The 71253-nt window shown below is 33.3% G+C and overlaps 7 protein-coding genes and 1 long non-coding RNA gene across 9 annotated transcripts in view; 2 read left to right on the top strand and 6 right to left on the bottom strand.

Moving 5' to 3' along the window:
• Positions 1-7643: 7643 nt before the first annotated feature.
• Positions 7644-10393, bottom strand: LOC130635460 (Golgi-associated plant pathogenesis-related protein 1-like). Its single transcript, XM_057444792.1, has 4 exons — positions 10359-10393; positions 9625-9835; positions 8002-8255; positions 7644-7808 (listed from the first exon to the last, which is right to left on the bottom strand). Exons 1-4 carry the CDS (start codon positions 10375-10377, stop codon positions 7666-7668), a joined length of 627 nt encoding a protein of 208 aa, XP_057300775.1. The 5' UTR covers positions 10378-10393; the 3' UTR covers positions 7644-7665.
• Positions 10394-22819: 12426 nt separating this feature from the next.
• Positions 22820-23704, top strand: LOC130636968 (melanopsin-like). The gene has a single exon (XM_057446821.1). The coding sequence runs from the start codon at positions 22820-22822 to the stop codon at positions 23702-23704; it is 885 nt and encodes a 294-aa protein (XP_057302804.1).
• Positions 23705-25101: 1397 nt separating this feature from the next.
• On the bottom strand, positions 25102-26583 carry LOC130635459 (uncharacterized). Its single transcript, XR_008982160.1, has 2 exons — positions 25582-26583; positions 25102-25426 (listed from the first exon to the last, which is right to left on the bottom strand). It is a non-coding gene; the product is annotated as an uncharacterized LOC130635459 (long non-coding RNA).
• Positions 26584-29696: 3113 nt separating this feature from the next.
• On the bottom strand, positions 29697-35737 carry LOC130636967 (radial spoke head 1 homolog). The gene is made up of 5 exons (XM_057446820.1): positions 35693-35737; positions 34742-34855; positions 33649-33754; positions 32157-32290; positions 29697-31442 (listed from the first exon to the last, which is right to left on the bottom strand). Exons 1-5 carry the CDS (start codon positions 35735-35737, stop codon positions 31332-31334), a joined length of 510 nt encoding a protein of 169 aa, XP_057302803.1. The 3' UTR covers positions 29697-31331.
• A 492-nt stretch (positions 35738-36229) lies between these two features.
• Positions 36230-40000, top strand: LOC130636331 (ubiquitin-fold modifier-conjugating enzyme 1). Its single transcript, XM_057446010.1, has 6 exons — positions 36230-36393; positions 37389-37456; positions 37647-37710; positions 38951-39027; positions 39297-39387; positions 39859-40000. The coding sequence occupies exons 1-6, from the start codon at positions 36271-36273 to the stop codon at positions 39943-39945; spliced, it is 510 nt and encodes a 169-aa protein (XP_057301993.1). The 5' UTR covers positions 36230-36270; the 3' UTR covers positions 39946-40000.
• Positions 40001-40398: 398 nt separating this feature from the next.
• LOC130636330 (uncharacterized) lies at positions 40399-51737 on the bottom strand. 2 transcript variants are annotated; one of them, XM_057446008.1, is made up of 10 exons: positions 50631-51737; positions 49265-49434; positions 48060-48181; positions 47646-47759; positions 46361-46429; positions 46156-46224; positions 45546-45705; positions 44858-45217; positions 43797-43997; positions 40399-42598 (listed from the first exon to the last, which is right to left on the bottom strand). In XM_057446008.1, the coding sequence occupies exons 1-10, from the start codon at positions 50642-50644 to the stop codon at positions 41682-41684; spliced, it is 2196 nt and encodes a 731-aa protein (XP_057301991.1). In that variant the 5' UTR covers positions 50645-51737; the 3' UTR covers positions 40399-41681. The 2 variants fall into 2 exon arrangements, with proteins under 2 accessions (XP_057301991.1, XP_057301992.1); XM_057446009.1 differs by lacking the exon at positions 43797-43997.
• An 8636-nt stretch (positions 51738-60373) lies between these two features.
• On the bottom strand, positions 60374-63154 carry LOC130636329 (uncharacterized). The gene is made up of 3 exons (XM_057446007.1): positions 62805-63154; positions 61267-61945; positions 60374-60682 (listed from the first exon to the last, which is right to left on the bottom strand). Exons 2-3 carry the CDS (start codon positions 61939-61941, stop codon positions 60374-60376), a joined length of 984 nt encoding a protein of 327 aa, XP_057301990.1. The 5' UTR covers positions 61942-61945; positions 62805-63154.
• Positions 63155-66720: 3566 nt separating this feature from the next.
• The window catches only part of LOC130636966 (protein asteroid homolog 1-like), an 8069-nt gene continuing 3536 nt past the window's right edge, over positions 66721-71253 (bottom strand). Inside the window, exons 6-11 of the mRNA XM_057446819.1 lie at positions 70873-70955; positions 68877-68967; positions 67733-67793; positions 67625-67644; positions 67019-67071; positions 66721-66813 (exon numbers count right to left, since the gene is read on the bottom strand). Of these exons, the coding sequence (XP_057302802.1) occupies positions 66721-66813; positions 67019-67071; positions 67625-67644; positions 67733-67793; positions 68877-68967; positions 70873-70955 (401 nt within the window). The remainder of the gene's footprint in view (positions 66814-67018; positions 67072-67624; positions 67645-67732; positions 67794-68876; positions 68968-70872; positions 70956-71253) is intronic.

The following is a 71253-nucleotide window of genomic DNA, read 5'->3' as shown; positions in this document are numbered from 1 at the left end:
AAAATCCATGATCTAATACAATAATTAAATCTGCGTTTTAAGCTCCACGTAATGCTGGTAAGGCTTCCTTGTTAAGGTGAAAACTAATGGAAAGTTTTGTCTTCCAAGGTGTTACAAAGATAAAATACTGGGATTACTTCCTGACTAATATAAATGTAGTAGGGAGTAATTCTTTACTATAATTAAAATACTGGAGTTTACCTCTTTGCTAAGAAAAGTATGGCTTTATAAGAACTTATAAAAATAGAAGGAACTACTTCCTGGCCACCGGAAAGATAGTAGGGAGTGATTATTTGCTATGACATGTTTTGGTGAATATAAGTAAACCTTAGGCTAATCGTAACAACGATGTGCCTTTATGGGATTTCTATGTTCGTTATTTAGAAACAAAAAAAAAGGAAGTGAGAAAAAATGAAATTAAGAGGGGTAGTCAAGCCATTATCCTTCATGTTTTTAAGATCACCAACTTTGAAATATAGACAGTCGATTACAATAATTACGGCACAACAATTACCGCAGATAATACTTTGAAAATTGGGACTGTTTTAAGAAATAGATGGTTCGCATTTCATCTCGACTTTTAATAAATATATTGTACTTCGCAGGTTCGCTTTGGTGTGACAAGAAAGGGTTACAGCGGAGATTATGCGTTGGATTCTCTATGGATTGGAACTTATATGAGCCGATATAAAGGTATGCTTAAGGATATTTTTTTGACTCCCGAATACTTGACTTGTTTATGTTACGACGACTTCAAAAAAGAAAGTTTTCTTGACTAGTTAGTCTACATTGCCCAAGAATCATATTATGATGAATTCAACACAATTTAACAGGTATTTAGAAATCACGTTTTCTTTTTATTAATTTTAGCTGATTGATGGTCAATGTCAAAGTGCGCAGCAGCGAGAGTTCTCGCTTTTCTGTTGATCAAGTTGGTTGCATATGTAATGCTGGATTTGTCGGCAATGGATTTTTAGGTTTCAACGTGGCCACTGGCTGCAACGGTATGTATATTATGCAAAATGGATTTGGTTAAAATTTTATATTACGTGGCCTGCGTTGCGTTTATATTTGGATACAAAATTCATTTCAGTTCCTTTCTATTTTATCCTTAAAATGTTCAAATGTAAACACCATAAACGTTCAATAGCGCTTCATTATTAAAAATATTAATTTCGTGTTTTACTTTTGCCACGGAATCAGTCCAACATTCCTGGATAACTCAATAAAACAAAGACCCATCATATTCTAATTTTTATTTTGGAATTTGAATTTGTCTTTGAATTTGATAAACATTTCAAAGTTACAACATAACGGATAACCATCGTTTCGAGTTTGATTTCTTTGTTATGTTTTTATTAGATCGCCAACAACATTAAACTACCCTGCATGCGTTGAATTTTGAGAGTTATTAATCAATACAGTAAAACTGGCATTCTATTCTTTTGTTCGCTAAACTAAGTTAAATTACAAAACAAAGAAAGAAGAAAAGGGAGTTTTAAACATTTTCTTTACTGGCAAGCGTATTTAAAGTTCTTAACAATACTTGTTAAAGAATATTTCTATACTAAAACTATCTATTACTATCGCCATCGTTTTGTACTTACTGCTTGAGTAATCTAAAATATAAAAAATATGGGTTTTTTTGTAGCGCAAAGAGAAATAAAAGCAGGTTAGGAAGTTTTTTGTAAAATTCGTTAGCTAGCTATAAAAAAAATGATTGAACATGACAAAACTACATTAGCAGTTTTTATTGTTTACGTTTTTTTTCTATTTTCCTATTCAAAAAAAGAAATTTTAAACGTCGTGATTTGATTTTCTATTTTGATTTGCACAATTTGCGTCGAATAGTCATTTCAGACCCAGTACGCAAAAAAAATCTTCTTTGAAATACGTCAGTAGGTGAAACACTTTTTAATCTGGAGGACATAGGCAATACTGGACAAAAGGTTATTAGTGGACAGCTGACTAACTTTTAAAAAAGTTCCTTGGTAAGAAATATTTTTGGTCGCTTAAATGGCAAATAGGCTTCACTCGCTGTCTTAGCGCCGCAAAAATGACATTTTATCGTTAGTTTTGCAAACGACGCACGTGTATGATTGGAATGCTATTTAGGTTCATGCATGAAATCTTTCGTAGTTTCATTCCAGAAAAAACAAGGTCTAACCATAGTTGAAAGTAATAATTTTAATTAGTTTAGACAACGTGTTTTATTTCTTTCACCTAGCTCTTCCGATTTTGCAAAAAAATCTTCGATATTCATTGCCTCATGTCTACAAAATTTCTCTTAACCGTTTTTTTCTTTGCGAGAGATTTACGTTTGACAAGCTCAAAAAACAACTCACTTAAATATTCACAGGGAACTATTTTTTCTGTGCTTTCCTTGCCTTGTATGCTTTGTTTCAGAAACAGTATAAGTTACCTAAAAGATATTATAGGATTTTTAAATAAGTTATTGCATTAAAATTCTATACCAACGAAAGAAATTTTGATTCTCGCTATGTTCGATTGGCTTTGCATAAGGTGTTTCTTCTCCTATTTAACTTAAAAAAAAATTACTGGGTTCTAAATTAATAATGCAGCTCAGGGGGACAGTCGCCACTCTTTTAAAAACGTTATTTGCACATTTTTATTTTCGGACCCCGCGCCACATAACAGGTCGAGCGCTTTTGATAAACTGTGTGTCGTAAAAAGGATAGAGCTCTGAGTGAAGGAATATCATGCAGCACACATCAAGCGCTTTCTATCGTTAAGTTAAACCTGCAATTATATTTTTATCTATAATTATATTCTAAATAAAATGAATTCCTTGCAATTCTTATTTCGTTTAAACCAGGCTATTGTTAGTTACTTCGTTGTGGCAAGAACGACTCTTACCCTATATTTTTTAATTCTTTTTATTCTGTGATATTTTTTGCAATGTAACTCTTGATCTTATAAAAAGACCCCTCACCATGTCTAGTCATGTACTTCATAATTGGAAAGATGAAGCTTCCTTTAGCACATGGAAATTGTTCAACAAGTCCTTGCGACATGAATCCTGTTTAACAGGAATCTGTTTGTGTAAACCAGGTTCTTGGTAATGGAGTTAAAAGAACAATCAAAGAGGAAACTGGTTGCTTAGGTAGTTATTACAACAAATATGTTATTTTAGTTGTGTTTACACTGGTTTCAGATCTTTCTTGCACAATGTCATTTAAATACTCAGATCTCAACGAATGCGTCACTTCAAATGTTTGAGAACAAACGAAATATGTATCAATACTCAAGGTGGATATAAATGCGAATGCAAGCCTGGTTTCTACAAACCTCCTACAGAAGGTTCTACATGCATAGGTAAAGTTTGTTCTTTAGTAAAAAAGGGATGTTATTCATAAAATAACGTCAGATGTAAGTGTATGCGTTTAGAGTCACCAACAGAAGCACCTATCATTCAGTCATCGACACCTGCAACAACAACAACAACAACAACAACAACAACAACAACAACAACAACAACAACAACAACGACAACAACACCACGAGCACGACCACCACCACCACCAACAACAACAACGACAACAACAACTGAAACAATAACATTACCTCCATCACCACCACCAACAAAAACAATCACAAAATCAACTTCAACAACATCAACAACAATAGAACCTACACTAACTAATCTATCTATTCCAAAACCTGATATGACATTAGTGTATCTCATGGTGGCATCTGTTGGAGGACTGTTGGTTCTTATTGCTTTGGTAGCGGTGCGAATATACTCGAAAAAGTCAGAGTAAGTGGCAAACACAATAGAATCATTACACACATAAATACCCTTTTAATGCCTGCCAAGGTCTAAAAAAAATATCGTGATATTCTTGAACATATTACAGAGAGCGTAAATTAGACTGCTGACAGCTCTTCTTATATTGTAAGAAGGTCGGCAAATACATGTTTTGCGTCGTATTGTAACCAATTAGTTATGGTAAATTGGTGACAACGCAGATTTTAAAATATTATGCTTGTTAACATTGCCATATGTGATCAATGCCTATGTGATAATGTTAGTTAAGGCTTTTTTCCATTTGATTGCATTCCGCGCTATAGTAAAAAGCACATGACATCTGATGAGTTTTTTCAGCACATGCGCATTTTCACGAAATGAGGGATGCCTAAGGGCTTTTTTGCGCAGTTGCGGAGTATAGAAAGAAGCCTTTACAAAAGACCGCGTAGATAGGTGATGAAAAACATGATTTGTTTTTAACTTCAGAAAAGAAGACAAATTTAGATCTAGAGAGCAATTGTACATGTATGCTTCAGGAAGAAGAAATCTTTCTCCGCCAATTGTTCCACCACCTGCACCTGAAATACAAAGCTCACGCGCAATTACGCCGCTCGAATATTCGAACCGACGCACCGATAGCAGTTACGGTAAATGATGCTTAAATGAATTCAGCTTACACAATGCGTTTTACATGTTTGAAATTTTTTAAATTTTAAAAAAATATATTAAAAACAAAATTCATTTTTAGGATCAACAGGACTTTACGAAGAAATGTTTGAGAAAGGCGATTTTCCAAACTATATACAACCAAATGAATCAATATCAGAAGGTTACGAAGTTAGCGAGGAGTCCAACCAAGAAATTTATTATCAGAAGGAAGGTATAAATCTTACTGCATGAAACTTATTTACACTTATTGCTTACTAGTGTTTCACCCTATTCAGGTTGCGGTCACAGTGATCCAGTGAAAGGTTAAGGGAGGCAAAAACTTTATTTTTGAAGCTTTTTGGCAAATACAACATCTATGACAAACTATAAAAGACGGATGCCTCATTTTAGCGTCTGTTGACTTAGCTAACTGCTAATGTCTGTAACAAATTTAGGATTGTGAAACATTTTTGCAATGTACACTTTTCAAGAAAGTTCTAAAGGGTCCCGTTCTGCCAAACTTCTACATTATTATCCAGATTATCCAGAATTAAGTTTTTCACCTTTTCTTGTTGATTCTTTTGTAGATATGAATGAAATAAAAATATTTATTTGAAATATTTAAAGGTATAATTCTGTTTTTACATCAAAGTGGTACAAAACCCTAAAATATTTTTCAAGCAATTGATTACTTGCTGGTAGCAATAATTAATCTTTCTGCATAATCATTGTCATGTAGCTTAAAACTTAAGTACCGCATGTTTGAGGCCAATCCTGACAGGGAATCAAAAATTACAGACAAGGGACCCCAGGGTAGGAGGCATCTCCCTACCATGATAGGGTTAATCGTTTTGACTTTTTTTTTAGCAATTATGCGGGAATTACAGATGCCAAAGTGAAGAGAACACCAAAACCTGGCACACAGTTTGATGCTAAGGATATATCCAAGGAAATTCTACTGGAATGCATAAAATGCACGTTTTTTTAGAAGAAAATTTTTTAACGAAATCAGTCTTAAAAACCTAAAGATCTTTAAAAAAATTTAGGAAAATCCCAAGGCTTTCAATGTCAAGATCCAATTTTTGGAGACCTATTTACACAGCACAATAAGGTTTCTTTTTTCCCAGTCAAATATAAAAGGGGCCTTTTTTCTTTAACTAAAACAAAAGATGTATCAATTTCATAACTATAATGTTATTTACAGCGTCAGATAAAATATCGCAGTTATTTATAAAGAAAACAAAGATAAATGAGGAATAAAAATTAAGAACAAATTAAGGAAAATTTCAATCTATTTTCAGACATATTGGTTAAAAGACAGTGTTCTTATAAAAAAAAAGTGTATACTTAGGAAGGCACTCCTAACATCGTTAAATCACAGATGAATTTAGATTAAGTTGTAAGTCGAATAATTGATTAATTGATAAAGTTGTAAGTGAAATAAAATTATGAAAATGTAAGAAAACATTTAAGTGTATTTTTTCTTCCTTCCACATTATGTCTTAGACGGCAGACGTTCTTGAAAATTTAATGGCCAAATTATTTGGCCAAATTTCAATGCCCAGGCTAATGGTTTTTAATAGAGATTTCCAAAGGGCAATAAAATTTATGATGCAAGGTGATATTGTTACCGGCTAACAAAGTGATTAATATTATGTGATGTTCCATCTACTAGCTCCAATGAAAGCAAACATTTAACAAAGGAGTTATTTTGTACTAAAACATTCGTTGAGTAACAAAGATCTGGTGTTTTACTTATACTAGCGGTGTCTGCCTACTCTGCCGAAAGGTAGCACATTCGATAAGGAAAAATCTACTTAGACAGAAAAACAATGGAAAAATATAGGGTATTTTGATAACGTCAGCAGTACATATACAAAAACTTTTAATTATGTTTCTCTGAGAATTTTTGCACATTTTCAAACGAGTGATTAAAGTAACCTTTACAAGGTATGGAAGCGAAATGGTTTTCGAACCGCTATGACGTACTCTGTTTATATGGAATTTTTCTTATCGGGCTTATAAATAGAGCACATGCACCGTAACTTCGCACGCATGCGCAGTAATCCTTTGGACATGTGCAGTGGCTTTGTACACTTGGCTTTGGTTTAGTGGATAATCGTGTTTGAAAAATTTTGTGGGGCAAACTGAAATTCCATTTCGGTGTTTTGGTCAAAATTGAATAAACACCTAACGGTTCATAGACGAAAATTATTATAATACAAGCTTTAGAATTTAAAAAATTTATATTGATTTTCCCACCTAAACTTAATGTGTGGATGCCACAAAGGATGTTATTATTGTTTTTCTCCCATTTAATTCAACACTTTGTTAATACCAAAACACAATGTTTCCCCTACCGTATTTGATTCCGTTAAACGCCCTGGGCGTTTATTCAAAAACATTATTATATCATTAATGTTATTTCATCATATTAAATAAATTTCTATTTTCAGACGCTAATCACTACCAATACTTATTTTCACAGATTTGAATAAAAGCCCATGTGTGTTTATTGGTTTTAACTAACTCGGTTGTGCTTATTTCAGTATGGACGATTTATTGGAAAAAGGGCTTTAATATGGGCGGTTACTAAAATTCGGAGCTTTTATTTGGACGTGGGCGTTAAACTGGTCAATACAATAGTAAAACTATCAGGTGGAGCAACCAGAAAAAACGCTCGTCAAAAACTTTTCGTAAAAAAGAATTTTGATAGGATTTTCTTCTCTCACGTAGGTTGAGAAATCACTTTCAACATCAAACAAGTAGAAATTATTAACTATATGGAAATTGAAGTATAAACATTGCAGAAGCGGACAAACTAAACTGGATTAATACAATGGTTACGATAAGCTTACAAAATACTGCATTTGTATATAATTAGTACATGTTGCAACACTGTCGGTAATTTTTACTAACGTTTTAGTCAGCCAAGATAAATAACTTCTTAAGAAAAGGACACTGACCTTCAAAATTATGAAAGTCGTTAAGATTATAAACCGACATATAGTAGGAATAATCGTTAAAGTAAAGAGACTGTTTCCTAATTTATATAAACTTTTTGAAGTAAACTGGAATTTTACATAAATTTTTTGACGAGTATATAAGAAATATAAGAAGATATTTTACATATAACTGAAAACTCTAATTTATGATACTTGAATGTCAACAAAGACGTAAACAATCTTAAAATTGTTCATTGCACTCATCTTCATTTGTTGTGCTGTAAAAATATCATGCCACAAGCATCAGCAAACCTTGCAAAGTTTTGGACAATGTGCTTTTACGTAGGAGTGATTACACGTAAAATATTGTTGGTACAGAGAACACTGCCCGTTCAAGCCATTGACACATCGAGATGGAACTAACTCGTAGATGGTTGGTGTTACCGCTAAAATACAGAGAATAGTTGATCATTCATCCAAGAAACCTGATTGTTCCCCTAACATTAGAGTAAACCCTTGAAAAGAAAGTTGCTGCTTCGTATGAAGTATGCGTTTTTCATATGAAAAGTTTTCACAGCGCTGTTGCAGATAGTCCCCCGTACTTGTGTCAAAATTCCCTAATGATAGTACAACACCTACCTCCGTGTTTTCTAGGTCGAACATTATCAGAGAAGACACGAAGCCGAGCGTCTTCGTAGTTCTCGCCTATCTGCACCAAAACATAGTTGCCCCTAGGATGATATCGCGCCACAATGTATGTCCCTGAGGCACTTCTCGCCATACCAACACCAATAGTGGTTGTGGATTTCCACACTACTTGTGTAAAATGCCCAATGGGTTTGTTTGTGGTATTATAAGTGGTAGCGTAATCGTAGTATTTATATTCATTATACCTGAAAAAGTCAATGAATATTACATATTCTATGAACATCATAAAGCTATCTGATGGCGACTTTTTTTTGTTAACTTTAAATTTTGTTTTCAAGGCAATACTTCAGATGAATTATAAACGCAATTAATTCTATCCACATAAAAGAATGAAAGATTGACTCGCAAAAGGAGTCCATTTTGAGAAGAATTTGATTGCAAAAGTTATTTTTCAAAGCAATTAAATTGACACCTACTATATTAACCCTTTACTTCTGGGTTCCAGTAAAGCGAAGAAGGAGGCCATACGACGCGAATTGTCGGATAATCCAGTGAAACATAATAACGGGTGAGTTTGGGTTACCATTTCTTTTTTTAAAAAAAAATGGTGGAAGCAATGCGAGATATATGGTAGTAAATATAGTAAATTGGACAACAGAGAGGAAAACAAAACAAACAAACAAACTTAAAAACATAGTATAAATGCGACATTTTGTTTTATAACACACTTGGATGTGGTACAGAAGTTTAATGGATACATAAAGAAGCTTATCAGCTCAAAAGCAGACTCGAAAATTGTTTGGATTGCAAGAATCACCCAAAACTTGATTAACATTGGAAAATACATATTTCATGTACCTGGTATCTATTAAGAAGACGCTGCTTACGAAAAGACATGGATATAATGGTGAAACTTTGTCGCAATTTCAGTGTTATATAAAAGTCATCACCACTAACAACAAACAGAAAAAGAGGTTGGCCACACTTTTATTAAACGAGAAATGAGTTATCAAAATATTAGTTTAGAGATCCTGTGAATACTTAATTCTTAAAAAAATGCTCAAACAAGAACAAACGTGCAATTCTTACTAATTTTGGCTTATTTTGTAACTTTTTTTTAGTGTGTTTTTGTAATCCACTTGATTGTAATAACACCTTTGTTTGTGTTTCATAAAGCGTAGAGAGCAGCTAGGAATAGACTACAGTTTGCAGAAATACATCAGCAAAAAGTAGTAATCCTTGAGGTTTTGTACCAAACAAAATATCTTAAGGTCTGAAGTCCGAAATCGGCTGTGAACGTTGACAAGTCAACCTTTAACAGTTAAGATTGGGTGTTGCCTACATAGAAACGACGTTCTACATTGCTTTTGGTTACGAGCTTCGAAATTGCGCTGTCTTTGCCATAATTTGTGCTCGGGATTGTAGTTTATGCAGGACATTTTCAACAAACTTTACAGAATCTGAGTTAGTATTTTGTGAGGCCTTATTGAGGTATAAACTACTCCTGAATTGTCCTCCTAAATTCTACTCTACTAAATTGATATCTAAAATTTTTTGAAAATGATAATCATAAAGCAAGTCAAGTAACTAAAAATTTAAATTATATTCACATACCATGGCAACGCTGCATCAGCGCAGGTGCCAGTAGCAGAAAACCAGTAAATATTTTCGCCTTGCTCTTTATTATTAGAATGTGGCAAGCCGCCAATGGATGCTATATGTTCAGCCCATATTTGTGCATCATGCGTCAATGCGTCACTCCATGCTACTGGACCGGTATCGACATGTAGACTTCTCAGAGCGTTATGCGCATGCAGGCATTCCGCTAATGTAAAGGGAAGTGTTAAAGTATAAACAAGAAAATTAATCGCTTATAAAGGTACAAGTTTGTTACTCCATTTTTTGCTGGTGATTTTCAGTATCGAGTGAAACACAATAATTAAATTAGCTAAATTGATGCAAACATTTCATGTAAACAGAATCACTCGGCAAATATTAAGCGAAAAAATGATGCTTTCCGCTGAGCGAAAGAGAGTTTTAATTTCTATTTTAAATATTAAAATTAAATTTTAATTTAATTTTACACTTCATTTAACATTTGAATTAAATGTTAAATTAGATGTAAACAAACATGGCTGTTATGAAGAGTCGGTAGCTACAAATATTTATGCGATTCAAACTAGAACAAAGTTATTAAAATCGCATGTAAATTTCTTTTCGTGTTTCCACAGCTTTACTTCTGAAGAAGAAATCAAGTAGTAATCAAGTTTTTTCTAAATAATTTTGCACAGTAGTTGAAACATTATATAATTATTATCTAGGGGATATATCAATAACTAACAAACTACCTTTATTGACAGGCACCATCTCCACAGCTCCTCGAACACCTAAAAGATACGAACAAAATATTAGTTCTTGCATGTTTTTATTTTTCACTATGCCTAAAGCTATTAAGGTTTTAATAAGCAGCTTAGAAAAATACGATTCAAATTGTTGGCGGGAAAAATTAGCGCTGGCCTTAATTACTTTAACTAAGATTAACTTATAATTTAGAAGAAAAAGAACATTACTTTGGGGGAGATTTGCCTTTTTCTTATTAGGAATTAAAAATTAATCGAATGGACAAAAGTATATTTATCTTATCTTATACATGAAACACCAATGACCCATATTGAGTACATTCCCTAAAATGCGAAATAAAAGTGTATGAAAGTATATATTTTCTGAAAGTCAAATAAATTCTCTGTCGAATTGAACTGGAAAGACGTAAGAAATTATCGAACACTTTTTTCCAAGTTGCCGACTCTCGAGCCTAAAAGGTATTGGCATTTAAAGCTTATGGTCTTATTACTAAAATGGTGATTCGGTTTTGCTTTTGCTTAACATGGTAACAACAACAGGTTACGTTATCTTTAATATCATGAAGTAACTAAACTGTAATTTCGCAAGTAATTCAAAACACTACCCGCGACAAACATTTGAGGAGAACATAATAACAAAAGATTTCTCATAGGTACAATAGACGTCCGTTAATTCGAACACGCTAGGGACTAAATTATATGTTCGAATTAACGAATGTTCGGATTATCGGAAGTTCAGAAAAAACAAGAATTTTAATAAACGTTTAACCAATTACCAATTATAATTCGAAACCTTACTTAGCAAAGAAAGAGAAAAAGCAATCAATCTTAATTTAATCTATTGGTGTGATAAAATTTTCTATTTTCAGAATTCTGAGAATAAAAAGAATTTACTCAAACAGGTGCCTATTCCCTGCATGCTAAAATATTTAACTACAGTTTCGGAATGGAATGCTCGAGCTTGCAAAATCGATAAATAAAAAAAAAATCGTGAACAACTAACCCTTCAGCAGGATACAAAATAACAGCAGATGAAAAATCATTTTTACGTTTTACTAAACAACTCCTTTTGTGTATGGTGTATTATAATGTGTGTAATGTGTGTTGTTCAAAGAAGTCAAATTCTTCTAGGCGTCCACCTTCATAGAATTATTAACCCATGTGAAATCTTTATATTAAACGAACTAATCTATCAACCAAAGCAAATCTGCCATATCTGGCTTAGAAGTTAACAGAAGTTTCCTAATATTGATAATATTGGCCTGTCATTAGGAACAATTAAGCATAGCTGTGGTGGTTAATTTGATAATAAAATCTGTCTAAGGTTGCAGCACGCTATGTATTCCGCTTCTAAATGCTTCTAAATTCTTTATAAACATAATCATACGATCATCGGTTAACCACACACTTTTTTAGGCTGGAATTTGGTTTTAAAAATACTTATTAAAATTGACTTTACGTCAGTCCATAATTATATTTCGCTTATACGGTTCTAAAGATCGTTGGTACAATTTAGGAAAACCACTACACAATTTTGTTATTAGAAGAAATGCAAAAGCGTCTTAACTAGGATCTCCTTCATTGGTATTACTCTCCAACCTAGTATGTTTTGAAGAACATTGTGTAATGAGTAGAGCACTGAAAAGGTCGAAGTAAAACAAATTCCTCTTTCTTTTTTATAAAAATATTGACAACCTGTTAATCAATAATTACATTTTTATGATTTCCTTCTGTTTAATCCTGAGGAAAGGTATTGAATATGAACAATTAAACGGAGTGTATAGAAATTCATGAAACAGTTTCAGGTGATACCGCAAATTTGAAACATTAATCGAGTACTTACCGAGTACGACGGCTAATTGAGATTTTAATTCCAAACCTTCTGCTTACGCAATGTTAGTGAGAACAAAGCTCGCGACTATCCTATTTCACAGACTTGCACCGGGTATCATAATCATCAAAAAAAGGAAGCCAACAAGCTTCGTTAAAGCTGGTTGGTAGAGCTGGGAGGGAGGGGTAAAAAATTGTTATTGCAAATAACTATCACGCACATTGCGCAATTAGACGGATTTGAAATAAAATATCGATTAACTATCGCACTCGGCAAATACTTGATTAATATTTCAATTTTATTTCCCAACCCTCTGCGTTTATGCGATATGCATGGGACTTTAAAGGTGTGATTCGAAGTGCTGCAGTAAAAACAAAACAGCGCCATGGTTTACAGAATTGGAAAATCGGAAGTAAGCGTTTATTCACTATAACTAGAAAAACAAACTGGGTTTGCAATTGCATAGATAATCCACATATATACGTGAAGTATACGTAATAAAAAATAATTGTTCTTCTCTTGAAAGACGTTGACTTTACGTTATGTATCAATACTTTATCCTTGCAGAATAACATGACCAAAATCGTCAACCTCGTTGATGGTCCGAGATAATGTTCCTGCAATAAATTTTGTAGAAATTAGAATCTCTACACCACTTGCCCTATTTTAAGATGACATCTAATTGTACTCCTAGGTTAGCAGCTTTTGCGCAGTGTCGGCACCCACCAAATTAGTGGCTTCTTCAAGCCAACAGCCTACTGTGTCCTTACTGGCTGCGTGATATTGCTTGATGTGTAATAAAAAGTTAGCAATTGCCGAGGGGACAATCCCCTTTCTCCTTCTAAGATAAGATTGAGTACATTTAACTGTGCATAAGTCAAAATCATTAAGAAAGGTTTTATAAGTGAGCGCACGTTCAAGATTGTTTGGCTTTCTAGATTTTAGTAAGTACGGTATGTGACAAATTAGAGTGTCTTCAGAAAAGTCAATATGCGAAGCCTAAAATCTGCAATTTCATTCTTTCCTAATGGCTTATAATAGTTGAGAAAGACATTTGTATCTGGCATAAGAACTCGGTGGCAAATTAATAAGACCCTCAACAAATCTACTTATTAAGGCTAGCCTTAAAGATTACCCGATTTTCTGATTATACAAACTAATGCACTTCGCGTAGTACATATTACACTGTTTCCATGGAAATCTTTGCTAACACTCTACTAATCAAATTAAATGGAGTGAAGGCATGAAAGTTTAAATTTGACCAACGTTGAGAAAAGTCATCGACTGCAATGACATTTGGGTCAGACCTATAGGAAAAATATGGACGACACATTGCATCGGCGAGTCAAGCAATAAATTTACTGATGGACAGCCAAAATACTGGCAGAGTGTGTTAAAAATGCTCAGATGTAGAGCCCATTCTATTTTATCATCAAATTTCCTGGATTTAAAATCAGCTGTTATGATTTCAACTCTATGGATTTAATTGACCGAAAGGGATATATCTCACATATGCTACTGCTGTAGTATCCTATCATTTTTCAGAGGCCCGTAATGTAAGGCTTCCAAAGGAACATCAGAAGAAAATGCAATGATAGTGCCTGTCGCCCTTGCACAGAAACGGATGGTTGGTGAGGCTTGAACAAGAGCTGCTCACATAAGTTCCTTAATGCGTTCAGTAGTCAATGTATTTGTCATGTCAAATGAATTAGGACGAAACAAAGGAAGGTTACATCTTGAGTTGGTGTCAAGACTTGTCAAGTTGGTGTCTATATATACCACATATACATTAAACCTCGGGAAATAAAAGGTACATTGAGTATCTTAGTAGAGTTCTAACAGCTGGACTAACACCAGAAAGAATGCAATAAATCCATAAAATTTAGGTCAAACTTAAACACAAAAAAATCTTGGTAATTTAGAGAACTGGTATGCTGTAATAGGCATCATTTAGATCAATACTGGCAATTCGAATATTCGGTTTTATTAAATAGAAAACATCATTTTTAACGTTTCCATTTTAAAATGCTGATATTTTAATGGCAAGTTCAGTTGTTTTGAATTCAATATGATCCTGGATGTTCCATTCTTTTTAGTAACAAGAAAAATCAGAGACAGACATTTACACTGCTTATTTTCTGTTTCAACAGTAGGGCCAGAATCTTCTTGGCAATTTTTTTAGGTCATGTGGTGAAAACGAAATGACCATAAAAAAGTTTTAGAGAAATTCTAGGACAACTGTACCTAAAGCCTCCCTTCCATCATCTTCACTGTTTGACTTGGTAGACATGACACAACAAATAATATACAAATAGATCTTGAAAAAAGGTAGCCAATTAATGTTTTTAAAAAGGTAAACAACACAGGTATTTATCTTATATAATAACCATTGTGATTACCACAAATAAAACCAAATATGTAACTAGCACAAAATAATAAGGATTGGTGCTCTAGCTTACCCCAGATTTACATATGGTCTACAAACGAATTCCGTAGAAGTGAATTTGCAAGAGGATTCCGTAGTCGCAAGCCGCGCTCTCATGCATATTTCGTAAACGCAGAAGGCTGGGAAATAAATTTGGCAGGCAAGTTTCTAAAAAAAGAATATTAAAATGTACTAAGTCAAGACTTTGGAACATAAAAAGATGATTACTAAATCATAAACCCCGCCCCTTTTCTCCGCCCTAAATAAATAGGGTTAGGTGAACTTGGGCAGTATACCACGACTTTGGCGGTTTCCAAATTATAAAAGGTAAGCATTAAGTTAATTGCTTGTACAAAGCTCTAGGTCATTACATTAAATCTATATTATAATACCCGTATACGTCTGTCCGTCCGTCTGTCTGTCACGCAAAATGGTAGCTTAGCTGCGCAAGTAGCAAGACGCACGTAATGCGGTATAAAAAAGACGGTCGAACCCGTAGTTTTTCCACGGGCTAACTACTAGTCTCTTTAATAATAGCCGCATTTTGTCTGTCTGTCCGCGAGAGCCGCGTCCCGTAACGGAATCACGAAATTTTTATAATGCGCACCAATATCAAATGCGATATATTTTTACCGACTTTGTTTTGACCGCTCGCGCGTAGAATACCATTCACAACGCCTGATTCTTTAAAAAAAAAAACAAGATTTTCGCGACCAGAAAGAATCCAAGATCTTCGCGGAACAAAGGCCATTTTGATAATGGTCGTGTTTGTGGTCAGTGTGTGAGGTTTGTAGGCCTGTTTGACTTTTTTATCTTCTAAAAGCCTTATATATTTGTAATATTTGTTTTCTGTTTGTTTTCAATGTTAGGATAAATATATTGTCACGTTTTTTAGCCACGTACAGATCTTAAACGCACCAGTTTTAGGATGTTTGGCTAGGAACGAAGATTAGCTAGCTATAGCTACTAGCTAGCTAGAGCCTCACTTATTGCTATTCTGTTTGGTATAAGAGCTTTTTATCCTAGCCAACATTTATTTTTATGTTGAGGCTGTGGCTATTTAAAAAGTGAAAGTATAAAAATGCAGTTTGGCTACAACAATATTCTTAAGCAATACATAATTTTTATGCTAGCTAAATGCAGTTAGCTAGCTAGGTATAGCTACATATTTTATAATTTTTCTGCAAACTTTTTCTGCAAATGAAATGGCTGAGCGATTGTTTTGGCTGGACGAGTAACGACAGGCTGTTCCCTGTGTTTTTATTTAAACCGAAGTTGCAATGAACATTTTTGGAAAAGGGTAATACGCCTTATGCGCCTGTTCAACTGTGTTTAACTGTACTAAGCGGTTAGCCCAGTGTTAAAAACAGACTGTTTTTTGTAAAAGGCTGTTACGCCTATGGGCATGTGCAACACCGTTTACCTGTATATACTAAGGTCAGCCCACCACTGTGACAATTAATTTTTAAACTTTCTTGGGAATCACGCCTGGACTAACCGCTCAGCCCTGTGTCTGCGAGAAAGTTTTTTTCAAAAGGGTATTATTCCTATACGCTGTGCAACACGGTTTAACTGTACTAAGCGCTCAGCCCAGTGTCACGATTAATTTTTTAACTTGCGCAAAAAGTTATTCTGCAAAATGAAATAAAATTGACGATTGTTTTTGCTATGATGGAGTAACAACACTTTGTAAACTCTGTCTTTATATCAGTTATCGTTGCGGGAAAGTTATTTTTTGAAAAATATGTTACAGTCGCACACTATAATGGTGTATGCGCTTCAAAAGATTAACGACATACTGTATACCTGTACTAAAGCGCTCCACCTGATCGTGTGGGACAGTTTACGGCTCTTATTAAGCGCTCCACAGAGTGTTCAATGCCGGATCACACCTTTACTTGTGGCTTAACCCGGCGTTTCGACGCCGGGTTTCCCGGCTAGTTTTATAATAATAGCCGTATTTTGTCTGTCTGTCCGCGGAAACCGCGTCCTGTTACAGAAACACGAAATGCGATATATAAAGGACGGGCGACCCCGTGGATTTTTCCACGGGCTAACGACTAGTCTCTATAATAATAGCCGTATTCCGTCTGTCTGTCGTGCACGAAATTGAGCACAGCTCTTTGATCTTTTTACTACGCTGTTTTAAAACTTTATTTTATTTTGTCTTTTGCGTAGTTTCACAAAAGTTTAATTTAAAAATTTTCTTATACAAAATTCATGGTTAATTAACTTTTATTGTTCCTTCGATGCAGTTTCTTTGTTGATTTCCGCCGGCGAAGGCGGAATCTTTAATATCGCCTGGGAAGATAGAGAGATAGATAGATAGAGACAGCCCAGAGCCTGGACGCCTAAAACTTGTCCGGGCTAAAGCTTAAATCCTTGTTTTGACAGATTCTTTTCTGAGAACGAGGCTAAATTCAGTTTTAAAGACAATTAATTCTGATATATATCACAACCAAATCTCGGTATAGGTTACGGGAAATAGCAAAGCATGGTTTTCCTTTGTTACGTTGTGTCATTCGTAAAGAGTGAGCCAATGACATAAATTTTTAGGACTTACGTACAGGGCACTTTGGTTACACTAATAAGCGCAAGAAATGAACACATAAAATTTGGTACTTATTACAAAAATACCAATGGGTTTGTTTACAAAGAAAACAGCCTCGATGTTGTTTGATGTTGTTCTTACAGGTAGCTTAGCTACTATAGTTACATTTAGGATTAAACTAGCATTTATTACTTAATACTCAGTAAAATAGGTCAAGTTTGAATATTAAACTTTTTCGCTATAGCTAGCTAGACTAAGCATGAAAGGAGCTGGGTTAAAAGTCAAAACTTAAAGAGGAAAATTACATCACATTTTTTAAGATTATACTACACATATTTGAGAACACCTGAAAAATGCATTGTTCATCAAGTTACCCCATATGGCTAATATGGAAGATTTCTTCATAAAAAGCATCAAAACTTTTTTCATGTGGATTACTTTTACATTAACAAAAATTTAAAATTTGAAAAACTTTTGCGATTTTGTCATTCATTAGTTTTCAAATTTCTCGCTGGAAATTTTTAAGGTTTAAAACCCACGTCTCACAGTAACTTTTTCGTTCTTATCCTAATGTTAATACATGAGTTTTGCAACAACTTTTGCAGGAAAATAAAAACACATCAAGAGAAAAAGTTTGTTATTAAAATATTATAAACTAGTTGTTAGCCCGTGGAAAATCCACGGTTCGCCCATCCTTTTTATACTGCATTGCGTGCTTCTCGCTATTGCACAGCTAAGCTACCATTTTGCGTGACAGATAGATGTATACGGGTATTATAATATAGATTAATTTCAAACCGATTAGTCCCTGCAGTCATTTTGGTGTCAGCGGTATGAAAAACTATGCAACTATACTAAGTAAAAGTCCTATTACTTCAGTAAAAATTGAAATAATGACTTGAAACTTAGTATTACATGTTTTTAGACCAGTTTAATGAAATGAACCCAAAAATTTTTTTTACTACTATCATAGCTTCTGAGTTCTTAATTTTGGCCATTTTTGGAGACGCCGATAAACTTTTTTTGACAGCATATCAATTTTGACAAGCCATGTGTACCGAAAACATTCTAAGTGATTCTCAGGATTAAAAATAATTCAAACAGATAAAATGTGTCCCAGGTTTAGGACTAAATACCTTATCCAGCTCAGAGAAAGTGGGAATGAGCTTCTAAAGCACAGTGTTAAATACATAATCTAAATTTTATGCCGTATAAATACAAAGTGGTTAGAAAGTTATTTTTTGTACACCTGGATCTGCAACACGTTTACTTTGCACTAATCGCCCAGTCTGGTGCCACTCACAATTAATTTTTGAATATCCACAGGAACTTTTTATGGAAAATGAAAAATGCTAAACAACTGTATTTGCTTTGCAGAAGTAACAATAGGCTTTATCTTTATCATAAGTCGTGTGAATGTTGGTTTATGAAAAAGATATTATACCCTTAATGCTATAAGTGCTCCACTGGATTTGTAACACATTACACTAAGTGTCCTCCATGTGAAACAGTTTACGCTTTACTAAGTCTTAACCTGAAGACTTTAGGTCTTCCCACTTCAAGTGAATATTACTTCTGGCTATACTTTCCCAAATTTTGTTATTTCATAAAAGAAAACTGAAAATCTACAAAATTATTTATATATATGTGCAGAAATTTATTTATGAAATATAGGTTTCAGTTTGTTGTGGAAACATGTTTACCAACATGCAATGTCTTGCATACCTAACTAGCTATATACTCAAGTCTTGAATGTTCACTGTTATGGGAGGTCCAAATAACTACCTAGCTTTTTTTTATTTAAAATGACAGAATGCCTTAAAAAATCTTTTGTGCAGCTAGCTACATTAAAGCAATATATTTAGCTTTTGTACTTTATCACTTAATTATTTAATAACAAATGCGCCCTGGAGTGCTGGCATGGTAGATTAGTGGTTATAGCTCTCGTACTCTGTGCGGGAGACCGGGGTTCGATTCCTCTTGACGGCGATTCAACATGGGCGAGTGAATGTTACCATAGCCCCGGGTTAACCCAAGCCATGTGAGGGAAATTGGGAAGATGGCACACTGTGTGGGCCGTTGGATGTTGCCGGGAGTTGTCTAGTAGAGCGTGGGCCCTAATTGGGTCTGCGTCGCTCAAAATGAGCATTAAATACTCTAGGACTCTCCATCTAAGCCATGGCCCCTCCTGGAAATAATAGACAGGGTATATCCCTCGATATTTGTGAGGCTAGCCATGTAAAATATGCACATCTATCTATCTATCTACTGGCTAGGTAGCTTAAAATCACGAAATAAATATTTTTCAGATGTGACCATCCCTCATCATCAGACATCGGAACGGCGTTACTGTTCTTTACTTCTCATTGTAGGGTACCTCAAATTCTTGTAAATCCAATTAACAAAAATTACTTGAGAATTCCTCTTCTTGTATATTTGCAGCTTATTGACACTCTCTTATTTTAGAATATTCTCAGAAATAATAGACCAAAAGAAATTACATCACAGTTTCTTGTCCACCGCCCACGTGTGTTTGAGAACAACCCACACAAAAAAGTTCGTTATTTTTTAAATTATTTGTGTAAAAATTACTATTTTATTCACGATAAACCACTTGTCAGTCATTTTATTCCTCCAAAAAGAATCCTATCCAAGGTGCTTTTCTATTAGTGCTGAATTTAATAATTGACATGATTCAGCATAGTTTTTAAAAGGGTCTGATTGCAAAATATGATTGCCAAAGTTCAGCACTTGTAATATTTTTGTATTTGTGTACTCAGCTTCTAAAACACAGACAAGAGACATTATAAGTTCCTCTGGGTGATTACATTAATGTTGGTTGAAAAAAAACCTGAATGATGAGAAGCATGTGTTTTTGAATGGGTATAGGACAATAAACTTATTTAATTTCCCTTGGCCTTGCATCAATCAAATTCTGAAGAAAAAAACACTTTTAAAATGATTTTGTCAAATTTGGAAATTGTTGGTATGGTTGGAACTTTGCATATAAAATTAGTAAAGTTGCCGGATTGTTTAGTTTTTTTCTTTTATACTTTTCCGAATTAGCCTTAATTATTTATGAGATGAAAAACAGCGCTTTCAATTCCATTGACTTGGCCATCCCTTAAAAGCACTGGAAGCTTCACTATATGAAAATGTTTTCTTTTTCTTTTAGATTGTGTGCAATGGGAGTGAGTGATGTAATCTTTCAATGCGTGTGATGAAAAGAAAGCGAAACCGTTATTGTTTTTTCTGCCAAAAATTTATTTAATAAATCTTGATAAAGTTAAAAAACTGTTTTGATTTGTTTGTTTTTGTTTTAATTGTTTCCCGTGAGTTTTCGAAATTCGTTCCAGCAGATTCTGTGGCTTCTAGTGCCGGTATTTTTACGTGAAAAAAATACTATTTTGTTGTAAGGTCATTTACGAAATCGTTAACGTTAGGACCAACTTCTGCGGGTTGTACAACTCGATGTATTACATATCTTTCGGAATACTGCTAAAAGTGTAATTTTGTATTGCGCTCTTTACTTTTATCATTCTGTGGGAAAAGGCGGTACAAAATTTTAACACGCGTTATTCGTTTTTGTTAGTTTCGCGTAATCTAATTTTCTCGCACATTTTGAAAAGAATATCCCACGCACATTAAATACTCGCGCAGTCTATTCGCAAAAAAAAGGAGTTAATTATCTTTAATTATCTTTAAGCCAATAAGAATCCTAATAGTGCAACAAATTGTTTTATTATCCAATGAACATTACTTTATTTTAAAGTTTATAATCGAAAGTTAAAGCTTGTGCAGTGTAGCATAATGAAGATCGCCTTATAATGCGCCATCATTTCCCTCTGTACAATTTTGCAAGCACGTAGACTAAAGCTAATTATTCATGAATTTTAATTTAGAGGAATTGTTAAGGCTGAATATTTTTGGTGTAAGATTTATAGCTATAAAATCGTGACAATGTGTCATAAAAGAAAAAATAAGAATATGTAGTCTAAAAATAAACTTTCCTAACTGATTATGTAAAAAAAATTTGCTGCCACCTTTAAAGATATTTTCCAAGCTGTTTTTAAGAGAAAAAGAGAAAATAGATAAATTTTCAGCCTTGCCGTTGTTCTTATTTTGTTTTTATTGTTCATCAATTTTCAGGATTATTATTTTTCTTTTAAAATTGTTCCTATAGAGAAATGAAGTTTATGTAAGTTAAGTTAGCTATGATTTACAGTTACAATAATAATCAAAAATTGAATTTTAAAATTTTAGAATATATAATGATTTTGTTCCCCCAGTCCTCTTCAAAGTTCAGCACTTTTTCAGATTATTGCTAATGGCGGAAATCTTTAAGCCACAGGGCTTCTTGTTATAAATAACTACGGTCAAAGTTGCGGACAATTACTTTGCGTTGTCTATTTCATTGAAAAAGTTTTAATTATTCGCGCCTTTTAAAGGAAATTAACAGAAACAAGTTTTTAATAACAGAAGGAAAACAATACATTTTAGAAAGGTTTTTTAAGTGATTTTTTGTTTGTTCTAAACATGAATGTGAAATTTATTTTGTAAATTATGTTTCATCTTCAACCATTTATATTTTTAATGACAACAATAAACCTAGATGTGCTTATTTTTTGGCTGAAACTTATTGTTTTTTAAACTGAACAAAAAGTGTAGGAAAATGTCAAATTCAGTTTTTTAAAAGCTATTTGTAGGGAGGAGCCTCTTTTTTACATCAAACTCAGGCCGTAAAAATGCAAATTATTGTTAAATATATGAATTTTACGAGAAAGCGGCGTAACACTACTTCCGATAAACTATTATAAAAAATAAAAAAGTGTAGTTTACACTGCTTCCGTGTATATTTCCAGGGACCATGACTACTGCAGAGTAATTTAATAACAGATGCGCGAAATAATTTCATAACAGATGCGCGAAATAATTTCATTAACAGATGCGCGAAATATTTTCATTAACAGGTGGGACAAATAATTTTATTAACAGATGCGCGAAATAATTACGTCAGCTAATTTCTGTGGATTGTTCCACGGGTTAACGACTAGTCTTTTTAATAATAGCCGTATTCCGTCTGCCTTTTCCTGCGTAAGAAAATAGTCTTGTTACGGAAACATAGAATGCGATATATGAAAGTCGGGCAAACTCGTGGATTTATTTACGGGCTACTGACTAGTTTATATATTATACCCGTATACGTCTGCCTGTCACGCAAAATAGTAACAGCAGTAGCAACGAAATGCGGTAAATAAAGGACGAGGGAGCGAATCTGTGGTTTAATACCCGGGTCACCGACTAGTTTCTTTGAATTAAATATTTATGACCAGCTCGAAGTTGAAAAACAAAAATAAAATTTCTGATGGCGTCATAAAAAATTCATCATAGTTCACAAAGACGGTTTTTAATTTGAAAGTTTCCCGATAAAAAAAGGTTTAACATAGCATTACCCAATTCAAAGAAAATATTTATTTTATCTCACCATGTTTCAAAACCCCAAATAACAAATATGTAAATAAGAATATTTTTGTATGCTTAGACTAGAGTAACGGTATGAAATATGATATAAATATATATGAATAATATGACTATCAATATAAATAAAAAAAGAAATCAGGTATTTACTGAGAGGGAAGAAAATGCCGAATAATGCTACCGATTTGATGAAATGTGTTGGCTTGGATCGAATCTTGATATTAACACCTTTGTCAAGAATAAATTATATCATACATGCGTCCGCCATTTTAATACTATGTTTTTGTACGCTTGCGTGTAACAGTCTTTACATATACACTGTGTTTAGAGTCAAAAAGTTACGAGAATCTTCCAATGTTTTGTACATTCTACTGTCCGTGTCTGACTTACTGTCTAGTTTGACTCGCTTACCCATCTACGCCTACTTGCTTGCCGGTGTTATATCCAATAAGCCACAATGCTTTTTGCTGGACCTTCTAGCTACACATGGTTTTATTTTCTCCACAATGTCAATGTTTGCGATCAGTTTTATTTCTGTCGAAGTTTACCTAGCTGTGTTGAAACCCTTCCTTTATAGACGGTTGGTGAAAGGAAAAGTTTTGAAGGTACTTCTCTTGTTAGCATGGATACCCTGTATTGCCATCCCAATATTGGTTATGTATGTCTACCCCAGCGTTTTTAGTTACTACAGATCGTTTCAAGTGCTGTTCGTCGTAATCATGTACGCCTGCTTAATCGTATATCAACGATACATATACTGTTATATAAAAAAAAATGAAAGAAGTTGTAACGGGTACAAGAGAAAAGTAGCAAGAATCGCTGTGCAAGTCTTAGCGGTTTATGGTTTATGTTTTATTCCGTGGTTAGTTGTAGCAGTAATTTATCGATTTTATCATTCAGATTTGATTATCGTTTTCGTATACCCGTGGTGTATATATTTTGTATATTTAAACTCGTTGTTTGACACGTTCATTTATGGATTTCGTTCTAAACACGATAGAAGGGAAGCTCTGGAATTTTGGGGTTTTAATCGAGTAAATCCTGGTTAACGTAAAGGGGGTGACAATAAAATCAATATTGATATAATATATGATTTAAATTATGTCTGCGTTTGTATTACCAGCAATATAGTCAAATAAAAAAAAAGAGGAACTGTACTTTCAACCATGTGGATTCAGTCGTCTTAATTGATGTAATTGTCTCACAGCAAGACCTAGCTTTACTTGCTTAAAAAGCTTTTACACATTTTATTGATCGATTTAACACGCGCTACCGAACTAGAGCCAATTCGGAATGCAGAAATCAGTAGGAAATAAATTCCCATGACCACAGAGTAAATGTTCTGTTATTTATACATCAAAAGATGAGATGTAACAGTGTGAAATAAACGGGAGTACGGAAATATACAGGGTTTTTTATAAGCAATGCCATCTTTTCGGATCAGGCTTTAGGTTAGCTCAATTTTCTTGGCTGATCGCTCAGCACTTACTTCTTCACCAATAGAGTAATAACAAAATACTGACATTGTGAACCCTACCCTGGCACTGTTGATTTGTTTTGTAAAATGTTTTCGGCAGCAGTAAATTACACAGATCCGCAGAAAATTCTCTAAAGTACACTGCAAAGGGCTGCATAGTAAACAGATATTTGATGAGGTGGAATTGGATATGTGGAATATTATTAACAATGCTAAACTGAAAAATTAACCATCCTCCCCTGCAAAAAAGAAAAAAAAAATGCTGTTACAGATCAAGTTGCTTGAGGGTGGATGATAAAAACTGATGTTATGTTTCTGAGAAACATTTTGCTGTAGTTAAAAGCTTGCTTAGTAAAGAAAATGAGCTCAGTGAAGGAAGAAAGTCCTGAAGATTGCTAAGCAAGTTGCCTAAGTTTTGGACTAATTTTAGGTCCGGGGCTGCTGGTTGCCTATATATAAAACGATGTGGAACAATTGGAGAGGGAATGGAAAATGGGAAAGCACAAAAAATCTAGTTTTTAAAATATATATATAAAAGAACAAAAGTTTTCTGCCCACGTTTTGATACGACCAACCCAGAGTTTGTTTCAAAGCAGAAGTCAATGAAAAATTATAAAATTATAATTTAAAACTGCTTGTACATGCCTGAAGGCCAATATTTTTAGGAAATAACAAAAGAAATTCGTATAGATAACACGCCGACTGAAAAATCCATCTGTCTGTTTGAACGGCTGAAAAAAGAGTTACTGCCTTAAATTTATATTAAATTTTAGTTGTTTTATTCAACATAACAATAGCATTTAACAGACGAAGAAGTATGCCTTTGCAACATTTCTTTGGAAATAAAGCCCAGGGTATAAATAGCTTTCGAAAATAATCTGTAAGGGAATTTCTACATTTTCCCATTTTCATTGGCGAAATTGCCTCTTTTTTAAAAACAGAAAATAAAATGAAGAAATACTTATTCAGTGCTGCCAATATGAATGTATTCTTAAAAATAATAAAATACACTGTTTAGGTTGTTATACACATCTGTTTCTTAAGCAAAAATTGCTTCCACAGCAGTCCGCTGATGAGTCACAAGAATCTGCATACTTTTGACATCTCGTCTCTACTGTCCTCTTCCCAAATCCTCCTTTACATTGATACCGGTAGCAAAATTCTCCAACAGAGCAATCAAAGCTGGTGATGCAAAACGATTTAATCAAGGTCTGATCGTATGCTGTGGTAGGCGATGTAACACAGAAAGTAATTGCGACCAACAGGCACTGTATCGATGCAATATTCATTTTGTCTAAAACAAAATGAGGAAAGTGATTGTAATATAAAATTACAAGTGTGATGAAAAGAGAAAAATACTACCAGGAGAGAAAATCTAACACGAACAGTAGACACTTCTTGTTTATCTCAAACTTCTTAAATAACGAAACACATTAAATAAGGTCTTACTGATTTAACTTTCAACAATTCTGTTTTTCTCGATCGAAACTTTTCAACAGATTATTTAATATGGCTGGCCATCGTGCTTTTATTTGAAGATGTTTTTAATAACTCAACCTTAAGTTGGATTATGAAAAGAATTTTTAATGTAAAGTATACATACGACATTCTTTGAAGAGGTATTGTAAATTGCTTTGAAACTACACCATAACAAAACAAATGCAGTTAGCTTGATGTCGCGGTGAGGTGAAAACCACCTTTAATTTTTTTTTTCTAGGAATTTTAGGAATAGCTATTTCAAAAAAAATTGCGTCATTTGACAGTATTATACTATGGGGCGTCAAAAAATTGCTTATATCGGTTACCATGGTTACGATTTCAGACGGTAGCAACCCCTTAGAGTGTACCTTCCACTTTTTTTTAATTCATTGTTTATATATCTATTTCTTGAATTTACTTAGAGTGCATTCACAAAAAGCCTATTTTGCAGACCTGAGGATGTGTAATTTACAGAACATTTTTTTGACATCTTTATCAGGGAATGCTTTATGTTCATCAAAGTGATTACTAACGCCAATATTTTGCTTTGGTGTCTCCAACTACTATTAGAATTCGTCGGATATCTTCCCAAAATTTTACTGATCAAATACATTTCTTTCCAGTCGTAAAATTTAAATATATACTGATTTTGGCAATTCCCATTAAATAACCAAACATTCACAACTTCCAGCAAATAATTCTTATAAACAAAAGATACTTATTTTAACGGAGGTAAGAAAATGATTAGTCATGTGACCGAAATAAAATAAAGTTATTACAGATAAAAAAATGGAAAAAAAACTTTTTATAATGAAGATTACAATTTCTTCACGCTTTACAATATTTGTAGTATATGTTTCTAGAACTTTTAACTGCAAGAATCAACTTTAAGCGCTCTTACTTTCACCATAAACAAGATCCTACAGTTTCCAAATAACTTGTACTTCTTTATTACGCAAAATATAAAACATATTGTTCTTGATTAGACTTAGCTGAGATTAAATTTTTAATGTGAACTAAACACTTGCAATACAAGGCTGCTTTTGCCTTCTTTATATTGGGACTAACTTTTCCCCACTTCATTTAAATATTTATTCATTGTTATCACGAATATAGTTTTGAAAAGAAAAACAGCTAAGTTAAACAAAAAATCATTACTCTTAACAATATTTTTTGAACAATAGCCCATATTATTCTCTGGTGTTCTCTGTGGTTTTAAGTTATATATGGATGTCAATGTGATATCCAAGATGATTTAAGATGTTGTTTTGGTCCCCATTGCTTATAAATTTGTCCCCGCTGTATGCTCGACTTTCATGTAAGTCACTAAAGTCAAAAATAAAACATTTCGTTTTGTAGCCCCTTATTTGAAAGCCATTTTCTTCGTCTACAATTAGTATGACACAAGCTTAAATGTTTTGGTGTTTTTTTTCGTGATTGGCGTTTTGAAAAATATTCAGTGTGTATTGATTTTTCTCTACTTCTAATTTTTTGTGTTTTGTTGTTCTAAAAACGTTACCTTTTGGAAACTTGTTAGTTAAAAAACTTAGTCACACATAAGAGGTAATCATATACATGGAGAACATCAAGTAACTTCAGGATCATGCTTTCAGGGAGTGAAAGTGATAAAAGAGAATGAAAATGAATCTCAAACAGTTTGAAAAAGAAAAGAAGATATGAAAGAAAATAAATATTAAAGGAGTAAAAAATATCTTACCTGATATTTTTTTACTAGCACTTTTCACAGCTTATTTCTTACTTTCTCAACTTTTATAGAGGTTGAAGGTTGGACATTCCACACCAGAACAAATTTTTTTACATAATAATTACCCTCCATCTGTTCTTTTCCACCACATTGTTCCACCTCTTCCTTCCCACCCTTTATTTCAGTATTTTTCTTTTTTTATCTTCCTTGACTTTTTTAATTATTCTTTTAACTTTATATTCTTTTTGTATCAATTTAAATTTTACTTCTTCAGCATTTGGTGTCTTTGTTTCCTTATAGAAAAGGGAAGTTCAATACATTCTCAGTTGGAAATTCAACATGCTTAATTTTAGAATATCCCAATGTAACGCTATTCAAGTTATTAAGTTTTGAGGAAATTTTTAATTGCTGTAATTTCATGGAATTTAATATTTATCTGATTCAAACTTCTTTCATAGTTTTGGTAATTACGCATTTGGTAACACTTTTTATTTTCGCATTGGAAATATCCAACACCAAAAAAAATTTGCAAATTTATAGGGACATTCTAGGTGGCATTGATTTTACCGTACAGGAAATAGGGCTGGGCGATGAGGTAAACCTTGAATCTAAAGTAAAACTACTTGAAATGGTCACATTAGTGGAAAACAAATACCAGATTTTTCTGTAATAACGTAAGGACAAGTTATGACCGCAAAAGCATGTCTCGCCCAATACCTCCTGCTGGTGAAAAAAGGATTAAATAATTTTTTATAATAATTCTGCCTATTATCTTAACTGGAGGAACTCCTCGGAAGAGAAACTTTAGCAAATTTTGCATGTTTTTTTTCATGTTTTTTTGCACACAAAACTTTTAAAAATAACCAATTCGCGAACGGTTATTCCGCCCTAACGTTTATTACACACACACTAAGTCATCGATTCGCCACACTCTTTGTAATAAAAAAAATTTTCTGATCTTAAAAACGTTTGCCTTTAAATTGACAAATTTTCTCTCTAAAGTCTACTTATATTTGCTTCCACTTGTGAAGAAATAAATTAATGATGCATCAGAATGGCAACTTCCAATTAATAACTAGAGACTGTCTATCGATAAGTACACAGGAAGGAAATTGTTGAAAATCGCAAATGTTTTCATAAAAAATTTGCGAGTTTTTGCTTTCTTCCATGAAGGCGATATATCCTTAATTTCTTCCGAATTTAGGCTATGCAAGGTTTTTAAAAAGTCCTGAGAACGAGATTGTATATCCATGATTCATTAATAGGCAGTGGAACAAGATGGATGAGCAGGATGCATCGACACATGCGATATACAATGTGTTAATACGTAATCGCATGCGAGAAACACGTTTCCCAGCTTTGCTTAACGAGACAGACAGTTGAATTTTTCTGTAACGGGGAAAACTGCGGAGAATATATCTTTTTTGCGAATTCACTAATTCTAATAAAAAATTCAGCCTCTAAATGAGTTATTCATCATCTTCTTTAGCAATTTTTTTGAGCCGGGACCTCTTTCGCCGGGTTCCTTTTGTCACTTATTTTAAACCCGGTATAAATTTAAATAAGCGATATCCATGTGATTTAGTTTTAGACATGGTGTGATGGGAGTTTTACCCGCCTCCTAGCACCTACTTCACTGAAAGTTTCAGAGGTGATCTATGGCACCTTAGAGGGTGCTAAATTGAATAACACCCATAAGGTGTATCATAGCACCTACTTTAAGGGTTCTAGGAAAAACCCTAACGGGTGCTAAAAAAAGAATAGGATAAAGGAGTTTTGTAGCACCCTAAAGGGTACCAGGATAGTTCACAGAACCCCCAGGGGTGTATTTCAGCACCTTATAGGGAGTGAAAAATTGAAAGAAACTCGTAGCACCTCAAAAGGACTTAATATGGAAACTACATCCATTCATACTCGTTCAAAGATCGTAGCGTGCGTTCAAAGATTTTAGTGTTCGTTCAAAGATAGTAGCGTGCGTTCAAAGATTTTAGTGTTCGTTCAAAGATCGTAGCGTGCGTTCAAAGATCGTAGTGTTCGTTCAAAGATTGTAGTGTGCGTTCAAAGATCGTAGTGTGCGTTCATTAATTGTAGCGTGCGTTCAAATATTGTAGCATGCATTCAAAGACAATTTATACTGCAAGCTTGTGCTTAAGAATTGGACATGGTCCAGATCTGAATTTTTTGATTTCCTATAAACCTCTATAAACAAAGATAATTTTCTCAATTGCATCTTAAAAATTATAATGAACAATTCCAACAATATGATTTCGCGAGTCAAAGCCTCCATACAGCACAAAGAGCTCGTTTAATTTCTCAACTTTCACGTAAGACTTTTGCTGTATAAATAAAAATTATTACACTGAAACTTAGGAAAACACAATTTCCATGTATAAACTTTTCTTAAAACACTTTTGCATTCAAATACAAATTTTAACACATTTTAACCATTTCACTCGAGTCTACAGGTCTAGAGCTTTCACAGGACGGCTTGATTTAGAAGATTTTATGACGTTAACGAGATAGGTTGCATGCGTTCTGTAATCCAAGTCGAAATCCGAATCTTCTTTGGTTCTTCTTCATCTAATTCACTGATTTCCTCAACCTTAAGTAAAAATTTTAAATCTGAAGGAATACACTAATAATACATCCTTTCAGATTGTGCTACGTAATGCGTAAAACATAATGGCCCTATCAACACATCACATTAATTTTCAGATTGTTTACGACCGTTTTGACAGCGTTTTAAGGTACTTTGACATAATCTTTGCCATATTTCAATGTCCTATACCACGCAGACGCAAGAAAAATCCGTAGGCACAATCAAGGCAAATGTATAAAAAAAATAGTGTTGACACATATTCAAAATGTTGAAAGCAAAATTGATAAAACGGCTGCAAACACAAAAGTAGTTATAACACCATTGCTATAATGAGGACATTCAAAGGTACCAAGTTTAACTTAACGTTTTCAAGAAATGGTAAGTTCATGTAGGTTCACTTTAAAAACGACTTCAATGTTTTATGTTTGTATCCTGTTCTTTTTAATGACTAGTAACTTTGATAACATCCCGTTCTAACATTAACACCCTAATCTACATAGAGTTCGCTACAATTATCTGACTAGCTGTACTAACCTTTTCAGTGACTTCATACCTTCCAAGAAGTTCCACGTGTCCTTTTGGAAAAATAAATTTCCCTTCACCAGATATCTGAATAACATAAAAAGAGGAAAGATAAATTGCAAAAGTTATTTTAGAAGGGTTTTTTATCATCTGTGACATGTTTTATTATGGATAAAATATATGTGTATGTATTCACTAATATGTGAGGGGAGTTAGTACAACAAGACTTGAAAGGTAAGACATTACAGAGATGTGACCATAGGTTTATGCACCATAAGTGGGCTAATTCTCAATACTTATTTTCGCCAGGTTTGAAAAAATGCATTTCGTCAAGAATAATTTTTGCGAATCGATCATTTTGAGATATTTAGCGAAAACATATTTTCGCGAATCGACTAGTCATTTTTTAGGCCTATTTATTGAAATAAAATAGCTTTAATTCAACTTGCTCATATCACAGACTGACTATAAACTTTACTAACTATAAAAGAAAATTTTACTAAAAAAGATAAGAAAATAAGATAAGAAAAAGTAGCTACCTTATGCTTTCCTAAACATTTCTTGATGTTGAATTTTTGCGAACTTATATGTCCAGGAATTTTCGTGCAGACAAATTTGTAATGGATTAAATTCGCGAAATTCGTAGAAATTAGTTTTCGTGAAAATATTTTAACTTAAAATGCCTTTTTTCGTTTTAAGTGACTAATGTGTCTAAAGCGGAAATGTTTGAAATTGCAGCCTTAGCTAAAGTACACTCCACGTTTTGTGAACACAGTAAGAAATTGCAACGAAAATGAGAAATAGAGTTACGTTTCATGCATGGCTTTTGGATGGTCAATATGTGGAGGAGAAATTTACTGTATAAGGGATTGTAGGTATATGAAAGGAATACACTTAGTCGGTAAAACTTACCGCAGTTTTGTCATATGACCCTTCATAAATGTGGTCACCAAGTGTAATTTTTACCAAACCATGTAGTTTTCCATGATGCCAAAATCCTCTCGTCTACAACAAAAACGTACAACTTCATCTGAATTCAGTGATTGTTGTTACAAAAATTGCATTTTGAGTATTGAGTTGACTTAAAAATAATACTGATCAGTCATTATGTTTTGAAACTCTTGTATAATGATAATGGTGCGTTTCTTTAATGAGGAAAATGTGTTTACTAATATTACGATTAATCATTAATTAATTAATCAAATTACGATTAATCATTAAGACTAGTCCGTATTGTAGACTAGTTGTTAGCGGGGAAAATTTGCAGTTTCATTTTAACAACAGAATTGTTGACCTGCTATGCTTAAGCTAGTATCTCAGAAATACGACAAGATTGATTTTAAGACTTATATTATATATGATATATATTCAATCAGATTTTCAAATAACAATTTTCGCAAAAATCAATTTTTGCAAATTTAGGAAATTTAAATATTTTGCGAATTTTCTGAAAAAGGAACTTGAAGACACTTTTTAGCTCAATTTATAGTGTTTTTTAAGGGCTTATAGAAGACATAAATTAAAGACGTGAAATTCAAATATCAATTGGTAAAGTCCTAGATAAAGTAAATAATTTTGTAAGCGATAGAAAAAAGTACAATTTTCGCGGAAAGAAATTTTCGCAAAAATAATTTCTGCGGAAGCTAAGTTTTGCAAAATGGTAAAAAACTCGTCAAATTGGAAATAGCGACATGGTTCAATGAACAGCAACTATCATACTTCAGAATTGGTTTGATTATCCGTATACGTTCCTTGACCATTTTTTAGATTTTTGGACCACTCTCCATCGTAGGTGTCTCCATTGACATAATAATACTTTCCATTTCCATGACGACAATCTTCGGACCAATTTCCTAAAACAAAACATTATGGCAGTATAGGTGTTATCTAAAGAGAAAAAGTTTCAGCCACTAGAAATTTTTCGTGTTCGCGAAAACGTTGATTCTCGCGAAAGATATTTTCGCCAATCAAGGGAAGAAAAAAAATTTCGCGAGATATATTATTGAGCAGGGAAGAAATTTTCGTGATAAAAGAAAATTATTATTTTGTCATCAATATTCCACCCGTGAAATTATTCCAACCTCGATCTCATTAATTTGGGGAAAATCTAAAGTACTTTAGTGTCGCAGAATGTATTTTCCCCAATTGTTCTAAGTTAACTCAAATTTCGCGGAATATTTTTTCGCAAATTGCCAGAGTAGTTTCATGACGCAGATTTCAATTCCACGATATTGACTCAAAATTAATTCCGCAAAAATATTTTCCCTTTTCAGTAAAGAGATCAAGCTTCCTCATGAAACAATCATGTAATTAATCATACAGTAGAATCTCTCTAAAGCGGACACCATTCGTGTAAAAAAAGTGTCCGTCTTATAGAAGTGTCTGCTTTATTGTGTCCAAAAATCACTTTCAGAGCAAAATTTTGCCGAAAACATGACTTTTTTTGTTTATATACGCGTTTTTCTTTGTTTTATTCCTTTTAAATCAAGAAAATGAGACATAATTTGATAAATGTGAACTTGTATTATTCTTACGCTCTTCTCTCTTATACAAAGAAAAACAAATATTAACTAACAAATACATTGTATTTTATATTTTACTCGAAGAAATCTCGGATTGAAATTTGCTTCTTTTTTTATTTGGAGATCCTTCACTTTTTTGTAACTGATGACAGCATGTCTTGACTTTCCTAGTCAATAATAGGGCTGCGGGAAATTCTATTTTCATGTGTCCGCTTTACACAGCTTTTTCAAGGAAAAATTTATTTGGTAGGAAAAAATTGTCTGTTTTTTGTATGAAGTGTCTGCCTTATAACTGTCCGTCTTATAGAGATTTTCTTGTGAGAGTTTGACCTGAAATCAGTCCGGAAGGAATAGTGTTCGCCATATACGCTTTCGACCATGTGCGCTTTAGAGAGGTTCCACTGTACCAGTATGTTGAGTGTTTTTCGCCATAACTTTGCGCATGAGACCATCAGCAAATAGAATTAATTAGCCGATAGGGGACGTAGCATATATGCGCAGGGGAATCTCTAGTAGGTAATTTCCGCTGTATAATGGTAAAAACATTAAAATTTTTGGATGAAAAATTAACCTAAAACTAACCAAAACTAAATTAACCTTTCAATAGCCGACTTTTCTATTGAAAAATGAAGACTAACATGCCAATGTCCTTTTTTAATTAATGAGATATACGCAGACTGTAGAATTACCTTCGTATTTAGAACCATCCGGAAAAATCATTACACCTTCACCATCACGACGATTCCATAAATAGGAACCATCGTAACGACAGCCATTTGCAAATTTGTACAAGCCCTAGAAACGAAAAACGCATGTAGTTCAGATATGGATGAATTTATTAAATCGTAACTCAGAGTGACCACTAATAAGATGAGAATAAAAGTAAGGATATTAAGGAGAATAAAAGAGACAAATTTACATTTTTTAAGGATATTTTGCTGCGAACGAGAATACAAAAATAAAAAAATAAGGTTAATTAAGGAGAAAACCAGTTTTAGTTCTCTATATTTAATGTTACATACTATGTTCTATGATAAGGAAATTTATTATACATATTATACAAATATACATATAAATTATGCCCTGAAAGATAGAAAATATAGGATTTCAGGTAACAGAGAAAAATGCCTTATTTCTCTGGTGATGAACAATCCATTAAAACATTTTCAAAAAAGTTACGATCAGAAAAATTAAGAAATAAGGAGAAATTAAGGAGAATAGCTAAAATTTAAGTTTTTTTTAAGTATATTCAAGTACTTTTAAGGAGATTTTCTTTTTTAAGGTTATTAAATTTAAGGAGGAGTGGTCACCCTGGAACTGTGGAGAATAGATAAAGAAGTTCACCGACCTACTTACTTATGCAGTCAAACTGTTGAAAGCAACCCGCTTTTAAATGGAATTGTCAGCTGAATAAGTTTTTGCAAATTCGTCATCAGAGACCATTTGACAAAGAAATACTAATTTTTGCCAGAACTCAGTTTAAAAGAGCATTGAAATGTGGAAAATACATATTGCCATTAGATTTTGATAAGTTGATAGCAAACCAGGATTTGTATGATAAGTAACGAGAACTTTTAAAGTTTAAAATTTCTATGCTGAAGATAAATTATTTGTCATACCTCCACTATATGTGCTAGAAAGAAAGCATAGGATTGATAACGTAGTCGGCAGAGCAGTCGCCCGGCAAGCGAAAGGCCGTGGGTTCAAGTCCCATTTGATCCATCACTCTACAGAACTTGGAAGTTTATATGAGGTTTAATAATACTAATGTACATAACTTACTTTTCCATGTCGTTTTCCGTTTTCATACGCGCCTTCGTACACGTCACCATTTGGAAAGTAAGCTTTTCCAAATCCATGTCTTTGGTCGCTTTCATTTCTTTCGCCTTCGTAATGCTGGAAAGAAAATATTTAATTATAGTCAGACATCATCTAAGCAATGATATAATTATTCTGAACATGTTCAAAAACAGTCACACAAAGGAAACTGGGTTCACAACAAACAGGGAACTAATATCCTACAAACGCTGAAATGTCGAAAGCAGGTAAGGAGCACTGGAACGAGATCGTGGATTATGGCCAGTGTTCATGGGGACACAGCGAAGGTACATAAAAGTAGCTACTTTTGAAAATCAATAAAAATGAAGAGTGTGGTACTTCCCCACAATCAGTCAGTTTAGGATGTTAAGTTATTTAGTTGGATTTAAATTTTGGTGCAGTGACAAGCTGTTCCGCGTTTTATAAAGCGAGCGGCAAAACATTACCTCCTGTCTTAAGAAACTTTCGCTTCCCAGCCTGTCTTTTGGAGGTCATTAGGTGTTGTTTCTTATTTTATACAATGTTAACCAACTGCTGTCGTCCCACAAGATGTGTTACTGATGATAGTGTATTTTCATCTTCTTGACTATTAGTTTTGCATTTGTATTTCTCAGATAATCCCTAGTTGCGCTGTAAAAGTTTTACTGTGCAGTGCAACATTTTCGCTGCAGTTGATTAAAGTAGCTAGTTATTTCTTTTATGGAATATTTATTGTTTACCTTACTAAAAAGATAGTTGTAGTTAGTGTATAAACTTGAAAGTTTGCATGTTTCCGTAAATTTTGATGCTGAATTCAAATATGTTGGTTATTTTTGTTGAAGATGATCAGAAAATGTTTAAGCATGTTACCTAACTCGGATCCAAGAAACATACCAAGCTTTAAAAGTTCAATAAAATAAAATAATCATTGCTTACGCCAAGGTTTAATTCTTCCTCAGGAAAATCTTCGTCATCAGACATGTTTCTTTCTCTGCTCAATTTCCTTTTGAAACAAGTTTCCGCAAGTTTACGTTTCGAATGTTTACAGCTTAATCGAATATTTGGTGGGGTGGTTTCCGCCTGATCATTCACTTCCTGCTCAACATTCTTTTATTTTTTCTATGTTATAGTAAATGTCGACGTTGTTAACCTACTTGCGTTTACAATCTACAAACTTTTATTTATATGCAAAATTTTGTGAGATTTGCTCGACACACACGACACCGCTTGAGCATTTTGCCTTTTTGATAATTTGATTAGCGGGTTGGTATTTAGTACTAACAACACACGACAAATTTTCTTTGGGCATCTGTGACAACTTATTTGTTCACAGCCACGCTGGACAATGACTGTTGTTTTTAGTTTATTTGACTAATATATATATTTTAGTATCTTCCAAGGTAAAAAACCTGCTTGGTGTTTCAGAGCGTTTTAATAGCGTAGAAACCAGGCTTGTGTAACGGAGGGAAATAGAAAAAAATTCCGCAAAGGAGAACGTGTTTTTAAAAACAAATATGGTGGATGCAGCCACGAAAAAAACAGTCGCTGCTATTCCACAGCTTAAAACGAAGGCTGGACCTCGTGATGGAGATCAGTGGGTTGCAAGACTAAAGGAGGAATATCAATCACTGATAAAGGTAAATTTTTTGTTAAATTCCCATTATTAGTTTTCCAAGAGCGTCAGTTTGGGCCACTTTGGAAGAGTTTATCAATGTGCAAAAGATGTCTGTCAATTGTGGAAGTTAATGTTTGTAACAAAAATAACTACAGCCAAGAATCGTGTGTTTCAGTTTCAGTTTTATGCTTTGGCAAGAAGGGAAAAGTTAGCTAGGCAAGTTCCAATTCTTGTGGTTGCTTTATTATGGGAAATTGTTCCATGCATGCTCGATATTATTCAGATGGGGTAAAACATTAACATGGTAAAACTTTACAGTAGAAACTTTTACAGTAGAAACAAGAAAATATACTGTATAAAGTGGCAGAATGGCAAACATTAACCAGTGTCTAAAACATTATAAAGGCAGAAAAAAAAGAGTTGCTTGATGGATCCAGCCTTGGCATGCTCACCCCACTTCATAATGGATGAGTTTCGTTGTGACGTGTGTTGTTTATAATCCACAGACCTCTTATGCAAATCAACAGGCAAAATAATGGAGGCAGTAAACCATGGACCAGCCCATTCCAAACTTTATTTGCAGATAGAAGCATCTTTTGGTCTTGAAATTAAAACAATAAGGGGACAACAAAACACGTCATAATAAAACTTGTCTAGCTACATATAAATTTTCGCTAGCTACATATAAAATTTTCAAGGTTAACCTCTGGTGATCCATGAATGTTAATACATGCAAAAACTCATTTTCGTGGGACAAGACTCATTCAAAAAAGTTTATTTTATGAAATGCAAATATTTTTAATATATAGAGTCTACCTCTTGTGAAAAACAAGTTGATTTCATATGAAAGAGATCAAAAAGTTATCTACATATGAATCTTTTTATTTTTTAAACAGTCTTAATTGGCCAATCCCGTTTATTAAGTACTTTAGGTTAAATAATTTAATTCAATATTTTTACGTATTTTGATTTGCTTTGATGTATATATGATTGCCTTGTTTTCATCTCTATATTAAGTATGTAAGCACAAACAAGGAACAAGATAATGATTGGTTTAGACTGGAATCTAATAAAGAAGGGACAAGGTGAGAGAATAAGAAGTTATTTTTGCATAATTTTGCATGAAATATTTACACATTTTTTTTAGTTCTTTTCAGGATTATATAGTTTTTTTAAAAAATTAAGAAGTTGTGTATATATATAGTGTACGATGTGTATCTATTCCAATCTTTATGGAATTTAGACTTTTTCTTATGTATACGCATATATTTTTAGATGGTGGGGAAAGTGCTGGCATATGCACAACTTGATGAAATATGAGTTTGATCTTGAGTTTGATGTGAGTAGTGGTTTAGTCAATCTCTTTTTATTTGTTTATAATATTACTGTCACTACTATTTAACTAAATAATTTTTTTCTTATTTAAGGAATCAGTTGTCTACAAATTTTATGCTGGAATTTTTGAGAATAAGAAAAAAACTTGACCAACTACATTTATGCAAGCTTCTAGTGAGCTTCCAGTCCAATTTAATCAGTTCATTTTTTTTTTCAAAAATCAGGTTCTGATTTCACAAAAAATGGCTGACTTTGGTAAATTTCATGAGAAGTTATTTTTGCAGGTCGAAGCAAAAAATTGCAAACTTTTGTGAATTCAGGAAAAAATAATAATTGCCTTTGTTCTTGATTTGGGTCGTTTCCAAGAGTTTTGCCTAAATTTTTCAAAAAAAAAAAAAAAAAAATGAAAAAAAAAAGATTTTTTTTTAAATCATCATTTTTCTGGTAAACTTTCTACAGATATAAAGTGTTCAATATTTAAATGACTTCCACCTTGATCTATTCCAGAAATCAATATATTGTGTACTCTAGTCCCGCCAAGTATAGTAATATTTTGTCCCATACATAACAGCTCTTACTTTAGAAGTTTATCCCTCTAAACAAATGTTTTTATTCAAAAACTTAATTGAAAACACTTAAAGGGATCCTAGGGCACATTTTGTAAAAAAAATTGTTTACAAGAAATCCCAAGATAAATAAAAATACAGGTTTGTGTTACATGTGGGACAATTTCTACTGCAAGGTGCTCCTGCCGATGCTCAAAACCAAAACAGAAGGCCTACAGAACATATAAACTTTCTAACTGAACATCACATGTCTGAGATACTTACATAATCAAGGTTTTGTTGAGGTTCAGATTCTTTGTCAGATAAATAGTATTCTTTAATTGGTTTAGATATAAACAATTATAACAGTCATGTTGTCACTATGAAAAAGCGTGAAAAAGAGCTCACTTTTTGTCTTTTTTCTTAAAAAACGTTACGTATTGGACATTTTGCTACGTATGGGACATCAATCTTATGTCTTTAAGGAATAGTGAAAAAGTACAGGCAAAAGGATTGTTGACAGTAATAGGTTCTCATTATTTCATACCATGGGGCCAATAAATAACATGGAATTTTACATTTTCTGGCTTTTTCACCTTTGAAAAAATAACCCATTTGTCCCAATAACTACAATATTGCAGTCTGAAATTCCTAATTTTCCTTTACTCTTGTTAATGTTTATTTTAATTATATCTGCAGATCCCTGTGACGTATCCAAGCACGGCTCCAGAAATTGCTATACCAGAATTAGATGGAAAGACAGCGAAAATGTACAGGTAAAAATGCTGGTTATACAAAAATGAAATAGTTGAAAAATGTCAAATAGTTGGGTGGTACCATTTGCAACTGTGTGTCCAAGTAGTTGTATGGTTTTATTTGCAACTCTGCGTGTACAAGTAGTTGCATGGTACCAGTTTTAACTGTGTTTGTGCAAGTACTTGCATGGTATCAGTTGCGACTGTGTGTGTAAAAATACTTGCATGGTATCAGTTACGACTGTGTGTGTACAAGTAGTTGCATGGTACTCATTACATATTTTTTCTAGAGGAGGAAAGATTTGTTTAACGGATCATTTTAAACCGTTATGGGCAAGAAATGTGCCAAAATTTGGTATTGCACATGCGATGGCATTAGGGGTAAGTCAACGATTGAAGTTACTATGATCTGTTAGCAAAAAACATTATGTAAATGCTCCGACGGCCTATTTCTGCCTGTAACTTTAATTGCAGAAGCTCGCTGCGAAGGTTTATCAACATATTTCCCCCCTTTAATTCGCCCAAGTTAATGTTTGCGAAAAAAAAAAGCAAGGATTTTTTTTTATGCTAAGTAAGAAATTTCATTATACGCTTTCTTTAAGCTCACCTTTTATTGTCTATTGCAGTGCAGTGAAATGCTTTGTTAATAAAACAATAGTTTTGGGGGTTCAATTTTTGATTCGTAAGTAAATACGGTCAACGCCCACTCTTAGCTAGTAGTCTTAATAAACGTTTGTTGTCCGAATAAGCGCCCATTGTTGTAAAAAAACTCTAAATTTCGATAAAATCGCTAAAATTATGGGACTTGAAAGCTAGTATCGTTAATGTAATTGTTTATTTTTGTTTTTCTAGCTTGGACCGTGGATGGCTGTTGAAATACCGGATCTTATTGAGAAAGGTCTTATTTTACACAAAGATGAAAAAGCTGAGAAATCTTGAATATTGTACACGCGATAAATATTTATTGAGAATGCAGAAAACATAAAAAAATCAATATCGACTTTTCTTTAGAGAAGAATACGGCATTTTCTTAAATGAGAGCCTCAGTCCGCTCCGGCCGTGCCCCTTTAATGAGCGCGTCCATCGATTTACTTTTAGGAAAACATTATTATATTATTGCGAAGTTTTTGCGATTTCTTCCCCTTTTTTGAACTTGCCTCACAGTTTTATCTTCAATTTAATAAGCATAACGCATGCATACTCTAAGCCTGATGGCGTTTTTTGCAAAAGCATATCGCAGCCTGATTTAGAATTTTCACTTGCTTAATAAAAATCACATGTAATACAAAAATTGTTTTGCGTTTTTTAAAAAAACTACTAAATCGCAAAAACATGAAAGCATTAAAAACAACTAACTCTCAACTCCCCTTCAGGAAACAAAAAAGGCATTAATACAATAAATGCGATTAATTATCAGAAATATTTCTTTCTTTTACTAAGACATTTTTACAAAATGTAAAGCAAAATTCTTATTTCGTGTTTGATATGTTACATATTATTTAATATAATTCTTTAGTGTTAGGTGTATAAACAGAACTGGTAGTTAAAAAAACAGGAAAATTTAACATATTTATTGCTCTCCCGGGTTGTAATTGACTCGAAAATTGGAATTTTAGGGATACATACAGTTTACAAACTGTGCAGCAAAATTAGGGCGAAAATACTCATAACGTGGGAAAACTAGATTTAAAGAGATGCGATCATTTCCTGATGGAGATTAAAAGGACAAAATGAATATAGCTAAAGTGGAGTCTTAACAACCTCGAACTCGGGCCTGTAGCGTTATGAAGATGTCTCATCTTCATATTAAAAACACCACAGGCCCTGGGTTCGAGGTTGGACTCTTAATTAACGGACACTGCATAAAGCGGAAACTATATTTATAAGAAAAAAAGTGATTGCACCGGCAAAGCCACAATCAAAGATTCCTAAATAGTGAAAACAAAATGAACTTTACTGACGATTTTTTTTTCTAATAAGCAGAGAGGGAAGAAATTTAGATGTTTTTAAAATTATTTTTTTGTTGCACCAGCATCGCTGTTAAACACTGTTGGCATCCACTTTAGTCATTTCTGGTGTTAATAAATATATGCTATATGATTGGAGAGTCGACTGTAGCATTCTACGCTTTTGACCGAAATTATCGTAAAGAAGATGAAAAGCTAAAAATAACATAACTGTCGCAGCTATAAAGGTTAGACACTTCAAAATGAAAAGTATAATAATTTACAAGTGTGATAATAACAAATTTTATATGCTTTTAAAATAAATAATTTAATTTATTATATGTGCTTACAGAAGACCTATCAAAACAAAAGACTAAAAAAAGACTAAAAACGTAGCATAAGAAAACCTCATTATTCGCGCACTGGAAAAGAGCTTGATTTTAAATTTTATGGCGCACTGGGTACGAGTTTAATTTTAAAATGTTACAATTTACTGGAAACAAGTTTAATTATAAAACGGTGCACTGAGAACGAGCTTGATTTTAAAATGTAAAAATTCATTGGGAACGAGGTTGATTTCAAAATTTTAAAATGCACTGGGAATAGACTTAATTACAAAACGGTGCAATGGGGACGAGCTTGGTTCTAAAAGGCCTGTTTGAAACGTTTTTTATGCAGTGAAAAAGACGTTGATTTTTAATGTTGGCACAGACACGAGCTCATGAAAAATTATGGAAATTGAAGATCGTTTCTATACGCTGCATATTCTGAAGATTTTAAAGTGTTTTGAGTAAGTGTGGGAACAACGGTTACAGGTCGGATTTTCCCTTTCAGTTGGATCGCCATATCTTTAACATTTACTTTCGATATCGGTTCATTTTCAAGTAGAGGTGCTGGCTCTTCATAGAATGTAGACCTCGGTCTTGGTAACGGTTTAGGGGGTAATTTCTTTTTTGGGTTTTCTTTTCGGTCATAATTCGAAGGTACAACTGGACATGATATTTTCTTGCTAACCGGTTGATTCTTTACTTCCGGGACGTCAACAGAAGAAGCTCGGTTTATTACTCTCGGTGCCGGTATCGGTGACTTTGCCTCGATTACTATATGATGATTAGATGCATCGGGTTTCGAAAGAATTTTAGACACGTGTTGATTTTCCGCAATTTTTTTAGCCACCTCAGTTGGGTTTTGATATAAACTCTGGAATACTTCTTCCTCTTCTTCTTTTTGTGTTTCCTTTTCTTTTTCAAGTATCATATACTTTGGTTCGTTGATGAGGTCATCACCTTGATTATTTGAGTTTCGGTCATGCCTCGTTTTGTATGTGTCGTAAGGAACGCTGTAAAATTCATCCTCATCGTTATTTTTGTCAGCACCACGGTGGAGATCAGCATATGAGTTGTCTCCAATAAAATCTAAGGGTTCATTATAGATTTCTCCTTCCATCACAGACGGTTTCTTATGATCGTATGCCCGGCTATATCCGTACTTTGTGGTGTCATCTTTACTCATTTCGAACGGTCTCTCATATTCGTGTTTACTATCCCGTGTAGTAACAGGATAATCAGTGTTTGATCTCTCGCGCTTAAAGTCATCATTCAAACCATGGGAAGCATAGTATTCCCACGGCTCACAATACCCATGGCCTAAAATGAGACGAGATTACAATAATTCAGGATCATTATTTTTACACAAGAAATTGAATATGCAGGAAGGAAATAAAAAGCGATTCACTGCTAATGGACTAAAACTAATCGAGTGCTGGAGCGTGCAACACGTGACAGCTGATATGTTTAACTAGTTTGAGTAATACTGATGTCCCATTGCCCTTAATGACCTTACGAAACAAGCATGGAGGGCCATCTACGACGGGGGTAAATCCACAAAAACAAAGTTACTGTTTTCCTTCGACTAGAAAAAAAATCTATTTGAGGTTGTTGATAGAACATAAGAAATGTCCTATGGAAATACCACTGACAAAAAGATACGGTTTTCTTTCTTCAAAGTTGTGTGTGTTTACCAGCTTGTTGTCAGTTTCTTTGTCAGTTTTGCGTTTTTTTCTGATTTTGACAGAAGCCATATTTGTTTTGATTTTATTTCACGTTGGTGCTTTCATTTAACTTTTCCTAATCAATTTTTAGCGCGCTTTTCATATATGATGACTTTCATAAAAAGTTATCGACAACGTTGTGCGGATAGCTCAAGTTCTTGTTATGAAAGTTCCCAATACTTACTTGCTTGGGTGCAAGTGAAACAAAAATAAGATTTATTAAAACATTAACTGTAATTTAAACAAAAAAATCATAAAAAAATATTTTTCTTGTTTGTTTCCTGACACAAGTCCAAAAAAAGCAATATTGAATAAGAAACATGTTCTGTATGTCTGGCATTAGAATGTTCTGCATGTTTGGTTAGCGCTTTATAAGCAAAATAATAAAACGCTGAGGAAGGGTCTGCTCACACCTAACAGTGTCCAGAAAATTATAAATAATTTAAGGTGCGTAAAATTTTTACTAGCAACTTGTCTTTGAGCTGGTACTTGAGTTGTTAAAGATGACACAAAATTGATAGAAGTTTCTTATCGGTGGTTTAGAAGAAAACTCTTCTATGAGTTATACGAATTCGCTCGCAAATGTCTTATTCAATGCTAAATTCCAGCGTAATATTTTTGTGAAAACGGAACCTTTGAGGCCATCTACCCTTTGATTTGCGCGCAAATTGAAACTGTTGCTTACACCTAATATTACTCATACAATACTTGCTTAGCAATCTTGTAGATTTTAGTACAGTCGCTTGTAAACCTGGTTGCTTATAAAAGGATACGTGTTTAGGAATATAACTAACTCGACATTGTAGAGCTTGCTAAATTGGAATCAGAAGACGAACGATATATCCGATTCATGAACGGCGATTCAGAAAGTGGTTCAATATAGTCGTCAGTATCGTCGCCGTCGTCGGTCAGTCCTATCGCATCGTCTTTGAATTTGTCGCCTGCACCATAAGGCTTTGCGTACATCCGAAGCGGAAGGTTATTACTTTTGGATCCTGTAATATTAGAAGAAAAAGTCAACGTGAAAACGCGTATTGTGCCGGTCAAACAGTGATTTGCGTATTAGCTCATCGAAGTCGTCAGAATGTGTTACCTGTAGGTGCATAAAAAATCACCTAAAGTTGAATAATTCTCGAGAAGAGTAACTTTCGCGAATATCGGGTTTTGCGAAAATAAATCTTGGCGAAATTAATAAAAAAACTTATTCGCCAAAATTTATTCTCTTGCTCTTCTTGATTTTTGCAAACATAAATTATAGCGACATAAATTAGTGCGTTTTGCCACTGATTTGATGATATTAAGACATAAATTATTGCAATTTTATTACGTTATATCGACATCTTTAGACGTTTTTATTTAATAAAAATGTTTTTCATGACCACTCCCAGCATTTTTTACCGTTTCGATAGGTACGGGTTAAAATCGGTAAAAATTGACAACGCAAACGTTATTTTTAGTAAAATAAGGGAAAAAACAACTTTCATAATTTTATTTTTTACCACTTTCGACATTAATTTTTTCTGTTCACAAAGGTAGGTTTCACTTTGCGACACAAATTATTTTGCACCGCAATAATTTACGCAACAATAATTTATGCAACAATAATTTATGTCTTTACAGGCAAAGGCTATTTTACTATAACGCCCTAAAGGTAAAATTGTAAAATGGTTCCTGAAATATTTCAACATGACTGATTCGTGAAAGTTTATCTCTACGAAAAGCATTTTTTTTTTAATTTCGCGAAAAAAATTATTTGCGAAATCAATCAACTCATAGTGGTAATTCGTAAAATGTAGAAAAGAGCAAAGCTGTAACATTTCTTAGAATTCAGAAAAGGAGTTCATGTGATACTTACGCCTTCTAAAGTCGTTTCTAGGTATGGGAGGAGGTAACTGCGTGGGCGGCGGGATGTTTGACACCATCACAAAACCCTGTAAATCATCATCAACAAATTGAGAATGTTTCGAGTTTGGTGGAACAGGCAATGGTCTCTCCAATCCTAACTTTGTCATAACCTTTTTGAAAGCCGAAACTGGTTTTTTCGCAGTTTCGGGCGTATTGGGTGAATTCGGTTTCGAATGATGAGGTGCATGCAAACCAACATGGAAAACAGCAGATCCACCACCATCTTCACTGGTGCTTTGTGTTGATGAAAGTGACCTTTGGATGTTTAAACTTGCAGCAAGCTCAGAAACGAGGTCTGCACTTTCGTTTTCTAAAGCAAAGAGCAAAAACCGTGCTCCTTAAAGCAAAGCGCATTAAAGAGGAATCAGTTACCTAAAGGAAAGAATTTTTCTGCGAAGTAGAGTTAACGTAGCACAGCACAAAAACGAATTCACGTGAAAAAATAGTATTTTCTAAGGGAGACACTAAGAGAGAAGTAAAGCGTGCTGTATAAAGCGCTGAATATTCATTTTATGTGGAGTTCTTTGGATAACAAAACAAAAATTGCAAACAGCCCTCAATATATATATGTTTACAACTTCGTCAAACTTTATTATTTTCGTCATATTGTCATAACAAAGAACAGAAATGGTGAATACCTTTTAACGGTTCGCCATTTTTTCTTTCTTTTAAATGACTGGGCACGTCTGGAATTTCTTCCAGTACTAATTTCGCTGTCGTAAAAATCAGCTGCATTTTGCGAGCTAACTCTAAATTTGCATCCATCACAGTTGTCAGTGATTTCTTTATACCAGTGCTCTGAAATAGTCAACAAAAAATTGCATCACATTGGTATTCAGGATTTGAGGGACTATCTGAAGACTTTCTTCCATTTTCTGGATAAACTTGTATAACGCGAGGCTCACGCTTTATTTTAAGGATACAATATTTGTCTAATACTGCAGCATTGTAGCTTTTGAGAAAATGATTAAATTTAAGAATATATCCGAGGCTCAAAACTAAAATTTCTTAGGTGGGGCGAAATTTACATTCTGATAAAAAGAATGCTTATAGTTTTGAAAATACAGGCTGATATGTCCATTTATATAAACATTTCAAGACAACCCCTTTCGTACGGTAATGGTTTTACTTGAATTACATGAGTAAAAGTTTTAATCTCATTTATTTTCGCAACTTCTCTTTTCTTACACATAACACTGGAACATTTCATCAAGTCTAAGCAAAAGAATAAAATGTATAAAAAAATACTTTGAAAATCTCGGCCTTGATATTTTTGACATCCAATTCAGACGTAAGTTCCTCTTCTTCATCAATAAGCTAAAAATAATAAGAATCATAAGAAAAATAATAAAAAACAAATAAACAAAATATTTTATTAATATTTGTTGGAAAACACTGCATTAACATTGTATCGCTTCACCTACAATCCGTAAACACAATAAGTCCGTTTTACCTTTTCAAGTTCATCTGAAGCAACTGGTGAGGAATTATGATCGCCTTTCTTCTTCAAAGCTTCGCCATGCTAGAAAAGAAAAAAATATTCTTTTATGGAATGAACAATACCACCATTAAACTCTCATCCAATCGTCCTGTGTCAATAAAACAGGCTTGAAACTTGCTGGTTACAACAAAGGAAACAATGCACATCCACGCCGAAAAGAAAGCAATCACAGAAATTAAAGTTTTTCGAATTTTGCAAAATTTGGTCAATTTTGCGAAAATTAGCCGAGGCAAAAATTACGGGGAAACTCGCTATTCGCCAAGTTCTCAAAAATCAATTTCCGCGAAAGTTTGATTTTTTTCCGGAAAACGATATACGCTAATTTTTTTCTTCTAATTTAGCTTGAACTCCATATAATTTATTTGAGAATTTTAGCATCAGCAGTCTCCTATACATAAAAACCCTTGAAAAAACGATATAATTTGAGAAAAAAATGTCCTCTAATCCTTTTTTCGCGAAATTGGAGAAATATTAGGACTTTTCAACTTCGCGAAAATTACCCCATGGTAATAAGATTTTAAGTTTCCTGGTTATTTTTTGCGTCACTAAATCCTGATTGTTGTGATACCTCTAATAAACTCTTAATTTCAAATAACAACAAATACATGGGCGTATAAATTATATATTACCAGAAAGAAATGCGCAAAGCCTAAATGTCCGCCAAGTCTGGGTTTACAAAAATTAAATGCACGAGAAAAACAGACGGCACAATTTAATATGGAATTTATTCAAAGAAGTTTAATTGCTTTTTTCGTCACAATATTTCGCCATTTCTTGATAAAATTTTTTACTATTTAAGGTTGAAGATTCAGAGAGAGGATGACTTTGTTACCTGGAAATATTTTCTTTCTTTGCTTTTAAAACCACTTTATAAAAAAGTTAACTCAAATAATCGGGTATTGTAACAAAATCATGTCTTAAATTCTTAATTCATCGAGAACCACAAATTTTTTACTTATGAGTTCTTCCGAGTAATTTAGATTGTCAGAATACAGTAAGCCTTGTTTTACAGAAGGAGCATTTCTTAGCTTATATTTAGCCCTTACAAATTTCTGCAAAGTAATTCTTTTTGTTGAGAAAGAGAAAAACGAATTTTCGAAACGATAGTATGTGTCTTCACAGCTGCCTCCTATTACAGAATGAAACTAAAAACCAATGTTGCGCTCATGGTTTCTCGCGGTAATATGACATTTAAGGACAACAAACCGGTAAAAACAACAACAATAACGAATCATACAGATTTCGACAGTTTTTCTCTCTTTTCTGAAACATCTTTTAAGTTTTTTCTTAATGCATCCAAGCCAGCCTCGACTTGAAGAATTTCTTTTAATGACATTCCCAGCGCGTTACTCTACAAACGGAACAGTATATTCATGCACTAGCAAGTCGGATATTAGCCAGTATAAATTATACAGTGATCAGAAGCTCTTCCTAACCCAAACATTAGTTCTTTTTCCCAAATAAAGTTCAAAAATGCATAATCTTTCACTGGAATTTTTCTGTTCTTTTTTTTGTTTAAAATATAACTATATATTCAGAAGACACATTAATGTTTCAAGCAACTACAAAATTCACAGAAAAATCTACCTTCCTAGCCATCAACCAGTCATTCGATATTTCAAAAATATTCAAAACTATCAATGGTTCATACCTTTTCTGCATATTCCCGCTGCACTTGCGCCCACATTAAATTGATGTCATATAATCGGCACATGGAATTTTTTAGTTCTTGATTTTCTTCGCTTTTTGCCCATCTTAAAATGGATGTTCCAGCTGTAGATAAAATTGAACACAGTGATAATAATTATTGTCTAATTTGCATTTTTGAGAGCATTTTTTGGCCAAAATCTATTCAAACTGTTACAACCTTTGAATAACATGAGCATTTAATACGTACACCAAACTTTGATGCTATTAGAACATTCTACTAGCTGCTTGGTAGACAGTAAGTGGAGTTCACATTGTGTTAGTTATGATAACTTTTAAAAAGTCAGTTGAACAATTTTTTTTAAAAAAAAACTTTTTTCTTCAGTTAAGACCTAAAAGAACAGTAACATTGAAACTAAGCGTGGCCTTGTAGTTGGAGTTTTCAGGAAAGGAGTTGGTGAGTACTCATTTTGTCACACATTGGGTGTACATAAGAAGTGCAATGATCTTTCAGGAAGGCTGAGACCTGGCATTCAGTTACTTTGGTGCTTAGGTAATATGGTGGTAGTAAAGGGGGGTGCTTGAAGAACTGTTATTTGCAGGATAGTTTGTTATTTGCTTTGAAGTGAAGCAGGAAGATCTTGACCGTTTAGGAAGGAGTAATGTGAAAATGGTTATGAGGTAAAAAAAAAAGTTCAGATAAGCTAAGAAGCAGGCTAAGTATTTATAGCATTAGAGATGTTATGCAGATAAGGAGATTGATTTGGCCGACCTGTCCAACCCATGCTATAGCATGGAAAATGGATGTTGAGCGGATGATTAGGCATAAAAGTTAGAACTTGCGTTTATTCATTCTAAATATTTTTTTTCTTTATGGACCAATATTCTGAAGTGGTCAAAAATTTAAAGAGAAAGGATAATTTTCCTCCTAAACGTGTGAAATGAAATTACTAATCTTGAGGTTGTGGACTTTTAGTTCTATATATACAAAATATCAAAAAATAATTTTTGGGTTAACTTCCCCTTTAAATTACGCCAAAAAATATTGACTGATAATAAGAGAACTGTCTGATTAAATCTTGCCAAAGGTCATAATTCTTTGGTAATGCATAAACACATTAATTATTACTTGGATGCATATACAATTACAAATAGTAAGTATTTCTCTAGCCTGAAACTAGCAGTTTTCACAAAGTAAAACATTCATACCATTAACCCTTGTCAAGATTAACTTTAGAAGTGTTTCATGAGCTTGTCGTTCTTCTGAAATAGCTACCACTAAAGGTCGATGAGTGTTTAGGAGACCAAACCTTGAGGTTATGTTCAGTGCAGCTTTCTTTAGGTTCACCATGTCTCCATTGTCTTCACTGAGGTTTCGCCTATCAAAAACAAAGATTCATTGCGAATGCTATCTCAAGCATACAAAAAAGTGAAAGTGAAACGCAATTGATTACGACACATTTACTTTTATCTCTGAATAAAAAACTTTATCCCTGTCCCTTGTTATTAGTCATTACATCATGTTAGGCCAAATAAATAAATAAATAAATAAAGTTTTTTTTGTGAAAATATATTCCAGCACCTCTGATATTTTGTTTTAAGCATTCTGATTAACACTGTCAATTTACACACCCTGAACTAAAAAAAGTTTATAACAGAATGTTCCAGGAAATAAGATTCTAAGAGTGAACTAAACAAATAATCGTTTTTCTTCTAATTTCTCATACAAATTTTTTTATAACTAGTGATTGCTTGAGATTCTTTGGGCATAATTTTTTTATCATTCTACAAAGCTCAGTGTACATTGTGGCATTTTTACGACTTTTAATGAATCTTACAGCTATTATACACACATTTTTTGAAAAAAATACAATTTCATGACAGGTCCCCTTTTTGACACGAAATGAAACTCACACATGAAAAAAATTGTTTATAATTCCAGTAAGCTAGATCCCTGAGCTATCATTTCTATTGACTTTCATTAATTAAAATATTATCTGAAAATTGTTTTTTCAGCCTTTACAAAATACAAAATCAGAGACAAAATTTGTTCTGAGCGTGAGACATATGTATTACAGTTCATTTTAAGAAGATGGTTAAGACATTCTGATTTTTGTTACAAAAAATATGTATATTCCTTACTAATGTTGAATGTCTGTAGTAAATTTATATAAATTGTATTTTTTATAGACAACATATATGTCAGACTAAAGATTGTTAGACACATTGATAAAAGGCTTTTTAATGTGTAAAAAGTTTCTTTGATAAGGACACAAACCTTATTAGATCTGCAATTTAATGATAGCGAATAAAATGCTGATCAGCATTTATAATGTGGTAAAAGTTTAAACAATTTTAAAAAACTAATAAAGCCTCAGAAAAACAAAAGTTTTTATACAGATTTTATCGTTTTTTGTTTTGCTTTCATTATATATCAGATTCGAAAGCTAAGTTTTGAAAAAAAAAATTAAAATTTAAAGCATGTCCATTCTGCCGTGCTACATAAGAAAAATTTTCATAGTAAAGGAATATTATATATACCAATTTTTTATATATATTGTAAAAAAAATCATACTTCTTATTGGGCATTCCAAACCAATATGTTGTTCATGTTGCTGCAAAAAACATTTTTCTCACCTTTTTCTTGTATATTTATCTTAAACTAAGTAAAATTATCTAGATAATATATATGCCTAAGAAATTCAAACACACTACTCATTTGATAGATGCCTGAAATTATAACTGCAAAAAATTAGAAATTAGTAAAAACTTTGATGTTGTTGTTGTTCTGGTCACATTAAATTTTCTTATGTTGTATTAGAAAAAGTTAATACAGACTATATATTATGTGGGACTGAGATGCTAAAGGAAAAAAAGAAGTAGAGGTAATCAAGGGCATCTGAAAGTATAGTCTAAAATGCTTTTTATAGTATTTGTCTCTCATAATAAATGGGCTACGGCCCTTTTAATTCATGTGGCACTCATGAATTGCTGAAGTGATTGCAGACATGTTAACAAAAAAGACAGGCAATTAACACATCATGTTTTCCAAACAAACAAATTGGAATTAGAAAGACATTCGTTCATTGAGTAGTCAATTTTTTTGTTTTATGTAACTCTTTCCACAACCCAAAGAAATTTCTATACAGTACCGCCCGAATGTAATGTTATACATGTACATGCGTTTCACGATGTCGCGTAATACTGGGTTTACCCAAGCCATGTAAGGGAAATTGAGGAGATGGCACACTGTGTGGACTGTCGGATGTTGCAGGGAGTTGTCTGTTAGAGCGTGGCCCTTAATTGGGTCTGCGTAGCTCAAAATGAGCATTAAATACTCTAGAACTCCCCATCTAAGCCATGACCCCTCCTGGAAATAATAGAAAGGGCATATCCCTCAATATTTGTGAGGATAGTAGCCATGTAAAATATGCACATCAATCTATTGATATTGCTTAAAAATGGATGATATATACATTTATTTAGTTTTGATTATGTATATGTATTTACATTATATCAAAACTAAAACTAAAAAAGTATTTCACAACTTGTAAGATGGTAGAGAAAAGGATTGGCAGAATGACTTGATTTATTGTCTAGGATTTTTTTTAAATTTACAATGGTTGATCAGAAAAGGTAAACGGAGGATATTTCAAGGAAGAGCCTATATACCTTGAAGTTGTCCTTGACTGACAGAGTCAAAATGATCCTATTGTGTTTGAGACCTAAAGGACATGTTCATTAGAAAGTTAGCAATTTTAAAAAATGTGTGACATTAAGAGTGTACTCTGATTAAAGAATTTTTGTGTTTCACTCATTTCTGCATTTAGAAATATAAGGAGCTCTAAGATAAGAAGAATGATGCTATGGAACAGTGAAATCCCTATCTTAAATAACCCAGTAAATCAAAATATCTGAGTAGTTATCTTGCAGAAATATTTGGGATACTAGTGAAACATGTTTTAAGTACTCAATAGAGATACTAACTGATATTTCTTGAGAACCATAAAAGTATTAGTCATTAGTTATATGTCAATACATTGGATATAACAGAGATTTTACCTGATTTTCAAGACTAGAAATTCAAGGGATACTGGTGGAACATGCACCTTAAAGTTTTTTAGGTGTACTTTGTTATCTCCAATTTTTCTACTTTATAGCAGTTGTCTTAAAAACAGGATTAATCCATGCATTTCTTGTAATTTTTAATTACAAAATGTTGTCTTTTACGTGTGATATCCAGAATTGGAGGGATATCAATGTAACAAAGTATTTGAAGAAAATATAATTCTTTTGTTTAACTATAATAATTTATAAATGCAAGTTTGAGACATTTGTTTCTACATGTTCCAAGTTTGTTTAATTGCAAGATAAAAGGTTAGGGATTGCTGCAGTGTGCAGGAAAATGAACAGAGGGTAATAAGGAAGCAGAGTATATATACAAATGGAACAAAGTTTAAGTTACTTTGGCAAAAGGTTACTGTTATATCCTATTTTTCTCAAAATACATCAAGGCACTTTACTTAAATCTCAACTCAGTAATATGTACATAACTTGCTGTCCATTTAATAATTGAACATGTAGCTTTGGAACAGTATTTACAAAGATAGTGGCGTAACATTGAAGTCATTAAAAAGTTTTAATTGCAGCTAGAATATGATACAGATAGGAAGATTTTTTCATGTATTATATAGAACTTCGCAAATAAATATATACACTACATAATTTGTTTGCCAATACAATGAAGTGCAACATTTTGATGTATTTTTACATAGGTTATGCATATGGGATAAATCTAAAAATTCTAATAAACTGAAGAAAAGCAGGAGAAATGATACATTTGTAACAACGTTTAAAAAAATTTGTGCAAAAAGTTACACTTGTATCCCTATTTCTTCTTTTTTACTACAATATTGCTTGAACTAATACTAACAAATAAAACTTAGTGTCACCTTATTCAGAACCAGTTAAACTTTCCTGATAGAGAAATTTGTACAATACTATCAAACATTAGTAATTGTCTTAAGAAGAAAAAGATGGACAAGTGCAACTGTAAAGTTTATGAATATAAGTATACTGCATGGATGGATTAAAACCCTTCAAATTACAGATAAACTGTTTAAAAGTACAGAGACTTAGTTTCTCACAGTTCAAATAATCATTTATATAATATTAACTTGAAAAAACAATAACCTAAAGAAGAAAAGAAGAAAAATGATACAATTATAACAATGTTTAAAATTTCTGTGTGCAAAGTTACGTTTTGTATCTCTATTTCTTCTTTTTCGTCACCTTATTCAGAATTGGTTAAACTTTCCTTATGGGGAAATTCTTTTGATATTTTGCAACAAAGTAACTCCCTTAACTCCGGTATGCAACTATATTATGCGACTCTGGGATAAAAAAATGTAATAAACGAACAAAACTATAAACTCAACTCCAAATTTTAACTTTAAACCTACTGAGCATAAGAAAGCACTAAACTTAATCAGATAAAAATTGATACTTTGTCAATGTCATCTTCAAATCACTTGAAAGACTAACACATGCAGAGAACACTTGCTCTGGCAAAATAAACACTTCTTTTGCTTTACTTAGCTATGAACTTATACTGTATGTTCCCTCTGCTTTCCTTCAACTTCTCCAAAAATTTGCATGTTAGATATTTTTGTCCCTTTAAAACAGAATGTCCAGTGTGATCATTTAAATTACTTTCTGCAATGCCTAAACTTACAACTTTACACACATAAAAAAGCTTGGCTGACTCTGAATTCGAATAGTACGTACAGGATGTACAGGATTTCCTTCTCTTTAACATCAACATCATCGTCATTGTCATCATCATCATCTTTAGCATTTTAATGGTCAGTTTCAAAGTGACTAACATCATTAATTACTCTACCCATCTTGATCAGACATTTATAACTAAATCACCCTTTAAACAATGTTCACAGCAGCAAATATCATCTTTACTTTGTATTGTGCCATCTGGAAAGTATGCTATCATATGAATTTTTAGGCAAGATTTAATAGTGATATATTTTCCTTTGCATTTCTGATCTCTTATTTTTAATTTCTTTGTTTAGAAGAAAGTATTGTCAATACTTATTTTTATTAAGTTAAGAACCTATAAATATCAGCTGCTGAGTTAGGGAGGAAATCTTTTGTTACGATGGCATTTCTTAGAGGACCTTTCACACCAAAGCCAGACATGGCATCGACAAGTCCTTTCCCATGTCCACTTGCACCATAATAAACTATTACCTTTTTCCTGATGACACTGATGACTCTAATTAGCGAAAGTGTTTTTACATTTGTACTGACATGAACAGTTATCAGATTTGAAACGGTAGCAGTCATAGTTGGAGAATTCAATTGTGCCCATATGAACAACAAAAAAGGTAAAACCAAAGTCATGTTTGTTGTCATCCGATAAATGGTAAAGATACATGAATCTGTTTTCATCATCCCTATCAATGTTTTTAACATGTGCAAAAGTACAATGTAAAGAAAACTGTTTTTTATTGAAGTGTGCAGATTGAGGCTCATATTTTGGAGTTAGCTGGATGTTTTCAGAATAATCAAAATGAAAGACAGGTCCAATGTTGGATACTGTATAAAGAATTTTTTTCCACACAAACTTATCATTTTTGACTTTGTATCGATGAAGCAGGTATTCTTTTGACGATTCAAGGAATTTTTGCACTACATCTTTGATATCAACATTTTGATGAGGATGAGGTTTTGTTGCTTATTTTTTGTACTCCATTTTTATCTACATATGGAGTTTTAGTTGTCTCATAAAGAAAGTATTTAACCTTGACACCAGTATCAAGATTAGGGATTTTAGGTGGAATGCTATCCTTACATTCACTGCATTCCCCCAAGCAACATTTCAACCCATAGTATACCCATTTGCATCTTTGACACATTTACAGTGAGTCATCAAGAAAGCAGAAATTGACAGATATTCCTGTCCACCATACTGCTTTGTGTGAGACATGATTGAAATTCAGCCTTGTGTTCAAACATTGCTTGCACATATATACATAATACTTTTTCCTTTTCCGTGGGATTTGACAAAAAGAAAGGCTTTAGATAATTTATTTTTCCCAGATTTTTTTCTGATTATAAATCAATTATTGCATTTTCTAACTGTACAGGTAGCAACTTGACGTGTAGTTACAAAAACTGATGTTCCCTGCTTCATATTTTTTTCTAACAGAGGGGAATTTGTGATATTACCATATATCTCCTAATCAGATTTTCTGATTTTAACAACCCTACCATTTCTGCAGTCCACTGATGGTGTGGAATTGAAATTTTCAATCCATAGATGATAAATTTATAAGTGCCGAAATGGTCGGCAAAAGTCCGAAATATTGTGCTGTCTATTATCTGTTTTTTAACTAAAAAGTGTTATTTTTTTAAGATGCTCCACTCTCCTATATGTCTCACCAATGTTAGGTTAATTACAATCACAATTTTTTTCAAAATATTTTTTCGAATATAATATAGTCAACTTAGCAGATTATGCCCACTTCAATCTCTTTCTCAGAGCTTTCTTTCAGAGCATTGTGTTTGTCCTAGCAGCAAAAAGGGGTAATAATAAAAAAGCAAGTTATATTAGCAGAAGACATCCAAAGAAAATTAAAATAATTTAACAAATTCATTAAGTAACGTATCACAGACTCACAAAGTAATTTTTTGCAGTCATTTTTTCATCCACACACAAGATATAAATCGACAAAATTGATCATGCATTGCGTGCTTTATATCACAGCCTCTTCAATGCCTATATATATATTTAGTAGTTTGTCACTTTATCACTGTATACATAGTTAGGCCATCAAAAGGGGGTTTTATAGAAAATGTTTTTTAGCTAATAAAATCATTGCGACTATGCAACAAAAACACCGAATAGCGCAAAAACCATGTTGGTAGTCTTATTAGGGGAGATAAATCGCCCAAATAGCCTATCATAGACTAATTAGACTATCACAGCCTAATTATTTGAAGTATCTCTGCCTGTTTAATGGCTTTATGGCAAGAGTAGCTTTGTAGCTTAACAGTAATGGAATGCCTTCATTTGAAGAACAAGAAAAGAGAAAGTGAAGCATTGCATCGATTCATGAAGCCAGCTGTCCTTTTTCACTGGCACAAAGCTTTCATTAGCCAGCTAGCTATATATATATTCTAGCACAGCAAAACATTAGAATTTGACGCCAATTTGAAGAGGTCCTAAATTTATTTTTTTCCCAGGGCAGCCCTAACCAGGGATGGGGTCCTCCTTAGTCACTCTGAATTGGCCCCTTCCCAAACCTACACGTCAGTTGCGTGGCAGCCAGCTAGCTAGCGCTAATTTAAAATATATATACTCCTACTACTATCCAGTTCAGAGACATTGTGACTAAATAGTATAGTGAAAACAAAAACATAACAAATCCAGGCTATATAAAGAAGACGCCTCTACAGCAGGGTAAAGTTGTTTTGAAATTGGAATCTGTTTTCGCTGTATTCCTCCTGTTTTTTCCGATATTTAATTTAGTTTTGGCCGCAGAAAACTCCTGACCCCCGATACCTAACCGGGGCTTTTGAACTATTTGTGCCCGCCGTTTACGACTATTCTTCGCTTTTTGTGTGTAACGTAACATGTCCAACCTGGAACACGGGCCTACGCATCCTCATATTATAAAAACCCTGGCAGGCCCTGGGATCGAGGTTGTAACTTGTCTTTCGGCTATATCATTAGGGCCATTTTCAGAATAAATAATATATCGTAATCTTGTCGTTACAAATACTGCCCTGGATAATTCCACCATGTTACTATATTGTTCATGTAACGAGCGAGAAGGTTAAGACGTGGCAAAAAGTGGCATCACTTCCAATATCGTCCGCAGGGCTCTTCTTCTTTTCTGTCTGACAATCTCGGAATTTAGGATTGTCAGAAAAAATACCTGGGTGCGACGGTTACATCTCTTCAATCCACATTCTTTAAAATTACAAAGTTTAAAATTATTTCTTTAAAAAAGAGCTAGGCAAACTGCAGGGTCAGGCAGTAAAAATCACAGAGTGTAATCTCATTTCCAGAGCTTTCTCCCTTTCTGACACATGTCTATGTGCTATAGTTCTTATTGTCGCCCTTTAACTGCACGTCAGGCTGAGCTGTCCCGTAATAGTGGCTTCGTCTTTTCTTTTTTTAAAGGATTTAAGTATAATGTTGCTTATAAAACTTTGCTAATACAAAAAGCGTGTAATGAATGATATGAAAGTGTTTCTGCAAGCCAAGCTAACTTAAACTTATTTACCACACCTAGAGATAAAAAAAAACAACAAGAGAGATCGCGATAAATCTGTATATGTACGGTTTTACAAGCTACCTGGGCTAAAAAGCTTCCAACACCTGCATTTGGCAAAATGGATCGTGCATCGCCCACTTAAATTAATTTTATTTTCCGAAAGCCAAACGCGAAAGAATTTCTTTTTAAATGGTTGTGTGTCTCGGGCTCACACATTTGAGATTATCGTATTAACCGACCCACGTCCCAAATTTTTTTTTGCCTTTTCTCATATCAAAAAGGCAAAAACCCTGGGGACCAGGGTGCGTATTAACCCTGTTCGGTCCGGATCCCGGACTTTGCTTGGGTACGATATTTATTCAGTTACATATAGGTGAATATTTATCATAGCACATCCGTATTTCACTCTCAACAGAGAATGCTTTACCCCGATCAGACCTCTGATCATGACGGGCGAGTATAATGCGTGTAAGTCATATTGAGGAAGAACTACTTTGTTCATCACTAACATACTGCCAAGCAGTGAGCGGGATTCGATCCGCGGTCCCCAGAACTGGGAGCCGCAGACGAACCCACTACACTACGTGCGGCAATATGTTAGTGATGAACTCAGATAGTTTATCCGGATGGTGTGTATACATATAGGTGAATATTTATCATAGCACATCTGTATTTCATTCTCAACAGAGAATGCTTCACCCCGATCAGACCTCTGATCATGACGGGCGAGTATAATGCGTGTAAGTCATATTGAGGAAGAACTACTTTGTTCATCACTAACATACTGCCAAGCAGTGAGCGGGATTCGATCCGCTGTTCCCAGAACTGGGAGCCGCAGACGAACCCACTACACTACGTAAAGCGGCACTCTATGGAGGTTGAAGATAGAATCCACAAATCAATATTAACCTTGGAATCTATGCTGTACCTTCTACATGCAAATTTGGTCGAAGAGCAAATCCTTTTTTAAAAACTACATTTGTTTCTTAAACAATTTCTTTGCTATCGTGAATGAACTTGTCTTATTCTGTAGCGCTGACCATCTTTGTCCCCAGGGTATTTTAGCCCATCAGCCGTTATTACAAAGAAGCGACCAACAATTTTAATCGCTACCAAATTAATTTATAAGGTAAACTGCCCTGGAAACGAGAGGTTGTATTATCGACTACTTTCCCTCTTACGGTACTCTATAGGATTTTACGCTTGATTATTACGTAATTAAGGTAAACCCAACCTCATCCCCAAGCTCTCTACACCTATGATACTCTGACAGAACGTAGAAGACGTGGAAGAGTCTGTAGAGGAAGTTGAGGTAAACCAGAAACATTCCAGCGACGCCATAACATAAATATTAGGCAACGTTAAGGTTTAACAAAAACGGATTGCTTATGAAAATACCAAGTACAAAAAATGACGCGATATTTGCACTTTTGTATTGTTTTGTTCTACGTGCCCCATTTTTGCCTCAAACGCGAATTTTATTACAGAAGAAGTAGATAGAAAAATTTAGTAGATAAATTACTTACGGTAACAAAGTGGACATATCTACATCATTAACTTTCTCTCGCATTGTTCCTTGATGTCTTAGAAATCCGCTCACGTAAATATCATGAGAAAACTTAACACACAAAAAATGTTGATCCGTGTAAACATTACATTACAGTATTGACATTAGACTTGATGTGTTGGTTTAACTTCAGTTTAAATTGATTGCAAAATGATTTAAAACACGCGTTTATAGAAAAATATTTCTTTATCCTACACTCCAGATTTAGCACGTTCGATAAAAAACAGTATCGTTCGCAGACCCCATGCATTGTGTTTATCACAGCATAAAAATAGAAGAAGATTGTTCGCTGTCAATTGCTCATAACAACGTGTGTGTTAGAAGCCTGGAGTTGTCTTGAGACCAGGTTATTTTATATTGTGTTATTTTATTTTATATTGTACTTTTTTATATTGTATTATTTTATATCGTATTATTTTGTATTAGAATTTGTATTGATCTTCGCGAATAAGTCATAATGCAAAAATCTTAGGGAAATAAGTCACGTGTGATTTACTCTATCTAATTTAACCTTGTTCCCAGAGCATTCTACCTTTTAGATTAATTAGTGATAGCGGCGATATATCCTGGAGACGAGGATGAAACTAATTCGCACAAATATATATTTCTTTTTTTATTTTATATTATATTTATTAACAAAAGTTACTGTTTTGTTTTTGACAAGAAAAGATGTTTTTGAAAGATAGACAAATGTCAAGAATCTCACTCAAGGTAAATAAAAAACTTGTTAATACATGAATCGTTGTGTTAAATTTTATAAGTAATATATCCCGTATTTTATGTCTTGTCAGAGTCACGCTTAAGGATTGTGCCAATGTGCCACATTAATCAACTCGAATTATATTTTTCTAGATTTGGCACAAAAAAGATAAAACCAGAGTTAGGACCTTATAATAATTTGAGGATAACAAAACAGAAGCTCCCTCCTGTAAAAATTACGTAAAACAATGTAAATACTTTGAAATTAATTTGAACTTCTTTTAATTAGCTCTTTTAAGTAGTTCTTGCACACGCCACTCAGTGTATTTATTGACTACCACAAATAAAGTAGGCCGTTTTAGTTTCCCACAAAGGCACACAAAGTAAGCACGCTTAAAGAAAGAAACACATTTCATCTTTTTCTATCTTGAACTAAAAAAATAAATACATAGACAAGACGTGACAAAAATAGAATAATTTATAATATAATAATTTTGTTCTTATGTTTTTGATCAAATTTCGGAGTTTATATAAAGTATGAGCTACGTAATAAGCTGCGAAACTTCCTACAGCACTCTCAACATCTACGCTTGAGAGAACTTGTCAACAACAATTATGCTATCATATCTAATAAAGCAACCACATTGTGAACATTGAAACAATTCAAACGAGAGATCTGACAATTGTAGACTCGAAGCGAGAATAAAGTCAGTAAAAAATGTTTGAAAAAAAGAGAAGGAAAACATGTACGTGCTATGTTTTTTCATTTTCAACAACAATGGTGGAATCAAATCTTGTTTTCAAATGTTCATACGCATTTCTCGTCTTCGCTTTTCCATTCTCGTCCTGATAATTAATAGTGACATCATAATTTGGATGAGCAAAAAACGCAATTGACTGGCGTGGCATTGACAATCGCATTGGATCTGTTGGTATCTGCACTCTGTGAGTGGTTGCGCGGAATTTCCCATTGCTCCATGTGTGCAAGAGGTCAGCTGCATTGATGACAATGGTACCAGGGATGGGAAAAGCCTTTACAAATTCTCCAGATGGAGACAGAACCTAAAATAATGCATTAGTTCATAGTCATAAGAAAAAGAGATCAGAGAGAGCACCGCCGCAAGCAAGCTCGGCTTCCGCATACGATTCGCGTTTAAAAGAGTTTTAGTACCCAGACTACTTCTTAAGGGATTAAATTTTAAAAACAAGCAGGAAACGTGGGTAGTTCGCTAAAGTTAGATTCACGTATACTACAATGGTTGGAGTGGATTGGTCTATTTATGGGTGTTTAACTTCTCGAAAGCCAGATGGACCTATTATCTTTAAAATTACACAGGCTCAATGACGATTATGATACTACATGGAGAGAAGAACTGATTAATTTCATCAAGAGAGATCGAAAGATGGATATGCAGTTAAGGGCTCTCATAGACAAACGAAATTTATATATCTGTGAGAAGCACTTCCCAGAGAGTCAGATAATACAAAGTAAGTATGATATGGTTGCATTGAAACAGTTTGGGGTTAAATGGCTTTTTGAGAAAATTAAAATTAATCATCTTTATCGCATCTTTCAGTGTAAATAAAAATAAAACTGTAACTCTATAAAAAAGATAGGGTTAAAATGCTGAAAAATATTTACATACCTCTAAACCACCGATATTATCTTGAAAAAGTAAAGTTATTGTTCCATAATCTGTATGCTCACTGCAACGTCTTTGATTCACCTCTGTCGATCCATTGATTTGAGGATAAAACAATGTTCGCAGTGAAGTTCCATTTAAGCTGCGATTACCAACATTTGTATGTAGATTCACAAAATACTCTGTGTCTATACCAAGTGCAACTGCTAACAGTCTTAGTAATTTGTATAAAAAAGTCGAACAGTGTTTAAATAACTCGCTCAATTCACTAACAACTTCTGGCATTTCTTGTGATAACTTTTTACTGACATCAGAATTGGGCAAAAAGTCAAAAGCCTCCTTTATATCTTCAGGTTTCATTTCATCAAACACTTCACCTTTTATTGGAACATATCCTTCACTTATTCCAGGTCCCCTTTTATAATTTATCTTCGTCTCCTTCTCCTGTCTAAAAAACTTTTCTGACATAATAAATGCGCCATCTATGAGATTTTGTGGTATACCATGTCCTTTCACGTAAAGAAATCCCCAGTCACTAAAACCATTTGATAATTCTTCAACAAGATTGTTTACTTGTACATCATGCTGAAGTTTTGCACCTTCCCAATCACTGGCTGCTGTGTAATTATCTGACAGACATGAAACATCTAGGATGGGAAAGATATCGTTTCTTGGCATGCTTCTAAAAAAAGTAATGAATGTGTAGAAAGCTTGATTCCTCGAAATCTTTTCGTTATCTATATTTATATACATAATTCATTTGAATGTAGTATATTTAAGTACCATTTTACAAAAACCTAGAGGCTTGAATTTCCATAAATAAGAAATTTTCAGTACTGGATTCTTAGGCTTCAGTTTCTTTTTTCAATCCTTGTTTCTATCCAACAGAACAATAGTAAATACATACGAGAAAAGCTCTTAGTTTATCTGATTCCAATTTAAGTTTACAAAACAAAATAAGAAACTTTATGTAAAATGGCAAAAAAACCTAAAACTCTGACAGTACCAAGCCTTTCCACTGGCTTTTTTAAAAAAAAAAAATATGTGTACTATATACTCTTCGTACAAAATAATTTCTACAGTAAATTACAACATGAAAGATGGCAGGAACCATTGAAAACCTTTCTTTCCTTATATACAGTTATATTAATCCTTCCATTCTATTTTAATTATTTTTTTCACAGGTGAACGTGAAGATATAACGTAATGGTTACAAAGGAAATTGACGACTGTTATCACAATGAAAGAGGATAGCTCATATTAATCTTATATTAAGTATTTTCTTGATAAAAAAGAAAGAAAACTAATTGTAAAAATGAAAAAGCCTTATTTTTCTTTTTGTGACAGGAATAAAAACCACGCAAATATAATTTTATGTTTATAGTTAATATGTTGTGCAATATAAACATGAATTCACACAATTAAAACAATATTTCTTCCTACCAGTTTATGATAAATATCCACAAATTGTCAAAAATACAACAAAAAATTTTTATTTGAAAAAAAATATGTTCAACAGAAATACACACAACGAAACTTACACAGTTAACTCTGAAATAACTTTTATGATTCTTCTTTGCTGACTTCTGCAAATGAAATATGTTTTTAAGTTTTATTCGTGAGGTTTGAAACGTCTTGTATATTTCGATCAATCAATGCCGTCATAAAAAAAACAATAGTGGTTCTAAATTCAAAATCAAGTTTAACTTGTTGGATGCGAAATTAATTATTTGTTTTGATTTTGCTTATTATACAAAAAATAGTTTAAAAACCACTTCCTTCTACTTCATATTGAAAAGAATCAACCTTTTTTGCCGCTTCAACTTTTAATTTCACGAGTGGTTTGTTTGTATAAACCACAACGTGTAAAATGAGAACACTTTAAGAAAGTATGTTATTTCGCATGTTTTGAAAATGAAACTTCAATACTTATTTACTAGGAACTATATTTTATTTAGAATTATTTAAACATTCTCTGCTAACATTTTAATATTTCATGATGACCCATGTGCTATCGCATCGTATATTGTTTCCTCTCAAAAATATGTTTGGCAACAATGTTTCTAAACATCGTCAGGAGGTTTTCGTTTTTATATTTTTATTTTTTTGTAAGAAACTGACTAAAATTGCCTTTCCAAAAAATTAAGAAAAGTTTTAATTGTTGTATAAATGTAAAATTTTTGAGTAAGAAACCTTTTTCACGCGCACCTTCCATTAATCAATGAAAATCGATTGGCATTTTAGTATTATTACCTGGTATAACAAGAAAGTGGACGAATATCGTCTGTGCTAATAAAACTTAACGATTCGCAATGGAACAAACATTATCTTAGTTGATGGATAAAAGGCTAAAAAGGCGAAAAGGCATTATTTCGTCTTTACTTTTACAAATGTTATTTAAAGAAGAAGTTGCACGACCTTTTAAGTGACGTCGTCTCAAGTGACGTCGTTATTGTTTACTTTAGAAGACAGAAATACACCTTTTCTGAATTTCATAAATTATGATAATTATGACGTTATTCAAAATTTTAAAATAGTTCTATGCTCTTTAAATAAGGATATTCAAATAGAATATTAAATTATCATGACAAAAATGAAGTTTTTAGAGCAATATAATATTCTGGTTTGATTTTATTTAAATTTGAAGAAAATAATTATTTTAAAAACGAGGCTATTCTTAGAAAGCTCGGCTATATGAAGGGTTTGACCGTAACTTTCAGTTCGCAAATGAGACACTTAACAAACAGAAATATTTACGAAATTAGGTAATTTGTTCTACCTTTTGCTAAGGAGCTTAGGGATAAGAATCATTTTTAGTATCGACCTCTTTAATTGAGTTTGACATAATTAGGAAATTCGGGAAAGGTCTATTATAAATCTGAAATTTTCAATCCTATGTAACAACATCCACAACGAGGACGAACGGGAAATTCAGTGCCTAACGTGAAAGTCGCCAAAATGAATTACTTCAAAAACTAACTCTGTCACTAGATGCAAGAATGCAGCGTCTGAATTGTAGCAACAGAGAAAAAAGGATCGTCGAGTTGGTTAACAGGTTTACCTTTGAAAGATCACGGCTTCAACCTGAACCAAACAGACTGTTTGGAATGCTGTTGGAATAAGATATGGTTGGAATTTATCTAATGTCCCAACAACATGTGCATGCAGTGCCAAATTTGATTTTCAACATGCTATGAACTGTAAGAAAGGTGGATTTGTTATCATCCGTCACAACAATTTTCGGGACATCACCGCAAATATGCTTTTACAAGTTTGTGAAGATGTCGAATTGGAACCTATGTTGATGCATCTCACTGGTGAAAAGTTTGACAAACGATCAGTAAAGACGTTGCACGAAGCTCGTTTAGACGTAGCTAAGAGCTCGAGGATTTTGGGAAAAAGGACAAAGTGCATTTTATGATATAAGGGTCTTTGATCCAAACGCATCGCGTTATTTTAACCAAAACCTAAAGCAATGTTATGTTAGGAACGAGGCCGAGAAGAAGAATCAATACAACGAAAGAGTCTTGAAAGTTGAGAACGGATGCTTCACACCGTTAGTATTCTCTATTTATGGCGGTATGGGTCTAGAGTGCCAAACATTCTACCATCAATTGGCTGAAAACATCGCAGGGAAAAAAAAGCAAAACCTGATGAAACTTAGTTTTTCACTGCTGAGATCATGCCTATTGTGTATTAAAGGCTCCCGTACAGCAAATGTCAGGTCAGAGTGCAGTAGATTGGTTGCTGAAGACATTGGTGTCGATCATCAACTGGCTAAAATTTAGATTTTTTCCTTGTAATATAATCTTTTCTATGTTCTGTCATCCTTCCACGTATAATGTCTCCAGTCGAATTTATATGTATTTAATGAATTTTTTTTATATCGGTATATCTCCGTTGGACACCGGTAAAATATAATTCTAAATTTAGCGTGAGAAAGAAACATCTGTGTGTAATATTAAATATTTTGCCGTGCAGTGTATTTTTATTTTCAAACTTCTTACAATAATAATGAATATTATCTTTAAAAAAATGATGACAAACTTCATTTTTTAAGAAAATTTATTATTTACATTTTCCCATTTTATCAACAATCGTCACCAGAATGACTTTAAAAGTTTACATTTCAAGTTCATCAGCATATAATTGCGGTTGCTAAAGTTGACAATTGTCTTGTTCAGAGGTTTGAATTTGATTGCATTTAGTGATAACACGGGGGTTACTAGCATAATGGAAGGATATACTTTAGAATCCCAATGTTCTTTCAAGTCAAATGGTAGGCCAGTGTAAAGGGTGGTTACAGGGTATAAGCACTAGGGTGCACCTTGTCCCAGACTCTTAGGGTAACTACCCAATACTGTTGTAGGTCCATCAGGCACCCCAGATTGTCTCGCCTACTTAACCCTATTCAGTCCGGGGTTTTTCGAACATACTATGACGGGGGGGGGGGGGGTGGATTTCGCCCCCCCCTCAATAACTTTTCATAGGATTGTTCAAATTGAATCAAACTTAGCACACTTATAGTACGTCATAAAAGGAACAAAATGGCGGCAATAAATTTTTGCTTGCGTCAGCACATTTTCTGTCACGCCATTAGAAGCTTGAAAATTGTTAAAAATGCCACCATCTGCTTATAATTTAATTACTTTTGTTCTAGAGCGAATTTTTACATTCTGTTTGAAGTTTCTGAAAGGTAAATAAAAGTTATTTAACATATCTCCAGTTTTTTCCGATATTCGGATAAAATCCGACAAAGTCGGGAAATCGGATAGGGTTAACCTGCCATAGTCAATAAGATAGAAGCAGCTAAAGGCAACTAGTTTCCTCTATAAGTCATTGTTGGCAGTTTGGTTTTACCACTTAAACACTCCTTTTAATATATTGCTTTCTTTTTATGCACAACAATCACTTCATGGATTGGCGTCGATGTCTACATCTGTTACAAGACCAACTAATCATACAATCAATTGAAACCCTCGTTTAAACTCTTTAATTGGACCGTGATTCGATATAAGACGATAAACATACGAATTCACCGTATTTAGCACTGAAGTTATCCTACCAATTACAATAATTTACAACTTGAGACGATTTACAACACGAGGTGGGGGATCAATTGGCATCAACGACGCGGCCGTGCTAATACCAGTGCATTTGCCTAAAGGTTTTCTTGGTTATCCTATTTTCGCTGATCGCGATTGTCAAGTTTTTCGTCCAGAGGTAGAAGCATTGCTGACTCGCGCTGGTGGTGAGGTCAGGCTTCCTTTATCAGAGAAATAGAATGAATACGAGGAACGAATGAGTTGCGCTTCCACGAGATACGCCATAGCAGGAAGTAGGCACTTCCAGGGGGTTGCTAAGGTGTTTGTGATTCCACGAGAATCACTAAGATGTAAGCGTTTCCACGAGATTCGCAGATAGGGTTGTGTTTCCACGAGAGACACCCCAGGTGAGTTAACATGTCCACGAAATACACCCAAGATGAGTTAGCGTTTCATGAGAGACACAGGCTTTTTCAAACCTGACATCACCCCTTTTTTCTCCAAACTAGAGTGTAGTTATGAGATGAAACAAGAAAAAAAATTTCTAAAATTATCTGTAATCATCTTTGTTGTTGCTTCAGAACCATAGGAATTAATGGTTTTTACAAGCTCAATTAAAATTTATAATTCTGAAAGGTACAAAAAATAAATGCATAAGTGTATTATAAATATAAAACGTAGGTAAAAACATTGTTGTCGGGGGAATTTACTTTTGCTACGGAAAATGTTGCAATAGAAACTTCAATCAAGAATGAATAATAATCTGATAACAATTACATAAGTAAATAAATAAACTAATAAATAAGATCAACAACATGCTGAACGTGAAATCGAAACATGTAAATAATAATTATCTTAAAAAATGAAGTTTGTCATCATTTTTTTAAAGATACTCTGCAGTCTTGCGTTCCTCAATATGTTAATGTTTTTAAAGTATGTGAAAAAGTTATTTCATAAACAAGATATTTGTCCTGTAACATTACTTTATCCTTAAAAAATCTACAAAATCTGGTAAAATGCTTTAGTGAGGTAAGGTAGTTTCTTTAAAATCTAAGTCATTGTTCGTTTGGAATATTATATAAATACGGGTTTAAAAAAAATATTTTTGCAGTAAAATAAATAAAAATGTAAGTAATACGCGATTTTAGAAATAGGACACTATCTTTAATTCTCTATCGCAGCTGAACAGGTTAGCGAAGCATCAGTAGTGTTAAAAAGAAGAGGCTATTTCGAGATATTTATGACATATCTTGGTACGTTTGTGTTCATATTTGGACACTAGTAATAAATCCTGGACCTATTTGTGGATTTCCTACTCGCCTTGGATTTTGGCATCCTTTAGAAATCAAATAATTTTGTTATAAAACAAGACCTGAGAGTCTTACAATATGATTTTAACACCTAAGCATAAGGAGAAAACATACCAAAGAGGAGCTGCTCTCTCAACTTTCTTTACGATAGAAAAGTAAATGCGGTGTTCTAATTCTAAAATTGCTTATTGAAGAAATAAATAAAGCAGCGAAAATTGTAGCTTCTTCGGAAAAGTTATCACAGTATGCATGGATAAGTTGAACATGTCCATGCACAAAGAAAACACCTTTGGTTAATCAAAGGTAAGATTCTCTGCTAGTATATTCGGAACAACTGTTCAAAAGACGATTCTCAAAAAAAAAATAATTAACTCAATGGTGGCTAAAAATAGTGAATAATGGAACAAAAGGTCAAATCGTCAATATTTTTGAGTCGGCCAGCTGCAGTCGTCACTTTTGCGCACAATGCCGGATGGAAAAAACTATTTACTGAATTTTGTGAAAAAAAGAAGACCAATTAATCTTTGAAGAATAGTTGCGAAAACAGACTCCGCAGTAATATAATTCTACAGTGCCAAAAGTTTAGATTTTTTCTCTGGCTTGTATATTTCTTTCTGATTGGTGAAGCAAAGTCAATGTTTTCCTGAAAAACCAGAACTTGTTTGGAAATTTTCTTCCGAATGTTTCTTCTCAAATAAAACTATAATTTTTATGAAACGAACCTAAATATTCACAGATTAATTATTCTTCGCACGTAGTCGTTAGAGTAATTTAAAAGTCATTAAGTCCTCTCCACCCACAGAAAATGTTGAGTTCGTTTGTGACGGTCATAGTGGATATCGTCATTTTCCTTTGATGTCGCCGAAATTTTCTTTGAAGTCGCCGAAAAAATTATGTCCATTTCGCTAGCGGGTTTACTTTGTTTACATCACGTGATGAAAACGACTCAATTTAATTTGCTGAAATAAATTTAACGGCTAACTTTCGAAAATTGGTGTCCTCTCGCCACCAAAATGAACAAAAAAATGATCCCTTTATCTTGAAAAAAGTAAAAAAAGTGTTTTAAAAAGCATATTTAAAAAGAAAAAAGTTGGAAGTCAGAAGTGGAGCTTGAAGTAAAGTGAAGTTAGAAGTAGAAAATAATGGCTAGAGTTTAAAGTCGATTTGAAATCCCAAATAGTAAAAACTTTGATATTTTTAGACGTTTGGTTTATATGTCCCTGGAGCAAGCAGGCTCCCTTTTTCCAGCAAAAGCCACCTGAAAGTCTCAAGTTCCTAAAGTAGCCATATTTGTTGACATTTTGTTGCATAATTAACGTATGCCCTGGCGTGTAACTAATGTATTTGTCCTAAAATTCAAAATGCTACATAAAGTTGTTAGCTGACTAACAAACGGAAAACTTTGGTTTGTTGAACTCACTGTAATGTTATTTTTACATTACTATTGTATCTCTTTTTATGTGTTTTACTAAGCATAAATAAGTGGCTTTAGTTTTAGCTAAATGTTCCCAGTTTTAGTATATTTATCTGGGGGTGTCTTAGCTACTGTTAACTAGTTAATGATTATGCTAGCCTTCAGATCCTACTCTTCCCATCCCCCAAGATGGCTAGCCCTAACCTATGACTTATGTTGTTATTCCGTTATCTTCTTTTTTTAACTATCTATAGCTAGCTACCTTAGTTTCCAAACTTTTATTCTTTTATGAGCACGAATTGTGAGCGAATTACAGCGATTAACAAGCTAGCTAGCTTCCTACAAAATCTTTCAAAGACTTGAACATTTGCAGGATAATAGGATGTATTGTTTTTAAGAGTATAATTATTTTACATTTCCTGTAAACTTAAAATTTCACAAATTAAAGCGTGTGTGTTAAGTTATTTTTTATTGTTTTGTTTCTGACATCCTGTTAAACTTTTGTCAGCCTACATGTAAAATATCAGGTTATTTTTACAGGGGGTTGTAGACATTTGATTGGCAATTTACATGGGTTTATGACTTTGTTTTAATTTATGAAAGGATGGTATGGTTGTTCGTGTTTTTGTTTATGTTGCAAACTGCTGTTTTTTTAAATTTTGTGTAAACTTTTGTTGGAAAAAGACCACATGCAATATATACTGAAAGAACAAATTCACGTTTTTGTTAAGAATTTTAAAATTGTAGAAATAACTGTGTTTGGTGATACTGAAAAAATTACTAATTGTTCTGACTAAAACTTTTTTGTTTTTTATATTGTATGAAATGCCTGATTTTTCTATAATTTGATGTGTTTCATAACTTTTATGTGGAAGATTTATGGGCAATGGCAATAAAGGACATGCTAAATGAACTGATTTTCGTTGATTTGGATATGCTCCTCAAAAACCAATCTGTTTTGCATTTTGTGGATACTTTTGTGAGGACGGACCGTATATATTCCAATAATAATATCTTTGCTCATTCAAAATTTATTCCTTATTCTTTTTGACATTCACGTTTAAAATGGTTGGTAAAGGTCACTACAGATCATCATACTAAGAAAAAATTTTGTGTTCTTAACCGGTTATATAATTTTTACATTTTGTGTATATTTTTGGGGAACAGGATAGTATGTAACCGAATAAATGATGTTCCAGATGTAAATTTGATGTGTTTAAAACTTTTGTTTTCAACGTAATCGAACGTAATCACTTTATAAGATGTAAATAATTGAGATGTGTCATGTCTGACTTTGTTATTATTGTTGGTATTGATCGTTATTCTATACATTATTTTGATCAGCGTTTCAAGCTCTACACATTATAAGCAACGTGTAAACAAAATTCAGGAAAAAAAATTGTGTATTGACGGGTCCTGTCAGACGTCATCAAAATACAACAGTTACGATTCTCTTTTCCAATGTACTCCTGCCTAAGTGGATTTTACAGTGCAAATTTTTTATTTGTACTTTAGAGGACTTTACTGACGTCAACAAAATTTTAAAACACTTATATATCTCCTTATGCGTTTGCGAACACATATTATAGGCAACAGATAAACTACATTTCGCCAATTTTTTTTGTATGCACTGCTGACGTTAGCAAAATCTGCAAGACAACCTAATCTTCTGCCTGAGTGGATTCTTCCACGGGCCTTATCGACTAGTAACATGTTAAAGGCTTTTACATTGATTATTCAAAGATAAGGAAATTTATGAACAAACATACTATCTTGGAATAAATTAGTCACTGTTGAGCCAAAAACTTTATGAATTTTATGAAATTGAACAACAATCTACCAACAAACTACCAACAACAATCTGTGTCGTATAATGATTCATACATTTTTTTTTCAACATAATAATAATATACATAGAGTGCACTGATTTTATATAAAAAAATATATAATAAATTTATCGTATGATTAATCATAGTCGTTATAAACTAACCCTATTGCCCTCTATTTATATTTCCTCGTCTACAAAACATTTATACTAGCAGAAAATAGCAAAACTGAGATGTTATAAACGCATTATTTAAACTTTGCAATCATTACCTTTGGGAATAAGGAACCAACCTGCCTAGTGCATTAAGTCTTCTGCTGGCAGTTTTAAAAACTTGTTTGAATGTGTTTTTAAAATCTCAATTTATTGTCAAACTCTATTTATAGTATTTTACAT

This window comes from Hydractinia symbiolongicarpus, chromosome 3 (genome assembly GCF_029227915.1).
Source record: "Hydractinia symbiolongicarpus strain clone_291-10 chromosome 3, HSymV2.1, whole genome shotgun sequence".
NCBI classification, from domain to species: Eukaryota; Metazoa; Cnidaria; class Hydrozoa; order Anthoathecata; family Hydractiniidae; genus Hydractinia; species Hydractinia symbiolongicarpus.
The sequence above is the reverse complement of the archived record's forward strand: the minus strand, read 5'-3'. Positions and strand labels throughout refer to the sequence as shown.

What these genes read in the sequence shown, in the direction of transcription:
- LOC130636968 (XM_057446821.1), top strand. Translation starts at nt 22,820, where the DNA reads ATGCCGAATAATGCTACCGATTTGATGAAATGTGTTGGCTTGGATCGA.
- LOC130636967 (XM_057446820.1), bottom strand. Translation starts at nt 35,737, where the DNA reads ATGTCTGATGACGAAGATTTTCCTGAGGAAGAATTAAACCTTGGC. An exon ending in ACGGAAAACGACATGGAAAA is followed by an intron (nt 33,755 to 34,741) that starts GTAAGTTATGTA and finishes TTTCGTTTCTAG; the next exon opens with GGCTTGTACAAATTTGCAAA. An exon ending in ATAATCAAACCAATTCTGAA is followed by an intron (nt 31,443 to 32,156) that starts GTATGATAGTTG and finishes TTTTTGTTGTAG; the next exon opens with ACGAGAGGATTTTGGCATCA.
- LOC130635460 (XM_057444792.1), bottom strand. An exon ending in GCTGATGCAGCGTTGCCATG is followed by an intron (nt 8,256 to 9,624) that starts GTATGTGAATAT and finishes TGACTTTTTCAG; the next exon opens with GTATAATGAATATAAATACT. An exon ending in TCGACCTAGAAAACACGGAG is followed by an intron (nt 7,809 to 8,001) that starts GTAGGTGTTGTA and finishes TCTGTATTTTAG; the next exon opens with CGGTAACACCAACCATCTAC.
- LOC130636330 (XM_057446008.1), bottom strand. An exon ending in AGCGGGAATATGCAGAAAAG is followed by an intron (nt 47,760 to 48,059) that starts GTATGAACCATT and finishes TTCCGTTTGTAG; the next exon opens with AGTAACGCGCTGGGAATGTC. An exon ending in TCAAGGCCGAGATTTTCAAA is followed by an intron (nt 45,706 to 46,155) that starts GTATTTTTTTAT and finishes TGACTATTTCAG; the next exon opens with AGCACTGGTATAAAGAAATC.
- LOC130636329 (XM_057446007.1), bottom strand. Translation starts at nt 61,941, where the DNA reads ATGCCAAGAAACGATATCTTTCCCATCCTAGATGTTTCATGTCTGTCA. An exon ending in ATAATATCGGTGGTTTAGAG is followed by an intron (nt 60,683 to 61,266) that starts GTATGTAAATAT and finishes GCATTATTTTAG; the next exon opens with GTTCTGTCTCCATCTGGAGA.
- LOC130636331 (XM_057446010.1), top strand. Translation starts at nt 36,271, where the DNA reads ATGGTGGATGCAGCCACGAAAAAAACAGTCGCTGCTATTCCACAGCTT. An exon ending in TCTAATAAAGAAGGGACAAG is followed by an intron (nt 37,457 to 37,646) that starts GTGAGAGAATAA and finishes ATATATTTTTAG; the next exon opens with ATGGTGGGGAAAGTGCTGGC. An exon ending in CACATGCGATGGCATTAGGG is followed by an intron (nt 39,388 to 39,858) that starts GTAAGTCAACGA and finishes TTGTTTTTCTAG; the next exon opens with CTTGGACCGTGGATGGCTGT.